The sequence below is a fragment of a genome, unplaced genomic scaffold, assembly GCF_019419815.1.
Source record: "Pyrus x bretschneideri cultivar Hongxiangsu unplaced genomic scaffold, Pyrus_bretschneideri_v1 Contig67, whole genome shotgun sequence".
Classification (NCBI taxonomy): domain Eukaryota; kingdom Viridiplantae; phylum Streptophyta; class Magnoliopsida; order Rosales; family Rosaceae; genus Pyrus; species Pyrus x bretschneideri.
In genome coordinates this window covers 626,947-699,035 of record NW_025999806.1, presented here as the reverse complement: position 1 = coordinate 699,035, position 72,089 = coordinate 626,947, and the positions used below count along the sequence as shown (strand labels likewise).

Below are 72,089 nucleotides of genomic sequence, written 5' to 3'. Positions count from 1 at the left end.
CTGCATTGTCTGCCAGCGAACTCCACTCCCAAACAAGCCCTTGGCCATTCATGCAATAGGGCGATTGACCTGGTAGGACCAATGTCGCCTACCATTAATGGCAAAGGCATAATGATCGTAGCAACCGACTACTTCACAAAATGGGTCGAAGCTGAACCTATGACTACAACCACCTAGACGGACATAGAGCACTTCATATGGAAGAACATCATCTGCTGCTTCGGCATCCCGTCACTGACAATGGTCCGAAGTTCGTGGGCATGGATTTGGCGAAGTTTTTCAAAAAATATGGCATCAAGCCGCACATGTCCATACCCTAGTATCCCAGAGCAACAGGCAAGCCGAGATGTCCAACAAGACCATCCTCGATTGCCTCAAGAGACGAGCAACCGGTGAAACTCCATTCTCCCTAGTGCCAAGTATCAACACTGTACTGCAAAATTTGGAGTAAAATGAGAAGGAGATGGCCACAAACTTCGACTTGGCAAAGGAAGAGCACGAGAAGGTTATCACCCGCATTGCGGTTTCTATCAGCAATAGCTCATCTTCAGCTACAATAGGAGGGTGAAGATCCTGTAATTCCAGCCAGAAGACTTAGTTATCAGAAAAGCTTTCATCATCGCCTGCTGGGAAGGCTCCAAAAAGATGGTTCCCATCTGGGAAGGTTCATACAGAATCATCCAAGTAGACGAAAAGGGCAACTACACCATCACCACTATGCGCGACAAAGAAATCGACAAGCAGTGGAATGCTGACAACCTGAGAAAGTACTACGTGTGACCTCCCACCATTCCTTAGACCCCATTCAAGAACAATAAAGTTCAAAGACTCAAGCAGCTCAACGAATAAAACCTCGCATGCCAAGAACTATCAGTTGTTATACCATTACTGCTTACCAACAAAGTTAATAAATTTCTCTATTTTCAATGAAGATTGAAGGCATTATTCATAAGCATGGGTTAAATGCATAAACAAACTGACCACCCTTGTGACAAGCAGAAGACGCCTCTGCCCTTGCAGACATGGTGTGTGCTCTCTAATTAAGAAAGGGTAAACTAATCCGGAATATCCAAACGGGGATAGGTGGTACGACTCCTCAGTTTTCTTTGAACGTAGCGATTACCTGAGTCGGACGACTCCCAAAATAGGCCAAGATAGTCTTTCTCCTAGAATAGACTTAATCGACTAAAAGATTCAATTCTGCGGGATCCCGGGTCTCTAATCGAAAGAGACACTAAGTGCAAGATTCCTGCCCATGAAAAAGTTCACTTGACTAGATGGTATGTCCTCGACGTGCAAGTCTTCATGAATGTAGCTTGGTTTTAAAGTGTTGCAATACTAGTTAAGCGACCTACAAAATCAAGTTACAACTCGGAATGATATGGCCTCTGATGAGCGATTAAGCTTATACCTTATGCCTAAAACACCTTTGAGAGATAGAGACGTTGCCTGAAGTGGTCACGCGGGTCGTCTACTTCTGTAAGTAAGACACCCGGCCGACGACCCAATAGGTGGTAACCCAAGGCAATCCGTAAGCCAAGACTTACATCTGCTATAACTACGATGACCCATTTCCTTATTTAAAAGCAACATTTCTAACCAACGGTCTACTGGTTTAAGTTTTGCAGAAGCTAAAGCCGAAGTACAACTATAACAGCTAAGCGAATTTCCTCTGCTTTCTATGAGAAACATGTGTCCGGCCACCGGCTTTACAAGTTAAAAACTTCGCAACACGCCCTAGGAGGGCTAAAGCTCGAGAACTCACTAAAGCCAAGGTACAACTATAGTAGCTACGTGGATTTCCTCTGCTTTTTACGAGAAGTAAATGTTCGTCCGAACTCATGAAGCCAATAAAGCCGAGATTCACGATTATAGTACCTACGCAGACTCGCTTGCTTCTTGTGAAAGCAATGAGTTCGGCCGTCGGCTCTATAAGTTAAAAGTCTCACACTTTTTCCTCTTGCAGGTAAAGCTCTAGAAGCCCCAAATCCAAGACTAAAGCCTAAAGTGACAAAGTGGGATCGACTGCTCCATCGAAGTAGCCAACACAACTGCTCGTTCTACAGCAAAGTTTTGCAAGTCACCTCAAAGTCGAAACTAAAATGTAAATGACGACATGGGATCAACTGCTTTGTTGAAGCAGCTCACCTAGCCACCCATTCTACGGTAAAGTTTCGCAAAAGACATGGCGAAATAGAAGGATGAAGCAAAACAAGGAAAGCTATTTATTAAATTTCTAGCAAATTAATAAACCGACTCGAAGGCTAGCAAAGTTCAAATAAAGCAGAACAAAAAGGAAAAGAAGAAAGTTCCTAAGTCTAAACAAAACGACTACTTATTGGCAACCTACGCAACCATTGGTCCCTCGACTGCCACGCTTTCAGCAGCCGCATTGCTCTTAACAACTAAAACTTCCATCAGCTCATCCTCAACAGCCTCTGCCTGGACTGCCTGACCCTCAGCTGTTCCACCAAAGCAGTGTTAAATGAGAAATCAAGCATATCAACTGAGAAAATAAAGAAAGTCTCAAAGTCATTCTCAAAAAACTCATAATCTGACGGCCTACCCTGAAGATGGTCTACATAGCCAAGCTTGTAGAAATTGGCTTGACAAGAAGCAAGCGCCACTTCGTGACCAGCTTTCTCGTTCTTCAGCTACACATTCTCCTCTACAAGCCTAATGTGAGCGCCCTACAGCTTATCAAGTTCCTTTCTCAGGTTTCCGCCTGCAGACAGCGCACCTTGCAGATCCACTTTCTTTGACTCAAGCTTACTAGCAACATCCTTGAGACAAGACACTTCAGCATGCATGAAGACGAGCTTCTCGTCCTTGTTGAAACAAGTAGATCGTAGCTTCGAATTGACACACTCAAGGTCCTTGACCACCGGAGAAACACGATTGTCTTCCTTCTCTGCAGCTTCCAACATCGCTTAAGTCACACTAAGCTTAGTCTTTAAATGCGTGACCTCCTGATGAACGGTCTCCAGCTGCATAGAAGTGGGGTCGGAGATATCAGACCCCTTCAAAACGGCAATTTCAAATTCGAGCTTCTCAGTCTTTTCAACAGCCGAGTGAAGCTGAGCCACCTACACCACTTCGTCCTGTGTAGCACACTGATAGGAGCATATTTATGTGACTTTGTTAGCCTAATTCTTTGCATTTAGTGAGTTAGTTTATATTTATTATAGTTATTTAAGCTATTTTCGTATGTTTGTAGGTTCAATTGGCTAAAGTGGCAAGAAAAGGCAATTTGGAGCATTTTAAAGCAGTTTTGGGCTTGGAATGGATAACATATGCTTGGAGCAAGATGGATGGACGAATTTAAGTTCAAGAAAGGCTAAGAATATGCTAAAGAGATGGAAGAATTAATTCAAGACAAAGAAGATATGGAGCTCAGCAAGAAAGAAGGAATGTTAGCCAAGTTACCTTATTTTGTCCTAACCCTATTCTAATCCTACACCACCCAGGTTCCAGCTGCAAGAAGGGTCCCTAATTATATTAGGACATTTAAATAAATAATTCTAGAATGCCTAATCCCATTTCTAAAGGGAGCCGCACCTATTTCTTCTAGAAAACCTTTTCCCTTGCCATGCAAGGCATTCCCCTTTCCTCTAGGATCTGCCACACCTCTCTTTCCCTTTCCCTCTTAGATTCTGACATTTATTTACCCTTTTTCCTTGAGAATTTGGTGTAAAAATCTGTCTTAAAATTAATTAGGGCTGTGACTCTCTTGCCATATAAATTCAAGCATCTGCCGCATAATGGGAAGATTCCTTACCACAATTCGAACCACTCATCCATCATACACAGAAATCCCTTGTGCCGCAGCCTTACAATAAGAAAGGAGAGGAGACCCTTGGAGCCGTGCCTGCCATTCAAGTTTGGATTGTTGGAACATTCTTCGGTGTATTCTATCTTTTGTTTTCAATGTTTAATTTAAGTTATCTTTGTTTAAGTGCAAACATGAGGAGCTAAACTCGCTTTGGCAAGAGGAGAATTCAAAGCCATGAACATATATGTGATATGAATTGATTTCATCCAATTATTGTTTCATAAATCGTGAATGCAATTTGCTTAACTGCTTGATTGATAACTTATTTTTGTATGTTGATTAAGGATGCATACTTAGTTTGCATGCATGAATTTGATGCTAAAATATAAGGGATTTTCACCTAATCGTTATGAACTTATATTTGCAAGTAGTGGAGATCGCTAGTCACGATCGTGTTAAGTAAATTCATGGCAAGAGTATCATGCTTTTCATAGTTACGAATGTCATGTCAATGCTTATGATTTTCATAGAACTTAATGATCTTTGATATGTATCTCTATCATATTGTTCATATAGGGAACTTGATAAGAAAATTTTGATTGCGTCACTGAGTCCAATTCAATGAAATTAGGGAAATCTGAGAGTTAATTTGTGCAGTTCACAATTAATTTAGGGCATTGTCATTCATGGTTTATTGGAATAATAATTGGAAATCGATTTGTATGCATATGTGTCATGTGTGGAGAAGAACCCTCTAGCTAGCTTATCACCCATCAATTCACCCAAATTCGTGTCAATTTACTTTGTTTTTGTAACTTGTTTGTTTAAGTTTTAATATTTCGTGTTTACTTAGTTAGAACCTGTTTAAATTTGTTTCTGTTAGTGTTTTGAGTCAAAGTTAAGTTAAAATTCATCCAAAGTCATTCTTAGTTTCTGTTTTAAGTCAATTTACTTGTTCTGTGCTGTTTTGAGTCATTATAGTTTGTTTTGAGTCATTAAAGTCTAGTTTTCTGTCTTTGAGTCTAGCTTAGTGTTTTAGATATTAAAATTGAGTCGATTAGCATCCCTTCTAATCCCCAGCCTATAACGATCCCTACTTATTCATACTACAACTACATAAAAAGGGTTTAAGTTTGTGTGTTATTTTATATCACATCACACACTTGACAACATCCTGGTCAACGCGCATTGACTCAACTGCCAGGATCAAAGTCTTAAGCATTATAGCAATCGGGGTTGACCTCCTTGAGTAGGCAGGACGCTTCGCAAAAGAGTCTGAGATGATGAAAACTTCCCAACAATATCAACAAACTTGGCGCATGCATCAATGTCCTCAAGTAGGTCAACCTTTAGCAGCGCACAAACCTCAGGGAATTCTCCAGCCTCAGGCTCAGTGGATCTTCCACAACAGCTCTTGCGAGCAGATTTCCCTTTCCCAGTAGACGAATCAGTCACGGTAGAAGAAGGAACAGGCCCAAGCACTACCTTAACAACAGAATCCACCTTACCACTCTTCATAGAGACGAGCCTCTCAAAAGCCAAACCGCACTTAGCTCCCGACGAGTGCTTTGATACAAACCCGAACACCAGGGAAACCACCGAACCTTTCTGTTGGGTAATCCTCTTGGCAATGGACGTGGCCACCTTCGAAGCAGCAGGTTTCACAGGCTCAAGCTTAGGCTTAACGAACTTTTTCATCCCCTTTGGACAAGTCAAATCGATGATAAGCTTCTCAGCAGTAGACAAGCCCCCGCAAGCAGCAGAGAAGTCCCGCAAGCAGAAGAAGTCCTTAGCTTCTTCTCAGCCGAAGGCTCACAAGCAAGTGAGGAAGATCTCTTATTTCCACCCTCATTGGCAGCAAGCTCTACAGTAGCGATCGGACGAGCAAACACCTCATCCTTTATCCGTTTTATCTCTTCCTTTGGAGGCAGCCCGTCTTTCTCTCGATGAAAATGACTGAGCAACCAGCGTCATTCATGGTACTCAGCAGGAATGCCCAAGGCGATGTGCACCTTCTTCATATATGCCGAAGTTCTTGGAGTTGAGCCAAACTCCGAATCTGCACAAAGTAAGAAAGATGATTAGTAAACTGAAGTCATGGAGCAACTCAACAAAAATTCAAGCAGGCCAAGAATGAAGCAGTTCACTTACCACTAATAAAGACAGTGAGAAAACGCAGCTCAAGAGAGAAGTCAAACTCCTAATCTTCACTTACCTCCAAGGTGTCCTTTCGCCCACTCATGATTACCTTTGCAGGGAGCATTAAGCAACCTATGGTAAGATCTTAGCTGCCCCACGCCTTCCTTGTGCCCAATTTTAAAGAAGTACCATAACTCATGTATGGTTAAGCCAAGATAAAAAAACCTACTCAAGTTGAAGAACCCCACCATTGCACGAATAACATTTGGGGAACACTGAGCAAGTGCACATTTCATGGAGCAGATCACCTCCTAGAAAAGACGCAGCATGGGAAAAGTAAATCCTAACACGAAGTAATACGAATGAAATTTGATAGCCCTCTTCCTGACAATGGCACCCTCGCCACATGGTTCATGGCCGCCATCATCCTTCACCCATTTGACGCGAACCCCTGACAAAATCGCATGTTTGTACGCCTCAAGAAAATCCCGAAACAGCTCGTCGAAATTGATCTTGACATGCGCAGCCTTAAAGTAGCCCACCTTGTGAAAGAACCACCTTGATGGTACAAAGGTGGAGGATACTCATCACTTTTGTGATCAGAGGAAGACATCTCAAAGTCCCTGGAAAAGTACAAAGGAAAATATTTAGAAGGCAGCTCAAAAAAATAAAAATAATAAAAAAAAAAAAACAGGGTCATAAAGCCCAACGCCTGGCCACAAAAGGGCCCATCCTTCACTCTCTCTCTCTCCTATACGCAGCCCGCGTCGCTGAGCCCAACGCAAAAGGAGGCCTATGCCTTCCTCCTTCCCTTCAAAATACTTTCGGATTCGTAGCTCCGTAAAACTTTAGCTATAGCTCCAAATTCGCTTTTGTTTGCGTCTACGCGCCTGTATCGTCGAGGACTTCAGGAATACACTAAAAGAATATTTTTTTCATACATCTCACTATACATTGGTCAACGAAAGTCAATACCCCCACCTCTAAGGGCATTTTCGTAAAATCACGATTTTAAAATTTATAAAAACGTAAAATTAGGGACGGGTGGTCACAAAGGACCTTGATTAAAATTTAAAAAGATATAACGTCTTAATTAATGGAGTAAAAAAAAATAGGGATGGAAACTTAATTTCTCTAAAATAAAATAAAATAATATTGAAGTGTCTTGGCACATCAGAACCCTACGTTCCTTGGCCCATTAGCTAAAGGGATGCCCAACAATGTTTGAGAGGTGGCCACATGTTCAAAAGGTACCTATCGACAGACCTAAACTATTCCACCAAAACAAGGAACATGCTTGAATTAGAACAATTGATCCACTTCATCTTCCATCCTGATTGGGAGTCTGAAGACAACCTTTGGTTTTGGATGTAATTAAACATAACTTTGACAAAATATATAACTGAAACGAACCATAAAAATGGGCCACAAGTCCAAACAATTACAAACTTGAAATTATGTACTTAGTACACCCAACAGTTATTTTATAGGTTCGAACTCGAAGTCAGTCATTCAAATAAGACTCCTCACTTAGGCTTGTTTATTTAACAGAAATAAGAAAATGAAGGAAATAGAGAACTTAGAAATAGAGGAAGTATGGAAACCAAATCAAATCAACTAGTCCCACTAGTTGATACGATTCATCGACTTTAGGTATTTGACTATCGATTTCAAGGGAAAATTTATACTCTTCAGCTTCTTTACATGTAAGTAAACTCAGAGAAAAATTAAGGCATGAAATAATTGTCATACTCAAATTTGAGTAAACACAGAAAAGAAGCACATAAACACATTTTACTTTTTTTTGCCAAATACTATAATGGCAGAGACGACTCTCATCATGTTTGTCACCACGTATATGTTCTCTCCCCATGCAAGAGGAAGTATCCTCCCTCTCTACGCCTCCTTTTCGTGGGTCTAGAGTTGGAGGGAGAGAGACAAAAAAGTGCACATGACGAGACTTAAGAGTCGAGAGAAGGGTACTTGACAGTGCGATGAAGGGAGGGAGGGAGATAGACAAAGGGCCCTTCCCAGTTGAGTTTGTCAACAATGTGATACCACAAAAATTAAAAACGGCAGAAAAACGTGTTTAAACGTATAGTGTAAGACTTTAAATTTCTGAAAACAAAAAAAGAAAAATGAAACCCTGCCATGGATATGGCAAATCCGAATTGGATTGAGAAGAATCACTATGGGTGACCTAGTGATTAGTAACGAATTTTAGGCCCGTATTCCACACGGCACTTTCTGAGTTCAATTCATATCGCTAGTGAATCGCACAATGGTAGCTAGGAAAGGCTGAATGCCTTTGTGAGTTTTTTCAACGGGAAACTGTCGTGGCGAAGTCACCAGCTAATCCTTTTTAAAATAAAAAATAAAAAATTGGATTGAGGAGATATCATCACATACTAAATGGAAAAGCATGGTAGTCAAGATTCTCATGCTTGATTGTGTTGTCTTTTTTTTTTTTTTTTTTTTCTTTTGGCAAACGATTGTGTTGTCTTGTTCTCGTTGTGGCTAATATATCTCTTGTTTCCACACATGTCACATACACATGTATATCATCATCAATCCTCAATAAATGATGTGGGGCTGTTGTGGAGCACTTCCACTCCCAACCACAACACCTCCTTGTCCAATTTCGAACTCATGCATCTCGTAAACTTTGTGCATAAACTTGATATGGGTTTAATTCGTCTTGAATGTGTCTTGCGATCTAGAAATTGTTTTTAACATTTGTAATTGTAAGTGAAAAAATTTATGTTCAAACTTTTGTGTGAGCTTGATTCTAATTTAATATGATTGATTTATTGTGTGACTTAATTCAAATTCTTTCGATAATTATATCACAAAATTTATTCTATTGAAATTTGACATTATAAACTAAACTTGTGGGATTACTGCCACTTACTTTGAGAATCATTTTATATAACAATAAAGCTAAATAGACCACATTCAATCAAATAAATTTATTAATTGATATGACATGTATGTATCACTTACAAAGTTGGTTGGTACACCAATGTGGTTTGAAAATGCGCTAACCTAATATTTTTCTTTATATAATATATATCAACCTTACGAGATTTTAACAGTCAAGCTGATCATACCGCTTTTTGGTTGATTAGAATATCTGCGCACCTAGAAACTCAATTTCTTGTACCCCCTTTTTCATATGCTATTAATGAGCTTGCATCATATTCCTCATTTGGCATTTCTTCAAAGCACAAATTTTGTGTTTTTTTTTTTTAAACAAGCAACATTATCAACTTTAAAGAGAATGAAGTAGATTAAGGGCTGGTTTGGTATTGCTGTGCTTTGAAAAAAAGTTGTTTCTGCTGTGCTGTGAGAATAAGCAGCTGTGAAATAAAGCAGCAGAGTGTTTGTTAACTTTTTGTAAAGTGCTTTGAAAAAAAAAAAAAACAGTATTATAGTGTTTGGTTAATTTTTATGTAAAACATATGTGAAAAAAAGCTGGTTTTTTAAAGCTGGGTTTTGCAGCTTCTTGTTTTTGGCTTTTTTTCACCCAAAACTGTGAAAAAAGCTGAAGCTGAATGTTTACCAACACAAAAACAGCTCCTGGCTTTTTTTTATACCAGCTTTTTTCAGAATCACCTCAGTACCAAACCAGGCCTAAATCTCATAATGAGCTAGTAATAATATGATTCAAATTTTTTGTTGACGAGAATCGAACATAAAATATCTCACTTACAAATAAAAAATAATATTACTAGACCTTAGTAATAAAGAGTATTTAAAGCACAATTTTAGCTCATAAGATTGAAACAATATTCGCCAAAGTTAATCAAATCGGGGTAAATTGAGTTTAGAGTAGTGGGTAGGAGAACTGCAGGTGTAGATCTCACCCGAGTTTAAAAATTGATATTCTAATCCAAGGATAAGAATCTTTTACCCGATTCCCCACAAATATTACCATATAATATCCTAGGCTGATGTATTGTCATGTGCCTGCCACTGGTCCTCCAGCTTTTTATGTTACGAAGAAGAAATTTAATGTTACAAAAGATGACAGAGCAGCAGTCCAATTAGAAAAACAACATCTCTAACTCAAGACTAACCAGATGACTTGTTTTAGTCATCTAGTTTTTAAAGATATTAATATTTTAATAAACAGTACATGGTCATATTTGCTTCCATCTTCAACCGAGGGCCAAAGGATTATAGGACTCGTTTTAGCTCTATCATAAAAAACCGTCTTCAATCGAGGGCCAAATGGTCATAGGGCCAAACATAATTTATTATTTAAAAACTACAACTTAAATTCAAATTCAAATCCAACGGCTAAGTACTGTAAAAAAAACTACAACATAATTTATTATTTAAAAACAACAACTTAAATTAAATTCAAATTTTGTAAAATAGAAGTTATAGGAAAAAATATATATAAGAAATTTTGTAAAATAGAAGTTAGAGGAAGTTATAGAAAAAAAAATAGAAGTTATAGGAAAAAAATTGTGTAAAAAATAAAATAAAATGTCAGCTAGCTATTGCATTTGAATTTGGCCTAGAATTTCTGGCCTAGCCCAAGGCTGGCTAGCTGGATTGGGTCAGTCCTCTGCCCCTTTGGCCCTTTCAGATTCTGTGGGGCCCACAAGCCCTCTGGTCTAGCCCTCGGTTGAAGATGGTTTTTAGGCTATTTTCAGCCCTCTGGACCCATCGGTTAGAGATTACCTAAATCTCATCTCCTACATTTTTTTTCATAAGAAAAAGAGATTTTTTTTTAAGTGGGATTATCTATCAATTCTCTATCAAATTACAGTTTAATGTTAATCTTAATGTCAAGATTTTAAAATGTTGTATCAAAATATAAGGTGATAAAAAGTCTTTAAGTGGGATTATCTATCGATTCTCTGTCAAATTACAATTTAATGTTAATCTTAATGTCAAGATTTTAAAATATTGTGTCAAAATATAAGGTGATAAAAAGTCCATAAAAAATCTCATTTTTAAAAAAATTCCATAACATTTCTCTTTTTGTATACTTGTAGCTTTTTTTTCTAACATGATCATCCTCGTATTATTAAAGATTGCCCGTATAGGATAAACAACTTCTACATAGTAATCTTATACTTTTATTTCTCAGGTATAAAAAGGTATGAGGCACTTAATGTATTTATTTATTTATATTTCTTGATTTTTAAGTTAAAAACATGAATGACAGTCACATTTTTTTTTTTAAATTATCGTTTAAACAAAACAATGAGACTATTACCTTATTTCTTACAAATTCATTCCTCCTAAATAAACATACACTAAAAATAAGTATTAATAAAGTCACAAATTTAGGGAAAATAAGTATTTTATGAATTAGGGAAAATAAGTATTATTAAAATCACAAATTTATATATTATTAATCCTTCTGGCATTCTAATAAACTTTTCCAAGGAAAACACAAAAAAATAGATATATAGATATATGTTTTTTTCAACATATAAAATAATAAAGATTGAACTGTTATCTTAAATCATGAGATCTCATTTCATGGTTAGGATTGTTTTGGCTCTAAATTCAATGAAAATGAAAATGTGGATTTCAACTTGTATATTTTGTCCAAGTAAAGATCAAAGATGGAAAAATCATGAAGAAATTCTATCCCTCTTAAGCCGCACAAACATAATAGGATTGAGAGAGACGTGTTTTCTTCATAAATACTTCATTTTTTACTTTCGCTTGGACGAAATATGTATGTTAACATCCATATTTCTATCAACATTCATTGAATTTAGTGAATTAATTGTGCAAGTCAAGTTAATTTGGATATCAAACGAGCCCTAAAAATGCAAAGTATGATTGGGCTATATCAATGGTTAAAAAATAAATAAATAAATAAAAAAGCATCATCAAAACCTATATATTTGACTCAAACATATGCATGTAGCTGCACTGATATTAAACTATCGCTTAATATGCTTTGCCTATTTACATAACGAACATAGTATATAGTGTATGGTAATATATTTTGGTTGGAGACAGTGTCTGGCATGTCAGCCAACCGGAATCATACAATTTAAAACTTCCACATGAAATAACAAAAGAAAAGAATTATAGATTTTATAGGATACAAAAGAAAAACAGGATATTAATCGATGGCTATAATTCTTAATAGAAGAGGATGAGTTTAGTCTCATAATATACTAGCAATAATGTGGTTCAAACTCGCATTTGGTAAAAATCGAATATAAAACATCTAACTTATAAATGAAGAGGAATATCACTAGACTATAATACTAAGTGACAGGTAAAAATTTGTTATTTGTTATAATCTAGTTAAATTTTATGTAGGAATAATGTTTCTTTATCATATAATTTAGAATTAAGAACAAAATGCACTTCGTACGAGGTTTGGGATCACTTTTAAAGATGGAGGCCTGAACAGCCTAAAATAATACTTTGAACCGTTAAATTTCTGACAGGAAAGTGATGCCAATACCTCACCTCATAGGCGTATTTTATAATTAGCTCCTTAATTTATTGCATATCTTATGAAATGAGTTTTCATGTTAATAATTCCAGCATAAACTCTAGACATCTTCTGTTTGTGTGCAATAATATAACCAAAGTCATACGACAGGCTATAGCTATGTTTATCATTCACATACACTCATACATATTTTTATTTTATTAACACAAGACGTTACTGTGACATTGTATTTGTGTCATATAAGTCTCATTCATGATCGCTAGGACAGCCAACCTAGCTAATATAAAAAAGAAACAGAAAAAAAAAAAAAAAAAGGTTGAAGAAGCTTTTGTGCCTTCAATCTCACTACAAGTGTTTTGAACCTCTCAAAGAAAAAAAAAATATTACTGTTTTTAAGCATCCACTTTCCTTGAGTGGGGTGTGGAATTTTTGGGCTCAACAAAGCACATGGCTTGATATATATGGAGAGTAGGTACTAGGCGGCTTGGTTATTTGCGGTAAACAATCCGACCAGTGGATAGTGGGGAAAGATATAATGATTTTGCTTTTGAAATTGCTCTGAAAGAGTAATGTTATGTAGATCAAATTAGGCTTTATTTAAGAGGGAGGGAAACAAAAAGAATCCAAATTTGGGCCCAAAACATCTTCAAGGAATGTACTTTGGGTGGCAAAAAAAAAAAAATTGTTATAAGCACTCCAAAAATATCATTTGGCACTCCAAACTTTCTATAATTAGAAAGAAAAATACACTTGTGAGGGAGTGTATAATGAGATTTTTGGAGTACTAATAATAGTTCCCAAAAAAAAAAAGGGATTTTGTGTTTGGGTTGGAAATTTGGGTTTGCTACAACCACCTCCCTCGTTCGCGCCTTGGATGAATAAAGGAAGCAAGTGGGACGAAGGCCCCAGCTTGTTGTAGCTGCACATGAGAGCACTTCCACCGTGTGCTCCAGCCCGAGGGATAGGTGCAGGAACAGGACCAAAGAGCCCGAGTGATGAAGCCCAGTGTGGGCTTCAAGCGCACGTGGGCGCGAGTCATCCGATAGAATATCAGGCCTGGGGCCCGCAACGCACTCGAAAATGTTAATATTGGTGAGGCCACGTGGCTTCTCCACGTCCGTTGGATATCAATGGCTACAATTTATGGACCGTTGGATTTCCAACGGTAAAAAATATATATAAAAAAAAAAACCTTATTTAATATCAGTTGTTGGATCTGAGATCAACGGTCCACGTTATTCACCTTTATAAATAAATAAAAAATTTAAATCAGAAATCTTACCGTTGTGCCATGTGGCACAATCTAGAGTGTTGGAATTCAAATTTTTTTAAATCCAATGGTAGAGATTAATTAGGTGAATAAAAAATTAAAAAATGTAAAAAATTAAAAAAAATCCGAAAAAAAAAAATTTGAAAAAAAAAATGATTTTACTTTTCTATAAATACATTCTCATTATCTTTTACCTTATACCACAATTTCATATTTTCTCAACTACTTTCAACCACATTCCTATATTTCTCTCAAAGTTTCAATCCAATTTTTTTCCAACAAAATGACTACTGATTTGTTTGTATTATTTATTTGTTAGCTACTTTGATTATAATTATTTTTTTGTATTATTTATTTGTTAGCTACTTTGATTATAATTATTTGTTTATATTATTTATTTGTTACATACTTTCATTATAATTATTTATTCTCCCGCATTGTGTAGGAATTTCAAGCACAAGCTTGGTATAATGCCAAAACCAAAAGCAAAAACAAATCATTCAACCGGTGGGAATGTTGGAATATTGTCAAAGATTGTCCTAAATTCAGAGTTGTGCATGTAGGTCCAAAAGTTTTCATGAACAGCACCTCTCTACACTCTACACCAGATCATGCCTCGCATGTTCATGAAATGATGCAGAAGAAGTGCCTGAAACGCCCCCCTTGAACAAGCATCGGGGTCGACCCGTTATCCAATTAGGCCTCAAAGTAAGAAGGCTTCAAAGAGAAAAAGGGAGTGCTTCCAAGAATGATTATGCAAAGTATATGGAAGAACTTGCTCACCAAGGTGAATTGACGACTTTGGCGTGGGAAATGGCGAAATTTGAGGCTGATAAGGCTAGAGAGGAGGCCAAAGCTGTAGCTGTTAAGAGAGCATTTTAAGCTAATGAGAGAGAAAGAGAGCTACTTAGGCAAAAAAGGGAACAGGTTAGAGAAGAAAGAATGGCTCAACGAGATCATGACATTATGAACACGCCTTTAGGAGGGAAGTCTTCAAATTCTAAATATTTTTGGAAGTCAGAGAAAGCAGACGTGGTGCAAAGGAGGCGTGCAAGAGAAGCGAGAGCAAGAGGAGATGGTCCTAGCACGACAAGAGAAGTTCATCCTAGCACCACAAATTGGTTAAGTGATGATGAATAGAGTACTTTTTGTAATCGGAGCTCATAATTTTCCAATCACTTTGGGTTGTAATTTATTATTTATTGAATAGAGTACTTTATGTTGTTTCCAATTTATTAAATTTAGTACTTTATTTAAAGTGAGAGTAAATTTATTTAATTTGGTAATTTATTTATACTAAGAGAATCTTTATTCAAATGACATAAGCACACCAAATAAAATTACATAAACATACCAAATAATAAAAAAAAAACTCACTAAATAAACTAAAAAAAACACAGCAAATAAAATTACATAAACATACCAAATAATAAAAAACTCACTAAATGAACTAAAAAAAAACACACCAAATAAAATTAAATAAACACACCAAATAAAAACAAACACACTAAATGAACTTAAGTATCTTGAGCTTGTTTCAATTCCCACTGGTGCTCTATCAAGTCAATTTGCCAGACATTGTGCATATATGGCCTTTGAAGTGCAGTATATTGTTGAATGAGCCTTTCATTGTAACGCCCATCCCTTTCTAACGGCTCGTGTTGCACGAGTTCTTCGGTGGCATCATGAGCACAATATATTTATGTTCTGGAATTGTTCATCGTGTAGGGCTCATATTCATCAACGGCATCATAATCGTACTCATCTTCCATAATCATGTTGTGAAGAATGATGCACATCATCATAATGGACTGAAGCGACTCTACATCAAACATTCTGGCAGCATCCCTGACAATCGCCCATCGAGCTTGGAGGATACCAAAACAACGTTCCACATCCTTCATGCACCCCTCTTGACAGCTTGCAAAGTGTTTTTCCTTTGCACTTCACGGATGTGGAACTGTTTTGACAAACGATGCCACCTTGGGTAGATGCCATCTGCTAGGTAGTATGGCCCGTCATACTTATATCCGTTGACGCAGTACGTGACTTTTGGTGCCTTTCCTTGCAGGACATCGTTGAACACTGGGGATTGGGCAAGAACATTGAGGTCATTTTGAGCTCCTGGAACCCCAAAAATTCGTGCCAAATCCATGTATCAAAAGATGCCACCGCCTCCAAAATGATACTTTTTGCTCCTTTTCTATCCCCATAAGAGCCTTTTCATGCACTTGGACAGTTTTTCCAGGTCCAATGCATATGGTCGATGCTTCCAATCATCCTAGGAAGACCTCGCATCTTGCCCTTCTTCAGAAGCCTTTGCAAGTTCATGTCAGTAGGTCTCCAGAGGTACTTTGTGGTGTAGATAGATTCGATTGCTCCACAAAACCTCATCAAGGACTCAAGAATAGTTGATTTCCCCATCCTTGCTATCTCATCCACTTGGTCTGCAGATGCTCCATATGCAAGCATTCGCAAGGTAGCAGTAACTTTTTGCTTAGGAATGAGACCCATAGCACCAAAAGCATCATTCTTTTACACAAAGTAAGAATCATGATTTTGTTGAACAAATGTCGTTCCATTTCTAAAGCAACATCTAAATTACGTATCAGGGAATGCACTATTATGGACAAAATAATTGTCCAAGAGTTCCATACCTCGTCGTTGTCTATTTCTATCAAGGTTTCTGAAACGACTAGGCCTACAAATCTAACCCACACCTTGGATGACTCGACGGGAATTTGAGGCTCTGCCCATTTTTGCTTCATCATCTCTCCTTCTACGCTCTTCATCCTCTTTCCTCTCATTTTGGACCAACTGGAAATTGAACATTCCTTTTGATTGGTTAAACGATTATTCCTCTTGCTGATCGATTTCCCACATCATCCTTGAAGAAAAAGACATTGTAAGAAGGAAGCATAAACTATGAATAATGATACAAATTTTGATTTTGGTGAAGAAGGAAGTAGAAACTATGAATAATGAGAGAGATCTTCAGAAAATTGGTGTGAGATTTCTGAGGATGGATGGTGGATTATATGGAGGATTTAGAAAGGATTAGGTTGTAGATAATGTCATATGGCATGCTGCCATTCGTTAAAAATCTGATCGAAATCTATCCCCAAATATTATAAACAGATTGTAACATGTGGCGCAATGTGATTGGTTAAAAATCTTATCGAAAATCTATTCTCAACAATTCTGAAGAGGTAACGACACGTGGCAGGACGACATTGGATAAAAATCTTATCGAAATCCATCACCAATAATTGTCTTTTCAAATAATGACACATGGCGCAACGAGAACAATTAAAAATCTTATCCGAAATTATAAATTAAATTATTTTGTATTATTTTATAAATAAAAAAATACAAATATTTTATTGCCTATTGCTAGGGCTATTTAGTGTAGGTAGGGGTGGTTCGGTATGGGATCCCATACCGAAACCATTGTCCCGATTCCCAAACCGAAATTTTTGGGAATCCCAAATTCAATCCCAATCCCAAACCAAATTTTCGGGAATCCCAATTTTCGGGAATCCCGAAATAATTTCGGGATTTCGGGACAAATCGGGAATCCCGAAATGCTTTTGGGCTTTTGGACTAAAATTTGACATATTATGTTTTTGGGCTAAAATTTGACATATTATAAAGTAATAAATAAAGTAACAATGTTAGCGTAATTCATGTAGAACCATGAAAGAAAACGAATATAAGGCATGAATTAGAAAAACCATAGATTCATGAAACAACTCATTAAAATTGAAATGATGGATCACATAGCAGTAACAGCACCATCTCCACGAGAAGGGAATAGGAAATTAGAAATTAGAAATTAGAAACCAATACTTTGATTTGGTTAGTTCAGAAAACACAGAAGGAAAAAGGGTTTCTGTACAAGTTAAAAGGTATATGCTTTTAGGTCATAAAAGTCCCATGTCTCCACCTCCACACAGAAGGAAATAATTCTCTAATAATAAAAAAAATATATATATATATATATTTAATATTTATTTCAATTCGGTATGGGAATACCGAAAAAATGAAGATGCAATACCGAATCCCATACCGAAAATTTCGGTTTGGTTCGGGATAACATACCAAAAATTTCGGGAATTTTGGTTTGGGATTTTTTTGGTTTGGGATCGGGATTTTTTCGGTTTGGTTTGGGATTTTTGGGATTTTTTTCCAGCCCTAAGTGTAGGGGTGGAGATGCAAAAGGCAATTACTGTTCTTTAAGGGCAATTACTGTTCACTGGGTGGATTAAATAGTGAATAGCCTGGGGCTGCCTTTCCCACGGTGGAGCTGCTCTGAAGACCAGATTAAGGTAGTCCTCGCGAGTTAGATGCAGCAGCATGGAGAGATTGCGCACAACAAGCAGTTTTTCTACGGTTGGGATTTAGTGGCTGGCTCCTGGGTTATGATCCTATGTAGGGCTAAGATTTTTAGCCATATACCAGTCAGCTCATATTTGTACAGTAGTATTTCAGCATATTTTCAAATTCGGTTGGCATGGAGCCGAACTGATCCATTAATGGTATGGTTTTGGATTGGATTTTGTTATACCAGCGGTATACCATATCATACCATACTGACCGATATATATTTGAAATATTTTTAAAACGATTTTAGGTATTGTTTTGTATGCAAAAGTCAAATAATAGTCTTAAGCCTTTACGGTTTAGAAAATTAAAACCTCCACGACCTCCCGTACCACAACGTCGTTCTCAACTTTCCTCTTCTCATTAACGAACCAACAGCCACCGCGCCGATGGCCTGCTCTCCCATAATAGATTGCAAAAATGATTTGATTTCCATTCTTGCTGACATTGTTGTTGCCTCATGAAGTAATCATTTGATTTCCATTCTATATTTTCAAGTTAGTTTAGTTGTTTTTGTTGTCTTATGAATGGTGCTTACAAGGTTCGAATTATTGTAGTTTAATTAGTGTTATTAAATTATAATAATTTGTGAATATATGATATTAGTTGCTGCTTGCCTTATGAAATTATGACATTCTATGCATGCTTACAAAGTTTGTGAACTATTATATAATTCACATTACATTAGTTGCTTCTTGCTCATTGTGCCATTTACCAATCGGACTAGCCAAAGGTTTTAGGTAAACCAATTTTTGGCAACCCATTGGTTGGCGGTAGATGATTTTCAGTAATTGTGTATGTATGGTTGGCTGGTGGCACAATGCATTGGAGATTATGTTAGTTAGTAAGTAACTTATCTTTTACTAGCAAGTCCTATCGAAAGGGAGTAAAAAATCATTCTAAGACCATCTCCAACTCATAGGATAAAAGCTTAAAATATAAGCTTCTTTTTTTTTTTTTTTAATTAACTATATTATCTACACTAAGGGGAAGGGGTATGCTAAATCTCACAATGGGCTAGCAATAATGTGGTTCTAATTCGTTTTTGGTAAGAATCGAACATAAGATGTAACATCCCATATCGCCTATGGGAGTGGATCATGTAAGCCTTATATGTATATTCTCATCTCTACCTAGCACGAGGCCTTTTGATGTGGTAAAAACTAACATACAAATTAAACCCTCTTTTAGATAATTGTAGTATGCGTAAGTAGATATCGTTCTAGGCCGAAGATTAGGAGGGATGCTAATCTACACAAACTTGACTCCAAAACTAAAAACTAGACTCAAATACACAAGACTAAGCTAGACTGACTCAAATAACACAAAACAAGCACTAGGGAGTGTTTTGGACGAAAATTGAAGTAAATTGACACGAAATACTAAAAGGGGGTTTGGTTGGACGAATTTTAAACTAAAACTAAGTAGGCATAGAAACAAAGTAAGGGTGGTACTAAATTGGGGTGAATGAAGGGGGTGAAAGGCTAGCTAGAAGGTCATTCTCCACACATGACATATATGCAACACAAATCGATTTCTAGTTATTAGTCCTATAAACCATGAATGATAATGCCCCTAGTTAACCGTGAACTACACAAATTAACCATCAGATTTTCCTAAATTCATTGAATTGGACTTAGCGATGCAATCAAATTATTCTTATCAAGTTCCTTATATGAACTACATGATAGAGATACATATCAATGATCATTAATTTCTATGAAAATCTAAGCATTGACAAGGCATTCACAACTATTAAAAGCATGATACTCCTACCAGAAATTTACTTAACACAATCATGACTAGTGATTTCCACTACTTATAAATATAAGTTCATAACTATTAGGTGAAATTCCCTTATATTTTAGCTTCAAATTCATGCATGCAAACTAAGTATGCCTCCTTAATCAACATACAAGAATAAGTTATCAATCAAATAGATAAGTAAATTGCATTCACGATTTATGAAACAATAACTGGATGTAATCAATTCATATCACACATATGTTCATGGCTTTGAATTCACCTCTAGCTAAAACGAAATTAGTTCCACATGTCTATCATAGCTGAAAACCAAATTAAAACAAACATTGAACTAAAAACTAAAGACATAATACACCTAGAAACGCTCCAGCAATCCAAAGGCCTTAGATGGCAGGCACAGCTCCAAGCTCTCATTCCTTGCAAGCTGGGGCACTATGTGTTTATTCTCTATATTTTTCTCTCTAAAACTCGTTCTCTGAAAATCCCCCTCCAAAGTTGCGACACAATGATTTATATATATGCAGACTCACGACACCAATCCTTGGAGGACAAGGATAGGGCACAGCACAATTCTAGGAGAAAAGGAATTAAATTGTTTGCATGATTTCAGGACTTCTAGTATCAGATATGCATTGTTAAAACATGATAAGGACTCCTTTTGCAGCTGGAAATAATGTGAGATAATGTTGGATAAATTGGGATAATGTTTGGATAAGATGAGATAAGATAGGATTAGATAAGGTTAGTTTGGATAAGATTGGATAAGGTTCCTTCTTTTCAGCTGATTCCTTGTCTTCCAAGCTTCCAAATTTGATTCTCCAAATTGTAGGACATATTTAGCACATGTAAAACTCCAAAAATGTCCATCCATTATGCTCCACACGCATTCTAACCAATCTAAGCCCAAAACTGCTCCAAAATGCTCCATTTAGCCCTTTATTGTCATTTTCACCAGTTGGACCTACAATAATACGAAAATACACTAAATCACTATAATAAATAGAAACTAACTCACTAAATGCAAAGAAACAAGCTAACAAAGTGGCATAAATATGCTCCTATCACCTTTTCGGAGCTCACTGGCTTTGGGTTCCGTAAGAACTCCGAAGTTAAGCGAATTTGAGCAAGAGCAATCCCAAGATGGGTGACCCACTGGGAAGTTCTCATGTGAGTTTCTAGAAACAAAACTGTGAGGGTGTGGTCGGGGCCCAAAGTGGACAATATCGTGCTACGATGGAGTCAAGTTCGGGATGTGGTGGGGGCCCGGGCCAGGATGTGACAATTTGGTATCAAAGCCAATCTGTGACAACCCGTTCCAAATTTTACGCTTTTATTTTATTTTAAAAGCGTGAATTTATGAAATTGCCCTAGAGGCAAGGACTTTGACTTCCGTCGACCATCGACTTGAGAGATGTGAGACTTATTCTTTTAGCATATCCTCGTAGTACTCGTTGGTACGAACGTATAGGCGAAAGCCGTTGCGAGTCCGGATTATAACGGTATAGTTACAGACGTTCGAAATTGGTTATTCAAGGTTTAGCGTTAATTAAATTAAATCCCCAATCAGAAATTGGTTATTCAAGGTGAAGCCCAATCAGAAATGGAGGAAAGAAAGAAAAGAAAAAAAAAAAAAAAAAGAAAGAAGAAGAGATTGGGCGAGTTGCCCAATCGGGAAAGAGGGGAGAAGAGAGATGAGGACACTAACCAACCAGAGGAGAGAACAGGAGGGAAAGGAGGGAGAAAGAGAAGGAGGGGAAGTCGGGTTCCTTGACCCGCAACCCGTTTTCAACCCGGTCGGCAACACCTCCATTTTCGACGATTTTCACCCATTTTTCCGACGAATTGCTTTCATAAACCTCTTGAGAACTCTTCCATAACCTTCCCTCTATCCATTCCATCTCAAATTTGGAGAGATTTGGCCTTGAAAATAGAGAAATTCGCAAGAAGGGGAGCGGCGGTTTTGGCTTCAAATCACCCAATCCCGAAGCAATTTCTTTCAATTTCTACCACCCATAGCATCCTCTTGAGGCCTAGAACAAAGCCCAAGCAATGGTTGGGACGACGGAGTTGTTTTGGAGTCGGATTGAACACACCCACAACCTAGGGTTCCGCACGGTTTTGGTGAAATTGAGGTACTTCCAAGCCAATTTGGCCTTGGCCACAGGTATAAAGTTTACTATACTCACTGAGATCTTTATTTCTGTAAATTTTGGTAATTTTTGGAAATAGTTGGATTTTTCGGAGAGTCGGGGCGGCCGACCGCCACCCGCGGCGACGTGTCCGGCAGCGCGTGGCCAGTGAGCCGCCAATGCTATTTTTAGGCTACGTCGAATGTTTTGAATTCACTTTTGTCATTTGAATAACGTAGGTTGATCGTTGGAACCTAAATTCGTTACAATACGTTACTTGATAAAAATGTGAATCGATGATCCGACCGTTGGATCGTCACCAAAATTGGATACATTATAATACGTAATATTTAAAGATCATAGGAATTTATGGATCGGGAATTCGACTTACAGATCTTCCTGAATTGGATTTGTAAGTTAGTAAAATAAATGTTCACGGCCACTTGTTTTAGGCAATTGGCGGAGATCTGACCGTTGGATCGTAATGAAATTTTAATATGTTATTCTAGAAACATATTGTGGATCGTTGGGAGTTGCGGATTGGAAATCTGATATGCGGATCTTCCGGGTCAAGTTATACAGGGTTGTAAACCCTACCGTCGATCAAAGATCGACGGTTGACTTGTGGTCAATGGGTATCAAACTATTTTAGAATGTTGTTAAGGTTGTGTTTTATGCGAATCACGTATTCTACAGATAAGAGTTCTGAGATGTGATTTGATAATTGGCCACAGGGACCGATCATTCAGGACGCCTCGATGCGTGCGTTAGAGAAGCATAGCGTGGACTCCAGGTGAGTGCATCTTTTCCTTTTTATCGTACATATTATTAAGAGTTCTATCAACACTTTTAAATTGATTAGGTATATTACTTTCATATGTAATTATTGTGAATGCTTGAAGTACTATATGAACTACGAATGGCTTGATCCCTGTTTAGGGTACGTAGGCAGTCTAACGAGACGTTAGATGCAGCCATAAATTATTTGCGACAAAAGCCTTGCTTGGGAAATTGAGTAATGTGAAGGAAATTGGTAAAGGCAAGTTTTAGTTTTGTGAATTAGTTAGTTAAATTAGTGTTAATTGGGTTGTCATGGATAATTATCCCTAAAAATAAGTAGTCGGGAGTAGGGCATTATTGATTGTACACTTCACACCGTAGTGTTTATAATTGATAATGCTACGACATGGTTGAGTATTAGATTGCATCATGGTATATCCATATGTATATTACTTGCATATAAATATTGGGAATGCTTTCAAGTGCAAAGGTGAACGCAGGACACCCAGGTAAGTTCAGGTGAGTTTATGGTATTAGTTGAATCAATTGCGTTATAGCATGACTACAGTTATGAGTTAGGTAACTTCGATACTGTCGTACTGGTTGCCATGAGTTGCACATGTTATATTGAGATGCATTGAGAGCTTATAAACCTGCACCCTGGTGTTAGTGCTCCCGCCCGTGGCCAGGGCACAGTCCTTCACGTGATGTTCTCCTCCCGCACCTTACGCTCACCTTGGATCCAAGGTAAGGTGCACAGTTCTGTCGTACAGACCACTTTAGGTGGTTCCAACTCGTAGGTGACCCGTGATTATTCGCACAGTCTTCACGTGATCGTAGCACTTGAGCGTATTTATTTACACCCAGTCCTGTCGTACAGACCACCTTAGGTGGTTCCGACTCGTGTGCAAGTATACTTATTGAGCTATTGGTTAACCATGATTGATGAGATATGGATAAGTCGTACAGGTCACTATAGGTGACTCCGACTTATATGCTAGCCATGATTGATTGATGAGATATGGATAAGTCGTACAGGTCACTATAGGTGACTCCGACTTGTATGCTAGCCATGATTGATGAGATATGGATAAGACTTATATGCTAGCCATGATTGATGAGATATGGATAAGTCGTACAGGTCACTATAGGTGACTCCGACTTATATGCTAGCCATGATTGATGAGATATGGATAAGTTGTACATGTCATTTTAGATGACTCTGACTGATATATCACTTTGTATTGATTTAGTTCATTTGGCCTACTTATTAATGTATGGTGGAGTTGATGGCAAACCGTGGTTTTGGTCATTTCTGAGTATGGTTTGGATATATGTATATATGTTGTACTGTCTTATGGAAAATGATACGGGTTTTACATGTAGGGGCATTACTTTTAGAAAGGTAATAACTTTGGGAAGCTTGGTTTTATTGCTTACTCACACCTTCTGTTTGGTGCCCTCCAGGTTTTAGCTGCTGAGTTTGTATCGACAAGAATCTGTGGCGAATCTTAGTATTGATGGATATTTTTGAGGGTATGATTCTTACCCACACTACTGTACCTTACTTATGCTCTGACATCGCGTGTGAAATGGGTTCGCTCCCACTCGTAGCGCACTCTAGTATTAATAATTTTTAAGTTCAAATTTGTTCACTTTTTATACACCATCACATTTTATGGCTTCGTCACCTTCCAGGTGTCGGCCAGCACAGCTCGATTCAGGGTTCAAGTGGACTTTCTGGGTCGGAGTGTGTCACAATCCCTGGTCGGAAGTGTGCCAACGAGGACGTCGGACCCCTAAGGGGGGTGGATTGTAACATCCCACACCGTCCAGGGGAGTGGATCCTGTAAACTATATATGTATATTCCCATCTCTACCTAGCATGAGGTTTTTTGGGAGCTCACTATCTTCGGGTTCTGTAGGAACTCCGAAGTTAAACGAGTTTGTGCGAGAGCAATCCCAGGATGGGTGACCCATTGGGAAGTTCTCGTGTGAGTTCCCAGAAACAAAACTGTGAAGGCATGATTGAGGCCTAAAGTGGACAATATCGTGCTATGGTGGAGTCGAGTCCGGGATGTGGTGGGGGCCGGGGCTGGGATGTGACATAAGACCTCTCACTTACAATATAATCTTTAAACCCCCCTCCCACCCCCAAAAATTAAGTTTGGCTTAAATAATGTTGAACTCACCAAACTGTCATATTTCAAACATTTTTTTTGTTTTTTTTATTTATAATCCAACGATTGTGATCAAATAAAATCAAATCTAACTGTAAATAAAATATTTGACAGCCCAAAATTAAATCTAACGTCTAAAATAATTTTAAAAATTAATTAATATTAAATTTCACTTAAAACTTTATAAATACCTATGTATTTGTATGCTTTTTAATTACTTATTGGAATTTAAATATTTTTAGATTAAAATGTTCATAAAAATAATTAGGATAATCTACATAAATTATATTTTCAAAAAAAATTACCCAAAAAAAAAAATTAGGCTAAAATCATTATTTAATAATTTTGGGCTAAAATTTTAAGCCATAACCATTGGAGGAGAAAAACAGTTTCTGGGTTATGGCGTAAAATTTTTTGGCTTAAATTTTGAAGTTTTATTCCCAAGGGTTGGAGATGGTCTAACCTTGTTAACAAAATTAAAGAATAATAACCAAAATAAAAGTTATGGACAATATAGTAAAGAAAATTTGAATTATCTTGGAGCAGTGGTGAGCCATAAATTCATGTCAGGAGGGCCTTTAAGCTAATGAAAGAAATTAGGGAAAAAAAAACATTAATATCATGGAAAATCAAACAAGAGTGATGGAGTTTTAAAGTTTGTATGAAAAAAAATATTATTGAGAGAAGTCATAGTAAATAGAACCTGTGTTGATATCTTATGTCACATCCCGGCCTGAGGAGAACCACTTCCCAGGCCCGCTCCACCACCATAGCACGATATTGTCCGTTTTGAACCCAAACCACGCCCTCACGGTTTTGTTTTTGAGAACTCACACAAGAACTTCCCGATAGGTCACCCATCCTGGGAGTGCTCTCGCGCGCTACTCGCGTAACTTCGGAGTTCCCATGGAACCCGATGCCAGTGAGCTCTCAAAAGGCCTCGTGCTAGGTAGGGATGAGAATAAACATATAAGGATCACTCTCCTAGACGATGTGGGATGTCACATCTTACGCAACATTGATAATAACATTATAACTAGCTCAATAATAACATTATAACAAGAGTGATGGAGTTTTAAAGTTTGTATGAAAAAAAATATTATTGAGAGAAGTCATAATAAATAGAACTTGTGTTGATATCTTACGCAACATTGATAATAACATTATAACTAGCTCAAACTATTATTAAGAGATTTTTTTCGAATGTTTATACCTTGTTTTATATGAACTAACAAAAAAAAAAAAAAAAAAGGGAATTGGTTTAAAAGAAATCAGAACGTTGGCAGAAGGGTAGTTGTATATGGTTTTTAGGTAAGGGTTTAAAAAACCAAAAAGTTGTTTTTTGTCAGCAGTTGTCAACCCCAAAACTTGATGATACCTCCAAAATCTGATCTACCAATACACCACATACTCATTATTTCAAAAATCAGTAGACAATAAACATAAGTTTAAATTTCAGGATGGACTCTGGACTACCTAGTCTCCATGTGACTCCACCACTGTATTGGAGTATTCATAATAAATTTAATTTACATTTGAAATATTCCGAAAGATGCTATGATATCGCTGCAATGTAGCCTACGACGATAAAACCCTAACATAAGTTTGCATCAAGTGAATACGAAATTAAGAGTTGAGAGAAGTATTATAGGGCGAATGAGTTTGATTAAGTTATGAGATCACTTAGCTGTATGTAACTAAAAAAGAGGTTTTTAGGGTCATAGGAAGAAAGCCAACGTCTCAACGAGTTCGTGGCAAATTACGAAAGATAAATTCAAAGTAGAATAAATAAAATTGTCTTTTGGAACAATTTTTAACAACTTTAAAATTATAAATGAGGTTTAAGGGATCTAGGGACGATGCTAACATCATAACGAGTTTGTAGCAACTTCTAAAATGTTTTTCTGGCATATAGTGTATTTATTATGAATATTCTAAGGTAAAAGGAAATGACATGATCCCCCATAAATGGTTCAAAAGGTCGTGCGACTTGACACATGTGTCATCAACAAAATATTTAAGAAGTTGCTACGAACTTGTTGCGACATTGGCGTCCCTTACATCCTTAAAACTTCAGTTTTGAATTTTAAAGATGTTAAAAATCGTTCCTAAAAACGATTTTAATTGATTATAATTTGAATCTATATCAGAATTCATAATAAATTCATTTTACTTCCCAAAATTACTTCGAAAGTTGCCCTGAGCTCGTTGTGATATTGGCGTCGTCTATGTCTCCATAACTTCATTTCTAGTTTGGAAAAAGAAAAAAATTAGTCTTATAAACTTGAATTTAGTTACATACGACTAAGTGGTTTCGTAACTTTACTAAATTCGCGCTTACTCCTTAACATTTCTCTCGTCTCTTGAGTTCAAATTCACTTCATTACAACTTAGCTAAGGATTTTATTTCACAAGGAACATCGCAATGAGTTCGTAGCATATTTCAATATATTATTCCGACGTAAAATGAAACTTTTATGAATATTTCAAGATAAGTTCAAATTAAATCATGATTAGAGGACGTCTTTTAACAATTTGGAAAATCAAAGGTGAGATATAGGGATGTAGGGATGAGTACAACGTCTCAACAAGTGCGTTGCATTTTACAAAATATTTTTCCAACGTGTAATAAATTTTTTATTAATATTCTCAATTTAAGTCATAAGAAAAATAGTAAAAAAATTAAAAGAAATAACACGTGGCAACACGTGAGTAGCCCTGAGTTTATCCCGCCCCTATTTTTCTTATTCACGTGCTGCCGTGTGTCATTCTTTTTAGGTTTTTTTGAAGAAAACTTGAATCAAAAGTTTTCGGTACTGTTTATTTTAACACCAAATTACAGTTTTACACTAAAAAGTCAATCCTGGTACTTTTCATTAGTTTTTTTATTTTTTTTATTTTTTATAACTATTTTTCTTCTGATTTAATTTAAGAATATTACTAAAAAAATTCATTATACTTCAAAAAAAATGCTACGCACTAGTTGAACATTGTCTTCGTCTGAACATCCCTAAAACCTAACTTTTGATTTTAAAAAGGGGTGTGCTATCCACACACCCTCTTTTACTTCTCACGCACCATTTGTTAATTTCTGTCTGTTGATCTTCTTTAATTCATTCGATTCGACGGCCGAAAATTAGAATATGTGTGAGAAGTAAAAAAGGGTGTGTGGATATCACACTCCTTTAAAAATTGTTAAAAAAAAGTTCTCTCAACATAAATTTTAATTAAAATTACCTTTAAAAATTCATAAAAAATCAATTTACTTCAAAAAAATATTATCAATGATGCTACAAACAAGTCGGGATATTGGCATTGTCCATACAACTTTAAAGGACAAGGATTGTCTGCCCTCCCACTTCCAGTGCCCTCCCGTGCTCTCCTATTTTGTGTGGTCACAGTTAATTCACGTCAACATTTTATATTATTTTTTTTTATAGAGATAATAAGACAAAAATGAATAGTAATATAAAATGTTAACGTGACTTAACCGTGACCATACAAACAGGAGGGCACGGGAGGGCAAACAATCCTTGTCCAACTTTAAAACCTCATTTTCATTTAAGAAAAAAAAAAAAACACACTAGTTGTCGGAACTTGAATTACTTGATGTAAAAACTTATCTTAGGACATTATTTGCATAGGAAACGTCGCAACGAATTCGTAGCACCTTTCAAAATATTTTTTTGACTTCAAATTAATTTTTTGTGAATTTTTAAAGATAAATTTAAATCATGTTTCACATGTTTATTAATGGTTCAACTCTTCTCTGGGCACTCACAATTAGTTTATACCTAGACTTTTAGATTAGATTTTAATTTACTCACAATTTTTCCATATCACTTACTGTTTATAGGCTTATAGCTTAATCACCTCCAAGTATCGGCCAACACGCCATAAACTTGAGCAACTTCTACTCACAAGAATATATGATTCTAGACTACTCCACAGAACGAATAGGAAAAGGGATTCTGGACCACTTAACGTAATCCAATAATGATAGGCTTCTAGACCACTCAACGAAACCTAATAGGGAAAGGGATTCCGGATCACTCAATGGAATCCATTCCTAGAATGCATATAGTCATCCAGTGTGAATTAACCAAGCAGAACTATAGGCAACCGTCCTATAGCGTGGTCCCCCAATGTGAATTTGCAAGGTAGGACCACCTATGGATTATAATGTAACCAATTAGGCAATGACCCCCTGATGTGGATTAACCAGACAGAGTTACCCCTAGTATGCGTATGGTCCTCTAACGCGGATTATCTACGCATGAGTATAGGCAAGCATCTAGCAGTGTGGTCCCTCAATGCGGTTTAACCAGGCGGGACTACCCATCAAAGTAATGTAATCAAGTAGACTGTAACCCCTTAATGTGGATTAACTAGGCAGAGTCACCCTTAGAGTGCGTATGGTCCCCCAATGCGGATTAACTAGGTAAGACCATAAGCAAACCTCCAATAGTGAGGTTCTCCAATCGAATTAACTAGGCGAAACCGCCTATGGAGATGATGTACAAGGTAAGCAGTGACCTTAATGCAAATTAATCATGCGAAATCACTCATAAAATGTGTATGGTTTTCTAATGTGGATTAACAAGGCGAGACCATTCATGTACCACATTGCTTATGGTGTACTCACACCATCACACATCATAGCTCATACATCAATTCAACATGAATTAAAATGTAATTACACACATTATCGATTCCACATGATCAACAAATATCTAATCACACAGATGTATAAGTTATGCGCAGTAATTCTAATATGTTCCCTGACTTATCACTTCATACTTGTAGGCTCATAACTGTCCATTATCATTGATGTTATCTAGAATCGAGTGATCACGGGCCGTGAATCATCCAAAAACTGACGGCCTGAACAAACGGGACAAATTTTGATTGGTTCATGTTCAAAACCAAGAGATGGGTTGAATGGGAGCAGTGGCCGAAGTCAGCATCGCCTGAACTCGATGGAAACAATGTTAAAGTTTTTGCAGGGAGCCAGGTCAAATTGCCACACTATTTGGGCCGCCGGGTTGACCTGCAAGTTTAGTTTTCCACAAATGGGAAGGTTCCTCCCAGTTTATTGGCATTCCTTAAATAGAAAGTCTAAATGACCAAAATGTCTCTGCCAATGCCTGTTAATTTCTTCTTCATTATAGCTCCTATTCGTGAAGTTTTGACCTACGTGTTCATAAGATCAAACTCTGAAAAAAAAAAAAAAAATTAAAAAACTAAGAGTGACCTCAAGAGGTTTACGAATTTTCAATGACTAATTAAGGAAAATCAACTTTGTAACTAAGTAACTAAAACACTAAAATTGCCTAAAATAAAATAAGTTTGTGTAAATACAAAATACATAAAATCAAGCAGTGAAATTCGGAAATGAGATTTCACACTTGCCAAACGAGTGCTAAGTTTTACAAGATAAAGTGAGATTGTCTTTTGAGACTTAGACAACATCATCGAAAATAAACCTCTTTTTATTTTTATTTTTTTTATTTACCAAGAACTAAAACCAGATAATGAAAAAGAAAGCAAAAAAAGTAGAGGAGAGTCAAATCTCCTCCATCATATGCCCTTTTCCTCCACTTTAATCATTAACCATGATTTTCTGCATATTCAGGCAACAAAAAAAGGAAAATTAAATAAAAATGAATAATCTATTATTTTCTGGCTTATGGAGTAAGTACACTTGTAGATACATACACCACAACTATCGCAACCCTCCACATGTAATTCCACTCGAATCCATAGCCTTATTAGTGAGAGCAACTCCACTCCAAAACACTCTAGCCCACTCTGGAAATTGGGCATAAGGTGAATCCAATAGAGAAGTCAGGTAATAATTTACTGGCTCAATGCCTGGGCATGTCACGCAAGGCTAATTTTATCATTACGTTAGCCATAATTTAAATTATTGAAATATCATAAAAATTATTAAAAAGTATAAAAAATTAAATAAAAATATAAAGAATTATAATTTCTTTTCAATAAATACTTAATCATGTTTTTCCACTTTACATTACATTTTAATATTTTCATCTAATCTGTTATTATTACCAGAAATTAAAAATAAAATTATCTTTTATTATTTTATAAAATAAAAAAATACTAATATTTTAATACAAAATTGGCTATTCAGTTTAGAATGCAGTTCATTTAAAGAGATTGAGTTATCTATTGCCATTCTCGTAATTTCATCCAAAAAGCAAGGGCAATGTCAATGATGACGTAATCACGACAGCAACCGGCACTACTTTATTTGTTCAACCCAATAAAAATTACATACTCAAACTGTCACGACAAAACCAAGAAAAAAAAAAAAAAACCTTAAAAGAAAACGAAAAATACGAAAGGCCGTGACGGAGCTACCGTGACAGGGCTGTGACTGACAGCCAAGCTCCTCTGCCTCTGTATTGTGGCGCACTTTTAGCGCACTCCGACACAACTACGCAGAGAATTTCGCAGCAACAAGAAGAGCAGTGAAGCAGCAGCTGAAGCACTGAACACGACAGACCTCACCTCCCCACACCAAACGACACCGTATTCGAACTCATCGTTCTCTCGCATTCTCTTCGTCTCCTCTCTTTCTTTGCAACTCTTCAAATTTCACCATTTTTCAGCAGCTCACAGAAACTGACGTGATAGCAACAATGGAGGCTTTCTACAGGCTCGAAGCTTGTGGAATAGTGTAGCTTTTTACTCCCTTTCGGAAGGCCTTCAGCTTCCTCCCCTTTCTGTCTCTTCACTCTATCTGTTATAGATGGCTGGCCGGAGATTGAGACTCAATGCATGGAACTTGGATCCAGAGAGGAAGAGGACCGGCGGACTGAGGACGATGCAGGCGGGGAGAGGATCATGCCGTGGAAGTTAGGCGCCGCCGGGAAATGCACACTCTTCGGGACTGATTTATTTGTCATTTGAATCGGCTGTCAATTTGTCTACTCTGTTCTGTTCGATTAGTGCTTTGAATATTCTGAATTTTTGGAGCCACGGAGAGGCGGTAGCCATGGGGTTTTTGCTTAAGGAAGTGCTCAAGAGGCTGTGCGGCGCCAATCAGTGGGCTTACGCTGTCTTCTGGAAGATCGGCTGCCAGAACCCTAAGTAAGTTTCCCAATAAACTGGAGCAAACGCACAGAATGCTGGTAATTTTTGGTTTTCCAATTACTCAGTTCTTTAATTTTTTGAAAAATATGGTCAGTCGTCTGTTTGGTTGCTGAGAAAGTGGAGGAATAGTGTGACTAGTTAGTTTTAGGTTTTGGGGAGATTTGAGATTTTATTGTTACTGTTTTGTTTCCTGCATTTTCTGAGTAGCCAAACAGAGTGGATCTGGTATCAGGATTGGATTATATTGTCCGTTTCCGTTTGGTTTGAATGAGTAGGGTTTGGGAGGACATAATATATAATCTAAGATACGATGGAGATGTAACAGTGTAATGTGTCTATTGTGTTTAGATTCGCGTGATCTGAGCTAAAGTCTTTATTTCTGTTTTTGGAAGTTTATGTTTTGGTTTGTTCTGTTTTGTCTTTGAGAATCTAATGAGTGAAAAAGTGAGTTGCATTTAGCTTGCCAAACCTGCCCTTTAGTGGACGCATTTAGTCCTCGTTTGTTTATACTCCGATACAAGTGATAGTCTGCTTTAAATTAATCTAAACTACCGGGAAGAGGATTCGAACTTGGGTGCGGAGGGTTAAATCTGCTGATGAGTTGCTCTAAGAAAGTGCACTTGATATTAGATATGTTTTGAAACTTAGATACATTATTACAGACGTTAAAACTACTCCCAGGTACCAACTGAATTGAATTTTGTTTTTTATCTCTTAAATCTTTTATGCGATCATGTGTCATGTCATCTTTAGATGCTTTGATGTCTGCTCTCTTGGGAATTATATGTTTCTAATGAACTTGGTGGCAGACTATTAATTTGGGAAGAATGTCATTACGAATCATCACTATCTTCTCTACCTAAACGCAATGCTGGAACTGAAAGAGCTGAATTACCATTTGGAGAGTGGGAGGGATGCTGGGTTTCTTCTAAAGTGTGCTCCTCTTCTAGTGGGATTCAACAAGAGGAAAGAGTGTCCTCACTTATTAACACAATGATGATGGATAAACCGTGTAACATAGTGGGTGAAGGGTATGACTTTTCTGTTCCCTGTGCTTGTTGCTTTTCTTGTTAGCTGTAAACAACCATTTGAAAAACTGTTCTTTTGGTTATTTCAGGATGGTTGGACGAGCTGCATTTACGGGGAATCATCAATGGATTTTATCAGGCAATTACAGAAAGGATGCCCATCCACCAGAGGTATATATTGGTATTTCTAATTACCTCATTTTTATATGAAATTATTTTTTCTTTTTGCGGATGGAAGTATAATAAATTTCAACCACACATGAACGTACATGCCCCTTCTTAGACTGGATACCCCAATCAGGATGTGACATGGCTGCTCGACCACTTCTCACATTTCTCATTTATGGGATCTCATATATCACACACACATGTATATATACTATGAATATAAGTATATAAAATATATATATATATATATATTTTATCTACCATATGAAATCACATTTCTGTGTGTATTTTCATTTTAAATATACTGTCATGAAAATCCATGGTTACCAATTACCATCGAATCAAAATCCAATGTTTAATGAAAAATTTGATCTTTTTTAGAAAGAAAAGTAATTTCTCTGAATCTTTAAAGTTTCACAGGGGTAGATTTCGCAGTGAGTGGAATATGCGTTCTTGTATATCAGTATTTCTACTTGTCCCCATTAGTGCCGTTTTTGCTTGAAAAGTTTAATGAAATTTTTTGGGAAAAGGTCAGGACCCAGGTAGTAAGCACGCGTATCTACTTGCTCAAGATCTGTTCTTCAGTGCGTCTATCTTAGCTAAACATGTATATGTTGGCTATTCTCTTTTTGACAGAGTACAATAACAACAACCAAGCCTTATCCCACTGAGTGGGGTTGGTTGCATAAATCCTGGAATGCCATTGCGCTTGGTTTTGTGTCAAGTCTTCCGTTAGCTCGAAGTTCTCCATATCTATTCTTGTAGTCTATTTCAAAGTCTTTGTAGCTCTTCCTCTACCCTTTTGCATTGACCAAAGCATCTGTAGGTTTTCAATTCTCGTGTCCAAACCATCTTAAACGATTTTCTCTCATCTCACCTTCAATTGCGACCACTCCTACTTGACCTCGAAAATCCTCGTTCTTAATCCTATCATTTCTTGTGTGCTCACACCTCCAACGAAGCATTTTCATTTCGTTACTCATTTTTTGCATGGTTGCCTTCTGACCGCCCAACATTCGGTGCCATAAAGGATCACTGGCCTTATTGCCATCCCATAAAATTTTCCTTTGAGCTTTAGTGGCATACGACTGGTTGCACAACACACATGATGCGCTCTTCCACTTCTTCGTTCCAACTTGGATTCTATGGTTGAGGTCTCCATCTAATTCCCCATTATTTTGCAAGATATATCCAAGATAACGAAAATGTTCACGCTTTGGTACTTCCTGATCCCCGATTCTCACCCCTATCTCATTTGGGACCCCATTCCCACTGAACTTGCACTGCATATACTCTATCTTTGACCTACTTAGGCGAAAACCTTTAGCTTCCAACACATCCTGCCAAAGGTTAAGCTTCACATTTTCTCCCTCTTGTGTTTCATCTATCAGCATTATAACATCTGCACAAAGCATACATCAAGTGATACCATCTTGAATATGTCTTGTTAACTCGTCCATTATTAATGGATAAAGGTAAGGACTAAAGACTTGAAGTTGAGCTTTAGTGTAACCCTGTGGCTATTAGAAAGCTTTCAGTTTGTGCTTCATGAGTTATTACAATAGTCCTTGCTCCATCACACATATCCCTTATTGTTTGGATATATGCTACTCGTATTCCTTTCTTCACTAGTATTCTCAAAAGAATTTCTCAGGGGACTGGTGTTTGAAAAAACTCGCCTCAGGGCGCACCTAGGCAGCCTTGGAGGATGGGCGGCTGGGTTTTCACCTTTATTTTGTGGGGGTGGGTGTAGGGTGGCGTTGGGGTGCGCCCAGGCGTTCAACCTGGGCCTTTTTTTCCTTCTAAATCCATGTATGTTTCTAAAATGCAGGAGACTTGTAGTTTTAACGAAGAAGAAATAGAAAGTTTCTCTCTCCAATCCTACGTGACTGAAGTCTAACTCTAACTGTTTTCTATTTTTTTAATTTTTTTTACATTGTTGCCCATTCAGATTCCGCCACCGAGCATTTTAATTAGCAAAGTTTTATTTCTCTTCCAATTCCTCATAACTACTCCAGTCAACCTTTATTTTCCTTTAAATTCTGTATAATAATGGCTCCACTAAGCCTTTATATCCTTTTAAAGTCCCTATGATTGCTCCACCTAGTCTTTATTTCATTTTAAATTCCCTATAATTGCGCCACTCAACCTTTATTTCCTTTTGAATTTCCCTATAATTGTGACATTCAACCTTAATTTTCCTTGAAATTCCCTATAATTGTGGTCACTCACCCTGGTTTCTCTTGAAGTTCTCTATAATTGCTTACAATAAAATAAATAATTATAACATTTTAAGACTTTTTGACATAGTTTCTAAGTACAACTAGACTTAGTAATGAAGAAGATGATATTATCTTTGATTTAGTTATAATTATATTTAGTGTTATATTTTATAAATATAATTATATATATAATATATATTAAAATTTTACATACCATGAAACTTTGCCTCACGCCTAGGCGGGGCTATCTATGAGACGCCTCGCCTACGCCTTATACATTGCTTGGGACCTTATCATATGATTTTCCAAATCAGTAAAAACTTCGCCTGTGTAAGTTTATCTTACATTGCCGGTCCCAAGCCCGGATAAAGGAGGAGGGGGAGGGCGTCAAGTAGTCAACAACCGGCACTCCTATCTTACGTCGAATCCTTGGGATGCAATCATACCAACTCACATGCATCGGATCCCATCTGAACTCCGAAGTTAAGTGTGTTTTGGGCGAGAGTAGTACTAGGATGGGTGACCTCCTGGGAAGTCCTCGTGTTGCATCCCCCACAACCGACCCCACATAGTGGGAAAAGGCTTAGAAGAAGAAGAAGAAGAAGGAGGTAAAAACCATGTGCAAATCCTTTTTTCGTATCTCTCTGTCGTTCCATCGATCTTCGTAAGAGATAGATTGCTTCTATTGTCGAGTGCCCTGGCATAAACCCAAATTGATTCTCTAAGACTTGTGTCTCTTGCCTTAATCTATGCTCAATTACCCTCGCCCAGAGCTTCATTGTATGGCTCATTAGCTTAAAACCCTTATGGTTCATGTAATTTTGTATGCCGCCCATATTCTTGTAAATAGGCACCAAAGTGCTTTCTCTCCACTCAATGGGCTTCTTTTTCATTTTCAATATCTCATTGAAAAGGTTTGTGAGCCATGCTATGTGGTTCTAACTTGCTATATCTGTCTTTCCCAAAACCTTCCACACTTCAATCGGTGTATTGTTGGGACCCAAACCCACTGCTTTTCTGTACTTCATCTTTTTCAAGGCTACAACCACTTCGTCTTTCCTGATTCGGCAGTACAAGGAGTAATTTCTACACTCTTTTGTGTTACTCAACTCACCCAAAGAAGTACTCATGTTGTGTCCCTCATTGAAGAGATTAAGAAAATAAGCTCTCCATCTGTCTTTAACTGCGTTCTCCATAGCTAGAACATTTCATTCTCATTGTTGATACTCCTTACTTGGTTCAAGTCTCTTGTCTTCATTTCTCTTGCTCTAGCCAGTTTATAGATATCCAACTCTCCTTATTCTGTATCTAATTGGTTATAAATGTCGTCAAAAGCCACTAGCTTCGCTTCTCTCATGGCGTTCTTTGCTTCCTTCTTCACTATCTTATACCTTTTACAATTTTCATTGGTTCTATCCTTGTATAAGGCTTTACAACATTCCTTCTTAGCCTTAAACTTTTCTTGTACCTCCTTCCACCATCAAGATTCCTTTTGATGTGGAGGAAAACTGTAGAGAGAGTAGCTGTTGATTATACTTGGATGAGTGAAACTAAAGTTTAATGGAAGATAAATGATGTATAGCTATCTATCTAGTTTTCATAAATTTGTCAGAGGCATTTTTGCGCATGACAATTTTGAATTTACATAAGCATTGTTTCATCAAAGGATAAAACTTGTATTCAAGTTTTGGGGTTTGGCATTTGTACTGATATGACTTAATTGTGACTGCTTCAGGTCCTCAATGAGATGCACCACCAATTTTCTTCTGGCATGCAGGTATGCTAGTTCCTGAATAACAGCTGTTTTGCATATTCTATATTTTTCTGTTTCATGACATTACTTGTATTTTTATTTGGTCTGCAGACCGTTGCAGTTATTCCTGTTCTTCCTCACGGTGTTGTTCAACTTGGTTCTTCCACAGCTGTAAGTCCTTGGTTCTATGGCGCCATCAAATTATTCACTAAATATTTGATTCCAGTAGTTTGCATCATATTCACCTGTGCCTGCCGCTAAAATTTTCTTTTCTCAATAAATGACCAAGTTTGTCCAACCATGAGGCAAATTTTGGGTTGGCCATTCTGTTAAATTTTCCACATGGGCACTCAGATTTCGGCGATATATTAACACAAGAAAGCTGCATTTAGTAATATTTGCAAGGCAAGACGATGAAATCTGGATTTTATACTAACCTGTTGAGAAGTGGGTATTTTGTATGGCAGGAAAGCTTGTCATGGGCTTCAGGCCAAATAAATTAATTTATTGACTGGCTGCCATTTTACATGAATGGCTGTTGGTTACACCTTTGTTCTGTTACGAGCAAAAATTGTTCTGATATTAACAAGCCCTACATGTTTATTTATTTTATTTTTACCCCCCTATGAATGACTATTACCACCTATGTTTTCATAAAGTTTGACCATTCTAATAAGGGTTTTTATCGCAAGTAGTCCCTGAAATTGACCTATACCATCAAGATGGTCCATGAAAATGAAAATCTAGTATGAGTGTTGGAAATCAATATGGTCCTTCCGTTAGAATTTCATCAAAATTTCTGTTAGTATGCTAATTTGGCATCCCACAAATATTGCCACATGGATAAATTATTAAAAACTTTATAAAAATTTAATTTAAAATCATTTAAAACTAAGTTCAAAATGATTAAATAAAAAATTAAAACAATTAAAGCTGCTACTTTCACGATGAGGAAGACTCAATTCGTGCAAGGAGAGAGAGAGAGCCAGGGGGAGGCTAGGGGCAGAGGAGTTCGTATGCAATGACCTAGCCGAGGACGTCATCCAAACTTGTCTAAAAAATTCTTCGTTCCTAGGTTGTCTCGTTGTCTCAAAATTGGGATCGGGGGTTGCGATGGGGGACTGGTGGTTGTTGGCTTGGTGTCGGTTGGAGGTTGGGATGAAGGGAAGCGGGTTGAGGTGGGTTGGTGTGGTAACGGTGGGGAGGGAAGGGGTCGACGATTCGACGGTGAGGGGGAAGGATTGACAACATCGATGTCAGGGGTGGGGTGAGGGTGGGGAAGATGGTCGCTTGGGGTGGGAGAGATGGCAAGAGAATTGGCAGATGGTGAGGATTGAGAATTAAAGCTGCACCTAATTGTTTAATTTAATTAGTTGAGGATTAAAGATGCATCTAATTTTTTTTGTTGAATAGCTTTTAATTTTTTAATTTAATCATTTTGAATTTAGTTATAGTGATTTGAAATTAATTTTTATGAAGTTTTTAATAATTTATCCATGTGGCAATATTTAATAGAATTGTGGGGTCCACATATGTGCCAAATCAGCATGCTAACAAAAATTTTGACGGAATTCTAACGAGAGGACCACATTGATTTGCAACAGCATTTTCAAGGACTACATTGACTGATTTTCATTTTCAGGGACCATCTTGATGGTTTGCGTCAATTTCGGGGACTACTTGTGAATTGTGATAAAAACCCTTCTAATAATGCAAGCGGTTGATTAAGCCAAATCAATGTTTGATTTGTGTCTGTTGTCAGTTCCTTCCAACCTGATTAATGTATCCATTCTGATTCAGATGATGGAGGATACAGGCTTCATCAATGATGTGAAGAGTTTAGTCCTGCAACTAGGACGTGTTCCTGGTGCTCTTTTAGCAGAAAACTGTGTGACCAAAGATTTGGTTGAGAAATCTGGGTTACCCTATACTTCTGGAACAGTGGCATCCATGCATCCAGCAGGTAATTTAAAGGTAACAGGATCCTACACGGATGACTGATAACTACACCCATCAAAGTCACTTTACTCGGGCCTCAGGCCTTTCTGGCCAACTATCTCACTCTCTTCTTAAGGATATTCAGAATAATTCTCAAACCACTTCTTCAGCATTTCAAACCCCAAATCTCACCCAAAGTCTGCCCAAAATTCATGATGATCCTCAACAACCAACAGTTTCTCCATCGATGAAGCCAAACTTTTCTTTGGGTGGCCAACTAAAGGATAGAGTTCGGGGAACTGAAGTGATTACCTCGAATTCTGATGCATGGTCGAACCAGCCGACTCCCTCTTACAATTCAGGGGTGGGACTCAAATACCCGTCTTTAGGTCAATCAAGTTCAGATCAGAACAGCCTAAAGTTTATAGAACATATGATCTTGTCTGCTGGTAGCATTAGGCATCATCTTGATAAGAACTTTAGCGCATCAAATGGTATCATGCCTCAATTGGGAACAAGTGGAAGTTTAATCCTTGATCAGAGCAAAGGTTTGACAACAACCGCATTGCTTGGAGGAAGTCAAGTGCATGGTGGATCGAGTAGTTATTCAAGGCCAATTTCTGTTCCTTGCTCTTTTTCAGACCCCCACAGGGTAGCTGACATCAACCTCTCTGGTGGATGTCTGTCTGGTGTTAAATTTCAAAAGGCTGATGCATTCCAAACGGAAGGAGTTTCTTCATCCAGTGTTGCAGGTCAATCATCTGCTAATAACATGCCTTCCAAAGGCTCTGATCACAGACAGTTTTCTGCCGATGTGAAGCTTACCCAGAGTGAATTGGCCCTACAAAGGATAGATGATGAATTGTTTCAAGCACTGAACATTCCATTGGCAGATTCAGATGAACATATCCCCTTGAATGCACACATCCCTGGTATTGTTCCAGGATCTGCAAATGCTACAAATGATGCATATACTCAGGTTTCATCAGGGGATGATTTGTTTGATGTTTTGGGTATGGATTTTAAAAACAAGCTGTTTAATGGCAATTGGAATAATTTGCTTGCTGATGAGACACATTCAGACGCAAGAAACCTAGGCAAGAATACTTCAACATTTACAAATGTGCAGGAGTTGGCTTCAGATTATTATCCAGCAGGTCAAGAAACATCAAATGGTTGCATTTTCTCTGGGGCAGGCACTGAACATCTTTTAGATGCTGTGGTCTCTCGGGCTCAGTCTGCTGTCAAGCAGAACTCTGATGATAATGTGTCTTGGAGAACATCATTGACAAAAATCAGTAGCTCTTCCGTCCCTAATAGTTCTCCCCCGTATGGACGAATTATTATGTCTAATGATGTACATGGGGAGAAACTTGGCCTTCCTAAATCTCTTGTAAAGGAAGGGACGGAAGAAACTAGTTCCCTTCAGTCTGGGTGTAGAAAAGAGGATGCGGGAAACTGTTCACTGACCAACTCTATATATGGATCTCAAATTAGTTCTTGGGTTAAACAGGGTAATAGTGCAAATCATGAGAGCAGTGTTTCAACAGCATATTCTAAGAAGCCTGATATAATAGGAAAATCAAATCGCAAAAGGCTTAAACCTGGAGAGAACCCTAGACCAAGGCCAAAAGATCGTCAGATGATCCAAGATCGTGTGAAGGAGTTGCGTGATATTGTGCCAAATGGGGCAAAAGTAATACCTTGCTTCCTATTCCTTGTTTTTAAATTTTCAATATTCAGATAGTGATGCCATTATTTTGATAACTTTATATGGTTTTACAGTGTAGCATAGATGCACTGCTTGAACGCACCATCAAGCATATGCTGTTCTTGCAAGGTGTCACAAAGCATGCCGACAAGCTAAAACAAACAGGAGAGTCGAAGGTACAATCACTGTCTACTTTTCCCCTTGTTTCCTTTAAAAAGGAATCTGCTTTCATTGTTGAGAGAAATCCAGAGTTAGGGGAGTTGGATTCAGAATATGAGATATTTAAAGACAAGGATATAACAAATACGGGATCCTTTTGAGATGATGTATACCCTTTACTGCCTATGCAGATTATCGGCAAAAAAGATGGACTGGTTCTAAAAGACAACTTTGATGGAGGGGCGACATGGGCTTTTGAGGTTGGGACACAATCAATGGTTTGCCCTATCATCGTTGAGGATCTCAATCCACCCCATCAGATGCTTGTGGAGGTTAGTGACTGGCATTTTATGAAATATCTGAAATTGGAGCTTTGGCTATCAGTGAAGTACATGGAAAAATATGTTTTCTTTCCATTTTATTCTCTCTTTTTTTCAGATGCTCTGTGAAGAACAGGGTTTCTTTTTAGAAATAGCTGATTTAATCAGAGGTATGGGTTTGACCATCCTGAAGGGGGTGATGGAAGCTCGGAATGATAAGATATGGGCGTGCTTTGCAGTAGAGGTAATATTGAAAACAAGAGCCTTTTTTATTTATGATCATCTACAACCATGAAGTCCTTAATTCCCATTCAATCTACAAACCCTATGCACCTTTTTAAACCATTCACCCCATTGTCACAAAATTTCCTATTGATCATACGGGATCCTAATATATGAAATCTAAAGGGATTTCTTAACATCAGCTTCACTTTACACTGAATACTTTCAAATATAAAACTAGAAGTCCAGGACATAATAGACTGTTGGTTCCTTTGCTCCTTCATATGACCGAGATCTTGGATCAAATTCATGATTCATGTCATTTTCTGTAGTCTTGAATTCATTTAATTTAGGTTAAAACTGAATGTTAAATTACTCTGGGTATATCATAGATGTAGCAAAAAGATGCATTGCAAATTAAGTGTCCCCGTCGTCTGGTTTTCTCATAGGAGAGACGATGCTTGTTATATAGCCTGTAAGGCATTCCAGTCATGATATTACTACCAATGTTTTCTTTGATTTTGTGGTACCAACTAGCAACTTCTGAATCTTGTTGCCAATATTTTGCTTGTTCAGAAGGCGCATCCAGTATTACCTTCTCTATGTTGGTCATTTACGTCCAAAGTGTTATATGCAGGCCAATAGGGACGTAACGAGGATGGAAATATTTATGTCACTCGTTCAGCTTTTGGAGCAAACTGTAAAAGGCACCGCGTCATCGGCCAATGCCATGATGAACAATGTGATGGTCCACCACTCAATACCTGCAACTGGTAGGCCTAGTAATTTGCAGTGAGCCGCTAGATATACAGTTTCCGTGTTCATAGGCGCAGTAGATTGTGATGAACCACAGTTGCTATAGCTTGTTGGTCTGGACATGTTCAGAGTGAGCCAAGATTTCGCTTGCCATGACGAACATACATTCTTGACTAGCATCTCTGGTAGCTCTCACCTGGGCCCAGTTTATGTTTCAGAAAGCACGATCCTGGCCGTCCTCACTTTAGCGGGGTGAGATTTGTTAAACTAGTCAGAAACTGCTTTGTAATAGCGTGTTTTCTTTGACGTAGCTAAAAATCTGAATGTTCAACTATATGCCCTACTGAAACATTTCAGCCATGGACACTGGTGGTGTGTGTAGAGGCTACCGATTGGGTATAACTTATGGGATATAGATTTTTCCAAATGTATAGAGGTTGGTAGGGGTGGGGATACTGTAGGGTTTCCGACCTGTTAGTTAAACGAAGACCACCGTTTGATTTCCCGGAGTTTTCAAGGTTTATAGATAACTTACTGTTTGATGTCTAAGAATGTGGTTATTGAATGTTTTTTCATCTGGTCTCGTATTTTGGTTTTCGCTTAATTGAACAGCATGACATTATTTTTGTGTACACAAGTTGTATTGGGTGAGGGAAATTATAGAGAATAACATTAAACTTTAGAGTGACACTAGAAAATTTGCCTGCGCTTTGCTATGGGTTTTAAAACCATTATCCACAACAGACATGATAAATTTCCGTTGAAAGTAACTAAAAAAACGGTGTAGTACCTAAGAACCAATGAAGTGAAACTTTGCTTGCGATGTATGGATCTGCATATTGTAAGAACATGTACAATCAAAAGGGCGGATTTCAAAGACAACGAATAAGATCATTGTCTCATTAATTACCTAACTCAAAAGGTTACATTCATCAGTATGTTGATTCTCTTTGCAGTGATCACCATGGAAAAGAGGATTTTTTTTTGTTTTCAAATGAAGACCACGTCCAACTTTTTACCCAAACGAAATAATATACCAAAAATGAAGTAAAAATGATAGCATGTGTAAAAGAGAGAACATTGAAATAGGGGTGTGCTATCCACACGCCCTGTTTTACTTCTCACACACCCTTGATAATTTATGTCCGTTGATTATCTTTAATTCATCCGATCCGACGGTGGGATGTGTGGATATCATACCCCTTGAAATAAAAGCATACGAATGAAGCCATATAGACTTGTTTGAAACTAAAGATATATACAACTCAAAATAAAACCTCATTAAGCACGAGAACACATAGTTCTAAATTCTTATTTGGATCGTTCCTTCTCGATACAAACAATCTAAAAGCTTTATCTTGTTCCTGACCAGTCAAGTAAAAAAAAATCCACACGGAATGAAAAGAAAAGAAACAATAACTGATAAAACAATCATGGTGAAAAAGAGCAAAGCAATTGCATTACTGTAAATCAAATCTACTACAAACAAAATCCAATCATATATCAAATTGAAAGAGATCAAAACCTTACCTCTCCATGCACGCTTACATGCGTGTGAGAGGTTTTTTTTTTTTTAATCCCTGGCGCTACCCATTTCTAAAGATGATGAATGCATACATTGAAGTGTATACATTTCATACAAACTACACGTAGACATTATTCACTTTTACTTTGCAGATCAGTCACATACCAAGATATCAATTTGTGTTAAATTAGATTAGTACGTCTGGTTTCAATCTAATTAAACTATGTCAATCATATCGCAGGCAGTAGGCATGGATGCAACACAATTGTGTTTCCATGATATTTTACACATAGTACTGTAGCCTATATCCAATTTCCTTAAGAAAAATCCAGTAGTTAAGTATTGATACGTAACTGAAATAACTCAAACTACAGGATCACAATGATTGTTTCCACATAAAATAAATTCAATTGTTAGAAGGTCTTACAATTAGACAAAAGAAAAACAAAATGACAGACCACCACCCTCCAATGCCGACACAAAACATATACAGACAGTACATGATGAACATGAAAATGAAGCTGAAATGAAAGAAAAGTAGAGCCTAAGCTGAAATGGATTCAAGGGAAGATTTTTGCACCAGAAGAACAACATCGTTACCATTCAAATACAAACATATAAGACAAACATTTGTTTTAACTCTTCTTCAAGCCTTGAAATAAATTAAGCAAGCAAACCATTTGCATGGCTAAGAACTCCCACTCTCAAGCCTTTGCTACTACAAAAGAACCGTATATTTCTTCCTAGATGATCAATTGAAACGCTCCAGAGATCAATTAATTCAAATCATAATTAAATTCTAATAGTGGTTTTAAAGAGTATAGGCGTGTTATATATATATATATATATATATAGATGAAAAAACAGATTCAACCTATCATATGTACGGGATGCCAACTTGTTTAGTCATAGATTCAGAACAACAGATAGAAAAAATATTCATAGATCAGATACCTAAATGGTGTTCACGATAATATGTCAAATTTTGCCTTTTTCTGGATAACTCTTTTGCATGTATTGGAATGCAAACTTCACCTAAATAAGGAAAAAAAAAAAAAAAAAAAGAAAAAAAAGGGTGAAGGTTAGAGGTTATAACAGTCATGACATAGTATGCCACTACAGCTGATAAACAAAAAAAAAAAAAATCATTGCCCAATACAGGCGAGGACTGGTAGCGACCATCAGAAAAGCTCTAGTTAAAAGCAATCTATTCCCCAATATGCACCAAAATACAGTTACAATATCCCAGACAATCAGACATATAGGATCTGCTTACAGTGAACTTCGACAAGCTTATTTTGTAGGTGTCCACCAATTCCGTCATTAAATCAACCAAATGAGAGAATATAGGAACTAACATTGGGTGTCAAGAATTTGTACCCGTATTGCGCTGATTCATAACGATGAACTGGAACCGCGGTTGAGAATTCCTTAACGATACAACAGTAATAAGATTAGGTATGTTAAGCAAGCTTGAGAGGTAAGTAAGAGAACAACAATGTCGCACTGGAGGAATCTGAAACAATAACGTATAACCATTCAAGGTGACACATAAAAGCTTAACTTCGTGGATGAAAAAAGTTCAAATGGTGGTTTGATTATGGAATACTGAGAGTGTTGCTTAACTATAGCTGCAGTTGAAGAATGCCAAGTAAAATTGCATACGACAGAGACTAAAACATGAGCCGGCCCACGTTCTCACCCGGACGTTAAGAATTCTCTGTCCAAACAGAGAAACAATCAAAACATACTGATGTGCCAACAAAATGCTACATTAGTAAGAATACTCCACTTAAGACAAAATTTAGAGCTGTAATTGGCATTTAGAAAACTAATTAGTAATATTGTTATTCAAAAACTGAGTCGTATACTATTGAAACTAAGTCGTATACTATTGAAACCAATTATTTCCTTACTACAACCAACACTTCCAATATCAAAAGAGAAAGAAATCACAGTACACAGCGAATTAGCAGAAAAGTGCCACATTACATACCATCATATGACAGTAACTAACTCCTGATATCAACTGCTGGAAGAAAAACTTTGCCTGATGCAAAACAACAATTAAATAAAAAAAGTATGTAAGTTTTAGTTATATTATGACTGTTTATGTAAAAATGCTTCAGACCTAACTTTCCCTATCTCAAACTAAACAAAAATCGAGATGAATTCCATTTCAAGGGACATTCGGAGATCCCATATTTCAGACTTTACACTAAAAACATTTTCGATAAAATTTTCTCTGCCTTTGAAACTACTTTACCTCATCCTCACTAAATCTACCAGCACTGAATATTCTCTCGAAGAGTTCTGCCCCCAGTTACTCCATCACAATGGCTAGATGAGTTAGTGTCAGCAGGACCTGCAAGAAAGAGACCCGCACTACTCTCAAGTCTTAAACACAAACCTCTTTATCCATTATCACAAATGTTCCCGGTGATAGGGAATGTTTGCAACCCAATCTCCTCCCAAACTAGCTCCAGCCCATGTGGGCAATTGGGCTAAGGGGAGCCTATGGGGGAGGGCAAACGGGAGTCCAAGGCCCGAGTGCTTGAGGGAAAGTGATGCAAGGTTGACATCAGCCACGTTATAAAATTTTTTGCATCAGGTGTGTGGGCGCGTCTCGGGCAGATTTTCAGACAATGGGGCCCACGTGTTAGCCCCACTTAGTCACTTTGAATCTGGACCGTTTGATTTCCAGATCAACGGTCCAGTTTTTTTGGTTTTAAATTTTTTAGAAAAAAGAAAAAAATCATTCTAGACTGTTGGATTTCAAATTTTTTGTAATCCAACCGTCCATATTAATTAAGTTATTATTTTTTTTAAAACTAATTAAAAATTCGAATAAATTAAAAAAAAATTATAATTTTTTTATTTTTATTTTTTTTATAAATACCTTACCATTTTGTAAGATCTCACATCACCCAGGGGAGTGATCCTTATATGTATATTCCCATCTCTACCTAACACGAGGCCTTTTGGGAGCTCACTGGCTTCGGGTTCCGTAGGAACTCCGAAGTTAAGCGAGAAGGGAGCTAGAGCAATCCCATGATGGGTGACCCACTGAGAAGTTGCTCGTGAGTTCCAAAAACAAAACCGTGAGGGAATGGTAAGCCCAAAGCGGACAATATCATGCTACGGTGGTGGAGTTGGGCCCGGGAAGTGGTTCCGCCCGGGCGGGGATGTGACAATTTGGTATCAGAGCCTAACCCTGGCCGTGGTGTGCTGACGAGGACGTCGAACCCCTAAGGGGGGTGGATTGTAAGATCCCACATCACCCAGGGGAGTGATCCTTATATGTATATTCCCATCTCTACCTAACACGAGGCCTTTTGGGAGCTCACTGGCTTCGGGTTCTGTAGGAACTCCGAAGTTAAGCGAGAAGGGGGCTAGAGCAATCCCATGATGGGTGACCCACTGGGAAGTTGTTCGTGAGTTCCCAAAAACAAAACCGTGAGGGAATGGTAAGTCCAAAGCGGACAATATCGTGCTACGGTGGTGGAGTTGGGCCTGGGAAGTGGTTCCGCCCAGGCCGGGATGTGACAATTTTCTCCCACATTACACCACATTTCAATATTTTCAGTGATTCTAAAAAGGTAATGACATGTGGTGTGATGAAATTGGATAAAAATCTTATTGAAATCTATCACCAAAAATTGTACTTTTCGGATAATGACACGTGGCATAATAAGATCGGTTAAAAATCCTACCCAAAATTACAAATAAAATTATTTTTTATTATTTTATAAAATAAAAAATACTAATATTTTATTGCTTAGTACCATGGCTATTCAATTTAAAGGTGGAGATGCAAAAGACAATTACTATTTATTAAAAACAGTTACTATTTAGTGAAGGGGATTCAATTGCCAATTGCCATGGAGGACCTTCCTACATTGGAAGTGCTCTTAGAGCAAGTTTAGCAGGGCCTTTAGCCCGATGGACCGTGGATAGAACAGGACCAAATTGCTGGGGCAAGCAAGTTTAGCAGGGCCTTTAGCCCGACACGAATTGTTGGCCCGAGAGCCTAAGGTGGAGATGATGCAACACTGACGTCAGGGCGACGTCAGCCACATTTATGTTTTTATTTTTGCGTTAGGCGAGTGCACTTCAAGTGCGCGTGGGGATGTGTCTTCGACATGTTTTCAGACGTGGGGCATGCGGCGCAGATTCTGAAAGTTTACCGTTGGCTGGGACACGTGGCACCTTCATGTTCGTTGGATTTCAACGGTTACTTTTTGTGGACCGTTGGATTTCCAACGGTTAAAAAAAAAAAATTCAAACTTTCTTTAATTTCAACCGTTGGATTTGAGATCAACGGTCCACGTTATTCACTTTTATAAATTAAAAAAGAAGAAGAAAAAACAGTAAAAAAATATGAAATTTTACCATTGTGCCATGTGGCACAATCTGGAGGGTTGGATTTCAAATTTTTTTTAATCCAACAGCAGAAATTAATTATGTGAATAAAAAATTAATAAAAAAATCCGAATATTTTTATAAAAATTAAAAAAAATGATTTTACTTTTCTATAAATACCTTCTCATTATCTTCTACCTTACACCACAATTTCATATTTTCTCAATTCTTTCAACCATATTCCAATCTTTCTCTCAAAGTTTCAATCCAATTGGTTTCCAACAAAATGACTAATGATGCAGGTACGAATTGGACGCTTATTGAAGATGTTACGTTGTGTTCTACCTGGGTTGAAGTTACTCGTGATCCGATTACGGGTAATGAGATGCAGTTGCGAGAAATGTGGAGTCTTATTCATACCAATTATCTTGAGAAAATTGATGGGAAAAGAACCAAAGAATTGATGTCCAGTCGTTGGGAGAATACTCAGCCAATCGTTTAGTATGTGGAAAGACGCCTTGGCACAAGCTCGTAGTAATCTTCGAAGTGGGGAAAATTTAGCGGATCAGGTAACAATATATTATTTATTTCTTTGTACTATACCCAAATTTACATTAGCTACTTTGATTATAATTATTTCTTCTCCCTCATTGTGTAGACACTTCAAGCACAAGCTTGGTATAATGCCAAAACCAAAAACAAAAATAAATTATTCAACCGGTGGGAATGTTGGAATATTGTCAAAGATTGTCCTAAATTTAGAGTTGTGACTGTCGGTCTAGAAGTTGTCATGAACAACACTCCTCTACACTCTATGGCCGATCATGCCTCGCATATTCATGAAGATGACACAGAAGAAGTGCCAGAAGCGCTCCCTGAACAAGCGTCGGGGTCGACCCGTTATCCAATTAGGCCTCAAGGTAAGAAGGCTTCAAAGAGAAAAAGGAATGCTTCCAAGAATGATTATGCAAAATATATTGAAGAACTTGCTCGCCAAGGTGAATTGACTTTTGTGCGGGAAATGGCTAAATTTGAGGTTGATAAGGCTAGAGAGAAGGCAAAAGCTGCAGCTATTGAGAGATTATTTCAAGCTAATGAGAAAGAAAGAGAACTACTTAGGCAAGAAAGGGAAGAGATTAAAGAAGAAAGAAGGGTTCAACAAGATCGTGACATTATGAAGGAGCCTTTAGAGGGGAAGTCACCGAATTCTAAATATTTTTGGAATTCAGAGAAAGCGGATGTGGTGTGAAGGAGGCGTGCAAGGGAAGCGAAAGCAAGATGAGATGGTCCTAGCACCACAAGAGGAGATGATCCTAGCACCACAAATTGGTTAGGTGATGATTTTCCATTCACGAGGGACTAGGGAATTTGTTTTTAATCGGAGCCCATAATTATCCAATCACTTTAGGTTGTAATTTCTTATTTATTGAATAGAGTACTTTATGTTGTTTCCAATTTATTGAATTTGGTAATTTATTCAATAAATTTGGTAAATTACGTGTCTGGTTCATATTCATCAATGGCATCATAATCGTACTCATCTTCCACAATCATGTTGTGAAGAATGATGCACGTCATCATGATGGATCGAAGCAACTCTAAATCAAACATTCTGGCAGCATCCCTGACAATCACCCAACGAGCTTGGGGGATACCAAAACAACGCTGCACATCTTTCCTACACCTATCTTAACAGCTTGCAAAGTGTTTTTCCTTTGTACTTCACAGACGTGGCACTGTTTTAACAAACGATGACCACCTTGGGTAAATGCCATCTGCTAGGTAGTCTGGCCCGTGGTACTTATGTTCGTTGACTCAGTACGTGACTCTTGGTGTTTTTCCTTGTAGGACATCGTTGAACACTAGGGATTGGGCAAAGACATTGAGGTCATTTTAAGCCCCCGGAACAACGAAAAAAGTGTGCCAAATCCATGTATCAAACTGATGCCACCGCCTCCAAAATGATACTTTTTGCTTTTCTATCCCCATAAGCTCCTTGCCATGCACTTAGACAGTTTTTCCAAGTTCAGTGCATACAGTCAATGCTTCCAATCATCCCAAGAAAACCTTGCATCTCGGCTTTCTTCAGAAGCCTTTGCAAGTCTATCTTAGTAGGTTTCCGAAGGTACTCTGCAGTGTAGAGAGATTCGATTGAATGGTTGATTTCCCCATCCTCGCTATCTTATCCACTTGCTCTGTAGATGCTCCATATGCAAGCATCCGCAAGGTAGCAATAATTTTTTGCTCAAGAAGTAGACCCATAACACCAAAAAAATCCTTCTTTTGCACAAAGTAAGAATCATGGTTGCAAACAGCAATCATGATTTTGTTGAACAAATGTTGTTTCATTCTAGAACGACGTCTAAAGTACGTATCAGGAATGCACTGTTACGGACAAAATAATCGTCCAAGAGATCCGTACCTCGTCGTTGCCTGCTTCTATCAAGGTTTGCTGAACGGCTGAGCCTGTATATCTGAGCCACAGCTTGGATGACTTGATGAGAATGTGAGGCTCTTTGGCTTCTTGCTTTGTCATCTCTCCTTCTATGCTCTTCATCCTCTTCATCTTCCATCTCATTTTGGGCCACCTGGAGATTGAACATTTCTTCCCCTTGCTTAAAAAATTCTTTCTCTTGCTCCTCGATTACCCACAACATCCTTGAAGAAGAAGACATTGTAAGAAGGAAGCAAAAACTATGAATAATGATAGAGATTTTGATTTTGGTGAAGAAGGAAGCAAAAACTATGAATAATGATAGAGATTTTGATTATGGTGTGTGATTTCTGGTTCTGGATGGTGGGTTATATGGAGGAAAAATAAAGGATTAGGTTGTAGATAATGCCACGTGGCATGTCGTCCTTTGTTAAAAATCTGATCAAAATCTATCCTCAAAGATTGTTTTCAGATTGTGACACATGACGCGACGTGATTGGTAAAAATCTTATCAAAAATCTATCCTTAACGATTCTGAAAAGGTAACGACACGTGATTACAAATAAAATTACTTTGTATTATTTTATAAAATAAAAAATACTAATATTTTATTACCTATTGCCATGGCTATTCAGTGTAGGGGTGGAGATGCAAAAGGCAGTTATTGTTCATTGGAGGCTATTCAATAGTGACTTGCCCTTGGGGGCCTTTGTAATGCTGGAGTTGCTCTTACTCCCTCACTCTTTCTCTATGTACCCATTCCCTTCAACCCCACCCCCCATACTTTTCCCCATCTCTCTCTTTGCAACCAACGTCAGCGGACAAAACCCACCCCTTTTCTAGCTCCTGCCCTTCCCATCAACCTTCTGTTCACCCCCAACCTTTCCCATCAACCCTCTGTCCACCCCAACCTTTCCCATCAACCCTCTTGCCTCTTATTGTGCAAACCCTAAACTCAATGTCACCCTCTGCCTCTCTGCACGATCTCCTTGACGAGATCGAAAACAACCTAACGGGTTGGGCCTTTGCTAACTAAAAATTTAAGCCTAGGGAACACATAATGGACGGCCCAAAACAACCCAACCCCAATTTCAGCCGCAATTTAATGGCTTCTTGTGATGGTGCCTCCTGGTAAATTTTATGCCCACAAGAGCAACATAAGTTGGTACAAATGAACCCCACCAACAATATAATTCACTGTAACTTCTCTAACTAACTATCATTGTGATAAAAATCCCCGCCTAGGCGCTTGACGGTTGGCCACTACCTTGGTTAATCTCTAGGTGTTGAAAATTAACGAAGGGCGCCTAGACTTACTTAGGCGCCCGCCTAATCCACCCAGACCTGCCTAAGTCACGGCTCACTTGGACAGAAAATAGATAACTTTTATTTTGCATGTTATTTTTTTAATAAATTGTACGAGTTTGTTTTTTTTATTTTTTTTTAATAGCAATTGTAAAAGACTTATTGAATACTTATGAACACACATTACATGTTTGTTTCCCATGTTTTCAATATATTTCAATACTTTATAATATATATATATATATCTCATTTTATTTTACAGTTTATGATGAAATTATATATATTTTTAAGTATAAGTAGACACTTATTATACAATATATAATAGATTTATTTAAATCCGCCTAGTCTGCTTAGGTCCCTGCCTAGCCACCTAGACTCCGCATAGGCGCTAGAGTCCGCATAGGTGCTAGACTCCAGTCCGCCACCCGACTATTGTCTAGCATCTTTCAGAACCTTGCTAACTATACAAACACTTCACAAGTTAAGTTGGACAAGAAAAACCTCAATATTCAATAGTATTTAGATAGCTAGCATCCATTTGACATTTTTCAGCTCGTAAAGTTTCTTATAAATATATTGTTTCATTTTTTCCTTTAGCAATATAGATATGATTACAAGAAAATAATGTGACCTCGCTAAACCTTTTTAGGTAAAACCTAAAGACCTCTTTTCGTATTTAGGACTGGATTGGAATAGATAACTTTCAAAATTCAACGTATATTAAAGGTAGAAGAGGATGATATTAAACACAAAGAAACTATCATGTCTGGGATGGGACAAATGCAAAAATATTCCTAGCTTATTGTCTAAAATTCGTCACTTTTCGGGACTTATTTTTAGTCACAAAAAATAGTACTCTTATCACATTTATCATACTACATTTGTATCACCTTTCTAACAGAAATGAGATCCACAAACTGAATTCAAATGACAGATAACAAAGAATAATGATAACCTCAATATGAATTTACTAACTCATTGAGTAGACAGATGCTTGCGGATGGCAATGTCCTTGAAACAGATTTTTACCTCTACTCAGTGCTTGTAGTTCGTTAGGTGTCCTCTTCACCAGGATTCAATTATCTAAATCAAAATCCCAACACTGGTACTTTGATTTTTGGCGAAAATCAATGTGGTTCTTAATAGGAAGACAAGTATGGAAGTCTGGGGCTGATGATTATTTTTCTATCATGCGATGGTGTGTTTATAGAAAACACGTTGAACCTAATGCCAACAGGTGTGAGCAGTTACAAATCGTTTCTCATCAGACTTATCCTTTTGGAAAGGATATGAATGAATTAAACCAAGTTTTAAGTGTACGAGAAACCTTTACTTCATCAACGTGGGATATATAAAATAAGTAAGAATTTCTACTTTAACATTCCAACAATACCCCACATTTGAGTTGAAATTTCATTCAAACACTAATAACACCCCACATTTGAATGCAAATCTAAATGCAAATGTAATGCAAGGCTGTTTTTCTTACTAAAGAAAGAATAGATATAGTACGCATCGAGAGAAGTGTCTTTTGGACTTTAACTTACTCTAGTGATAACATATCAAGTTTACTTGGTGACACAATGGATATGGAAGATCTTGAACTATTCAGCGCAGAAGTAAAGCAAGACATATGTCTCACACGTATTATATCTGCCACACGTCAATTCATACGTTTGTGTTCATTTTGATCCTGAACATATCCCAATTTTCATAGGAGCTTTAGAGAATTTAGCCATCTCAATTCTCATAAATGTGACCCCATTTACTCCTACATAGGTGACATTAATTAAGAATGGTTTGCCACATTCCTCTTGATAGTAAGATATTAACGTCACTAAATGTTTTAAAACATAACCTCTAACATCAACATACTACACACATCTTCGTGATAGGAATGGGTATGGTGTGTCTTCAGTTATTGGATCAAACCCAACTTGTTTGCCTATTGAACTTAGACCATGAGATCTCCAATCAACTAAGTTAGGTTTCCACCCGATTCGATTCATTGAATTGGCTTAAGACCCATTTCCCTCAATGTAACTAATATTTGCTCTTTTGGTAGGCCTTTCGTCAAAGGATCAACTATATTTTCCTTTAACTTTACATAATCAATGGATATAATTCTATTAGAGAGCAACTTCTTAAGAGTATTATGCCTACGCCTGATAGGTCTAGACTTTCCATTGTATACATGACTTTTGGCTCTTGCTTCCGCTGCCATGCTGTCACAATGTATATAGATTGCGGAAACAGACTTAAGCCACATCGGAATATCCTCTAGGAAGTTTTTAAGCCATTCAGCTTCTTCAATAGCTAACTCCAAAGCAATAAATTCCAACTCCATGGTAGACCGTGCTATACACGATTATTTAGAGGATTTCCATGATATTGCTACACCCCCCTGAGGTAAATACATATCCACTAGTAGATTTAGTTTCTGAAATATCAGAAATCCAATTGGAATCACTAAATCCTTCGATCACAAGTGGATGTTTAGTTTATTGCAATCTATAGTCAATTGTGTATTTCAAATATCTTAATACTCGCACTAATGCATTCCAACGCGCTTAACCAGGATTGCTTGTGTATCTACTTAGCCTATTTACTGAGTAAGCAATATCAGGCCTAGTAGAATTCATCAAATACATTAAGCTTCCAATTATTTAGGAACATTGCAGTTGAGATATGGCTTCACCATCATTCTTTTTTAATTTGCAACTGGCTTCTAAAGGAGTGAGAGCAGGTTTAGTGTCAAAATGACCAAACCTCCTTAATATCTTTTCAACATAATTGGACTGAGTTAAAATATAGCCTTTACTATTTCTCTTTAATTGAATTCCAAGAATGACATCGGAAAGACCTAAGTCTTTCGTATCAAAACTTGAATGTGACATTTTCTTTGTTTTGTTTATGACATATTTATTACTGCCCATTATCAGTATATCATCAACATACAAACATACAATAACACAAGAGTTATCATTACTTTTAATGTGTACACATTTATCGCATTCGTTAATTTTGAACCCCTATGTTAACATATTATGATCAAACTTTTCATGCCATTGTTTAGGTACTTGTTTGAGTCCATATAATGACATAACCAGTATACACACCTTATTTTCTTGTCCCTTAACCACAAAACCTTTAGGTTGCTCCATATATATTTCTTCATCTAATTCTCCATTTAAAATGCGGTTTTCACATCCATTTAGTGAATTTCTAAATTCTAAATAGCTGGAACAACAATTAACGTCCTAATAGATAATAGACATAATCCTCAAAACTGGAGAATATGTGTTGAAATAATCCAACCCTTTTTTTTGGTGATAACCTTTGGCAACTAATCGTGCCTTGTATTTATCTATTATTCCATCCGCCTTAAGCTTCTTTTTTGAATATCCATTTATGGCCAATTGGTTTACTACCAGGTGGTAGATCAACCAATTCCTATGTATTATTTTGCATAATGGATTCCATTTCGCTTTTGATTGCTTCCCTCCAAAGAGGAGCCTTAGTAGAAGCCATAGCTTCTCTATAAGTTTGTGGATCTTTTTCAGACAAATATGCAATGAAATCTGGTCCCCAATTTTTAGAAATTTTATTTCTTTGTCCTCTCATGATCTTGGATCCCTGAAGAAGAGGTTTCACCATGATTTTGATCATGCATTCTCTTATTTGTTGAACTAGACTCCTTTGCCTTTTCTTTTTCTTTACAAGGAAAAATATCCTCAAAGAATTATGCATTTGTTGATTGTAATATCGTATTAACATGTATGTCCGGGATTGCAAGCTTTACTACAAGAAATTTGTAGGCTGTACTATTATTTGCATATTCTATGAATGCACAATAGATATTTTAGGTCCAAGCTTTGTTCTTTTTGGCAACGGTACTTGGACTTTCGCTAGGCAACCCCACTCTTTGAGGGTTTTGTGTGTAGACATATGTCATTTGCATTCTTCATAAGGTGACTTGTTGGTCTTCTTATGAGGAATTTTATTTAATATGATGTTTGCAGTAAGTAATGCTTCACCCCACAAATTGTGTGGAAGTTCGGAGCTATTTAACATGGAATTAATCATGTCTTTGAATGTTCTATTTTTTCTTCCAGCTACACCATTTTGTTGTGGTGTATATGGATCTGTTGTCTGATATATAATTTCATGTTGTGCACAAAAATCTAAGAAGGTTAAAGACTTATACTCCCCTCCTTTATGGGATCTAAGTGCTTTGATTTTTCTTTCAAGTTGATTCTCGACTTCTGCTTTATGTCTTAAACATATCCAACGCTTCATCTTTGCTATGAATCAAATAAACATAACAATACTTACTAAAATCGTCTATGAATATAATAATTCTTTCCTCCACGAGTTGGAGTCGTTTTAAAGTCACAAAGATCACTATGAATTAGACCAAGCAATTCATTTGATCTTCCCAAAATTGACTTAAAAGTTTGCCTAGCAACTTTGGATTCCATACATGTTTCACAGTTATGATTAAAATTGATTTCAAATTTGGGTACTAATTCTAAGTTAACCATTCTATACATAGAACGAAAATTCACATGTTATAGTCTAGCATGCTAAATATTAGAGGACTTAACAATATGAGTAGAAGCCTTATTTATATTATTAATAACATCAACAACCAATACATTGAGTTTCACAAGGCCATCGGCTAAGTAGCCATTCCAACAAACATCCCTCCCTTAGTTAGGACAAATTTGTTGGATTCAAATACAAGCTTGAATCATTTAGCAATCAAAATAGGGCTAGAAACCAGGTTTCTTCTTATTTTAGGAACATGCAGCATGTCAAGCAAAGTTAGGCTTTTTCCAGAAGTGAGTTTGAGTACAACTTTGCCTCTGCCTTCAATTGCAAATGTTGTAGCATTTCCCATATATAATTTCTCTCTAGCAGCAACAGCACGATACTCCATGAACATTTTTTTGTCAGCACATATATGGCAAGTGGCACCCGTATCAATCATCCAGTCGCTAATATTTAAAACTATATTATTTTCGGATTCCAGGACAACAAATTCACCTTCTTTCGTAGTCATATTTGCATGGTTATTGTTGTTGTTATTGTTGTTTCCATTAGCATGAATTCCATCATTTTGATGGCAATATTCATGTGCTTTATGGCCCACTTTGACATCAAATCTTCATCAGACTGCGAAGCATCTTCCTTGACAACATATGCCAAGTTCATTGTTGTGAGATAGAAAAGCATCTTTTGATGCCATCTCTTAAAGTCAACTCCTTTAAATTTCTCTGGCTTCTCCAAGTGAGGATTTTTGGAGCCATTGACAGCATTCGCAGACACATTTTGTTGATCCATTAAGATCTATTTCAAGATTGCTACAAATAAATAAAATAGATTGTATTCTTCAAATATATTATATGAAATTAATCATATAAAATCACAATATAAACTAATATATATAAAAGATGTAAAGCACATCAAGTGTGTGTGCGTGTGTGCGTGTGTGTGTGTGTGTGTATAAAAGATGTAAAGCAAATCAAGTGTGCGTGCGTGCATGTGTGTGTGTGTGTGTATGTAATTCTAGAAATGGGACCGCGGCGATCCCATTTAGTGTGTGTGTATGTAATTCTAGAAATGGGACCGCGGCGATCCACGACACTAAATGTGATCCTAGGGGGAACAGCACCGCCACCACAAGGTTCCACCATGGGAACCACCGCAGGTGGCCACCCGTGGCGAGGTTTATGGCACCACTACCACGGCTTGAGCCTTGCCATCCATTCCATGTCATTTCAAGCCCAACACAAGCCCAACGTGTTGCCAAGCCGAGCCCTAGCCTCGCATCCACGTGTGCTACACACCGAGCAGCCCACTCCCGTGGCCCAACCTAATCTTGCCGAGCAACCTGCTCTCATGGCCCAACCTGCTCCCACTGAGCAGCCTGTTCTCATGGCCCAGCCTGCTTCCGTGGCCCAACCTGCTCCAGTGGGCCAGCATACTCTCATGGCCCAGTCTGCTCCTGTGGCCTTCCAAGTAGCCCAAATCGGTCCAAGACCAGTTTAACCATCCCAGCTCCAAATTTCTGGACTGATGATCAAACCAGGAGCATTTTCACCATATTTTTTTGCGGATTTGACATTTCCCAACTTAAATCTCATGCCCAGAGTCTACCACACTTCCATTGCTCAAGGAGAAACATTCTTTCCAAGCTCTTCCAATCCAAATGGCGAACAACACTTGTCTCGACAAGTCATAGTGTTGACGAGCGCCCTAGCATAGCAGACGACCTTGGTGAACCAACTCTTGCAGCACACCAAGATGCAATGTGTTCCAAACGAGGTGTTCCAAAGAAGGACAAGGGCAAATGAACAACCTCTCCAGCAGTGTCCCGACAAGTAGCTACTCGATCAGCCACGAACCGAGCGTTTGGGCAGAGTACACTCCCGATTGAGCCTCCAAGATAGCGTATACTCCCGTTTTAGCGCGTGGAGGAGCGGGCACTCTCGACTAAGCCCACGGATGAGCATACACTCACGATTAAGGCCACACTCCAATAATCAACATGGGCAGCCTTCCAAGCGAAGTGTTCATTCGCGGCTAAGCCCGCAAGAAGCATCATCCGCATCACATCGGAGTAGGTAGCACGACGGACGGAGAGAAGCAGTCACTTAATTCGGCTCATGTTCAACTGGCAGCCTGCGAAGAACTCGCTCGCCTGCTAGGAACGCACCACATGCACCGTATCCGCGGCATAGATGAGCTAAACACATGGAAGAACAGCCTAGAACAGCAAGTCACGATTGGGGGCAGTGAGAGCTCTGCTACCCCAACAAAGGAAAACTCAGGAAGAAGTAGAGAGACTCTTGACCAAGCGATTGTCTGATTTCCAACGCAACAAGGTCACCGACAAGGCACTACGGCGAAACATGACCAACATAAGCAGGTCACCCTTCACTGACGAGATCGAGCAAACAGAGCCTCCATGCGAGTTCAGCATGCCACATTTCACATCTTTCAAAGAGGATGAAGACCCGAAGAGACACTTAAAGCACTATCAAAGCGCAATGATCCTATATTGAAACAACGATGATCTCATGTGCAAGATATTCGCCACCACTCAACAAGGCAAGGCGCAAGATTGGTTTTACACCCTGCCGCCACAATCTATCTGAAGTTTTGACAAACTTTCTTTGGTTTTTACCAAAGAATATTCATCCTATCGCTCGATCAAAAAAAAGTCCGACCATTTGTTCAACGTCAAGAAGAACCCAAAAGAGTCGTTTTGTGACTATATGAAGAGGTTCAGAGCAGAGAAAGCAAGGATAATCGGATGCAATGACTCGATAACTAGAGCAACATTCCAAAAAGGACTTCCAGTAGACCACCCACTATTTAGAAAATTGATCATGAAAGAAGATTTAATTCTAGCATACTCTTTCATTCTGGCAGAGAAGCATGCACTTTAGGACGAGGCATGCCAATGCACATTCAAGGACTTGAAGAAGTACCCGACATCACCTCCCTACTATCCAAACCGAAGCAGATGAGGACTGATTCACATGTTTGACGGTATATGAAGCAACAATAAGCTCTACCATCATACGAGAAGAGCTGGGGGCTCGACTACCTGTATTCCACAGTTCAAAAGCTCTCATCGATGCTATCAGAAATTCAAAAGCTAACTTTGGTGATAGTTGTTGCAACCCGAAAACTTAAGTTTTACCTTCAAACACACACAGTCATCCTTATGACGCATTATTCCGCTCAATCCAAACGCGCGATGATAAAGGCGTAGACCATGGTAGATGCAAAGTTTTTTGACGAACGCAACAATTCAGTTCAAAAGACACGCCAAGGGCAAACGAACACTAGAAGGACACACTCGGAAGCAAGTTTTGTCCTCGTTGCCCCAAAAGATTCTACGTAAGAGCAACATGTACCGGCAGTTGAGCACTACCTCCTGCTACGCGTCACATGGCCCTAGCCGACCCTTACTCCATAATTTAGCTCTAGAATGGTCCAATATCGATAGTTGAGCATTTCCTGCTATGTGTAACATGGCCCCAGCTCCACGACTCCCTACTATGCACCAAGATGCTAAGAAGTTAGTACAAAAGTGCGACCGCTGCCAACGCTACAAGCCGATACAAGCACTGCCTGCCAGTGAGTTACACCCGCATACGAGTCCTTGGCCATTCATGTAGTGGGCAATCGACCTGGTAGGACTTATGCCACCTACTACTGGGGGCAGAGGCATGATGATCGTGGCAACTGACTACTTCACCAAATGGGTAGAAGCAGAGCCCAAGACGACCACGACTCAAACGGACATAGAGCACTTTATATGGAGGAACATCATTTGCCGATTTGGCATCCCACAATCCATCATCACTAATAACGGCCCACAATTCGTGGGCAAAGGTATAGCGAAGTTCTTCCAAAAGTATGGCATCAAGCAGCACGTGTCCACGCCGAGATATCCTCAAGGCAATAGGCGGGTTGAGGCATTCAACAAGATGATCCTCGACTGCCTCAAGAAATCCCTCACCAACAAGAAGGGAAAATGGCTAGACGAACTCCCCGGATGTCTATGGGCATATCGCACACCAAAAGATGAGCAACCGGTGAGACTCCTTTCTCTTTGGCATTTGGCTCAGAAGCAATCATTCATCCTAATGTCATCAAGTCAAGTATCACTGCTCTACTACCAAGCATTGAGCTGAATTGTAAGGAGATGGCCATAAGTTATCTGGTAAAGGAGAAGCACGATCATACCATCACCCGCATCGCAGCATACCAGCAACAGCTCATTTCCAACTACAACAAAAGGCCAAGATTCGGCAGTTCCAGCTCGAAGATCTAGTCCTAAGAAAAGCCTTCATTATTGCCTATAGAGAAGGCTCCAAAAAGATGGATCCCATCTAGGAAGGTCCATACAAGATTAACAGAGTAGGCGGCAAAAGTAATTACACCCTCGCCACCATGAAACGACAAAAACATCGAAAAGTAGTGGAGCACATACAATTTGAGGAAGTACCATGTGTGACCTCCCACTACATCAAAGCCCTGAAAACTCAAGCAGCACGATGGGGACCACCTCACAAGCTGAGGATTATCCAGTTGTTATGCAGTTCCTACCTTATAACTAAGTTCTCGTTTGCTTCACTCGTTTTTTAATGAGGAATTCAGAAGTAATCATAACTTGGCTCAACTGCATACTTACATAACTGGTCACTCCTACACTTAAAAAAAAGACCGCGCCCTTCTTAGGGAATCATTGCAGGAATTGCGCCCCTCGAGGGACAAAGTATGCTTTCTAGTGCGAGAGGGTAAACCAATTCCCCGACACCCACATGGGTCAACTCTTCAAGACGAGAGGATAAACTCTACACTCCGAATATCCAGACGTGGATGAGCCTGGCTGCCTTAGTATAACTAGATGCATGATGGCTTGCGCTGGGATTCCTAGAAGTAGCCACAATGGTCTTTTTCAAGGCTTAGCTAACTGAAGGATTTTGGGTCTCTTGGCTTAATCCGTAGGGAACCAGGCCCTAGAGACGGAGAAGGCACATTACGCAATACATCCAATAGACGGCTGCACTGAAACCCTAAAGCTGCTACCGAGTGCACTAAGGTAGCCTATAGTTTCCAAAAGATTGCTTACGGCTTACCCTTCGAGCAGTAAAGTCATGCTAAACTTATACAACCGCACATTCTTGTGAAAGGTTAAACAAGCTAGAATGTATATACAAAGCTTTATCCACTGCCGGTATGCTACGTAGTCGATAAGCTTCACCTCTGCCAAGTGCAAAACAACTTACACCAAGTCCTAAAGTGTTGTAATACTTGCTACGCAACCTACGGAATTGGAGAAAGCCAAGGTTAACAACTAGTGGTTACGCAGATTTGTCTGCTTCTGTAAGTAAGGCATCTGGCTGCTAACCCTATGGCTAACAACTTTGCAAAGTTCTATACCAACACCTACGGTTGCATAGACTACGCGGGCCTATCTGCTTATAGAAAAGTACCACGCCTGCCACTGGTCTATAAAGTCTAAAGGTTAGGGCATGAACAAAAGAAGCGAAGATGAAGAAAGCGAAGGAAGGATGTTTATAAATAACTTGAAAAGGCCAAAGGAGTTCAAGAAAACAAGAGCTACAAGGAAAAACAAAGAAAATCCTAAAGGCTACCTAGAAGACTACACTTCAGCAACTTGGACATCCCACAACTACCGATCATCACATATTCAGCAGCAGCGACGCTCTTAGCAGCGGCATCATCCAGCGCTTCACCCCTAACTGCCCTAGCCTGGGCACCAACTTCTTCAACTACTTCACCAATAGAAGCCTCAAAAGTAAAAGCAAGCAAGTCTTCCGGAGAAATAGAGAATGTCTCGAAACCTCGAGCCCATCATTCTCACATTTCAGCTGCTCATTCTCTTTGAGCAGACCAACACGAACACGCTGCAGCTCATCCATTTCTTTCTTCAAACTTCTGTTGATCTTCAGTACACCTTGAAGTTCCAACACTTGGGGTTCAAGCCTATTGATTATAAGCAGCAATTAACTCTTCATCCTTTGTATAAGCAGCGAAATGAGAAACTGCAAACTCAAGATCTTGAATCTGAGGTATGTAACATCCAATCTCTTTCTCTACACTTTCATACTTAACTTGGATCGCGTCAAGCCTGGTCTTCAAGTCAATGATCTCTTAGCGAACTGGTCTCAAGCTGCAGAGAAGTGAGGGCAAAAATATTAGACCCATTCAAAGCAACGAGCTCAAAGTCCAACCTCTTGATCTCCTCGATCGAGGAATAAGCTTCAGCTACCATAGTCTTCACCACCTCCTTGGCAGCCTTGCTATATATGCATCATAACAAGCAGAGCAGTCATTCTATATTGGGTCATATGCTTCACAAAGGAACTTGGGCAAACAAACATTTCTAATGCCATCAACAAACTTGGCACAAATGTCCATGTCCTTTAAGCAAATCTGGTTTCAAAAGCACACAGATCTCAGCAGCCTCCCTTGAAGCAGGCTTAGTGAATTTCTCACAGCTGCCCACGCGATCAGTCTTTTCCTTCCCAGTAGGCAAATTAGTTTCAGCAGCAGAGGAAATGGGCCTTAGCTGCCACTTTAGCAGCAGAGTCCACCTGATCGCTCTTTATAATAGCAAGGCCTTTCCAAATGAGAACCGGACTTAGCTCCCAACGGATGTTTTGGCGCAGACTTCGGCACTGGGGGCATGACAAAACCTCTACACTGAGCAATACTATCAACAATCGAATTACCCATTCTCGACATAGCAGGTGCCACAGGCTCAGATCTAGCAGCCTTATTTTTCTTCCTATTGGAAGAAGTCATGTCAATCACAGGCCTCACGACAGTAGGTGGACCCTCACGAGCAGCGGAAGAAGTCTTTAATTTTTTCTTAACCAGCATCTCTTGAGTAGACGGGGAAGATCTCTTCTTTCCACCTTCATTCACAATAGGCTCCACGATAGCGATCAGACGAGCCAAAGTATCCGCCTTGATCCTCTTTACCTTCTCTTGAGAGAGCAACCCACATTTCTCCCGTCGAAGAGAACTAAGCAGCCAACGCTATTCACGGTACTCAGTAGGGGAACTCAACCCCTACTAGCTTTTTCCTTATTTCTTTTTTCTCAAACCAGCAGGCAGGAGGCCTGTTTGCCCAACATTTTAGCAGCCCATGAGGCCTTCGAACTCCTCATCACTCTCAATCGCTGGCCTGGCCTGTGTCAGGTCCAAGAGCCCAAAGGACATGAGTCATACGATTATCCTAGCACTGCGCCCCAGCACCATAATCCGTGACCCTAGCCGCACAAGCTGCCCTTGGCTCTAGCCAAGCCAAGTAGCCTAAAGCAGTGGTCCCTGCCATAACACCTCCTTGGCCCATGCCGAGCTAACTTCTAGCCTCTGCCAGCCGACATGCCGCACCACCTCGACGGCTGCCCCACAACAGCACTATCCAAGAAGAAGACAAGAAAAATTAAAATTTTCTTACATTGGTGCGGCATAGAGAAGACGAAGAAAGCAACAAAAAATGGTCCTTTGCACGGGCAAGATGTAGAAGATTGTTAGATGAGGGGGAACAAATATCCTCTAAGCTCTCTTTCTCTTGTAGGGTTGAATAAATTGCTCTTCAAAGTTGATTTAATAACCCACTTAAGGTGGACTTAAATAGGTTTTGAGAGATTTATTTCCTTTTCCTAGAAGGATCTAATTTCCTATTAAAGAGGGAATCTACATCAAAATAGGAAGTAGTCTTAAGCAAGAAGATCTCTACACATGATGCCCTTTCCTGCGAGCAGCCCAATAGGTGTAGGGGCATTTGTGGAGCCAAAAATAATCACAAGGCGACACGTGGATTTTTGGATAAAAGAGGACAAAAATACCCTTGAGGCATATTAGGATTCCTACGCGCGAGCAGGGGGAAATTATCCCTCAACCAAGTCAAAAATGTCCAAAAAAAGGTAATAATTCAAAATTCATCTCATCAAATCCCTTTTACAAGGTAATTCCCAAAACCTATTTCATTCCATATACTTTTACCTCTTTTTCCTCTTTTAGCTAATCAATTAAGCTTTCATTCCATAACCTCCCAAAAAACATTCCTTTTAATTAGCCAATTAATATATTTATTCCTAATCAATATATTAATTGCTAATTAAATCACCAAATAACACCCAAAAACACATAAAGGGCCGGCTACTCTTTCTCCAAAGAGGACTGGCCATGCCCTATAAATATGACCCACATTTCTTTAAAAACCTAGGTCTTCACTCTTACTAAAATTCTCTAAAATTCTCAAACACTTTCCCTCTAAATTCTAACTTTGGCATCGGAGGTTCTTCGGCCAAAGCCCCCTCCCCCCCCCCCCCAACCCAATTCATCGTGGGTGCGTGAGGCTCTTGGCCTTGACCAAAGGTGTTAATTGTTTTGTAGGTGCAATTTTGCCCAAGATCAAGGAGGAAGAAATTTGCATCCACAAATTGCACTATACCAAGCTCTTGGATCTTGTTTCAAACCATAGAGTGCCTTCATGAGTTTGTAGACCTTGTTTTCAGAACCTTCAATTTCAAAACCTTGTGGATGGTCCATGTACACTTCCTCTTCTAGAACACCATTTAGAAAAGCTGATTTTACATCCAACTAATACAATTTTAAGCCCTTTTTGTGCAGCCAATGCAATTAGTGGCCTTATGGTATCTAACCTTGCCACAATTGCAAGTGTTTCATTGAAGTCAATTTTAGGCTTTTGTGAGTAGCCTTTGGTCGGCAATCTTTATTTGCTCTTCTTCACAGACCCATCCAAATTCATCTTGATCTTATAGACCCATTTTAAGCCAATTACCAATTTGTCACTTGGTCCGTCAACCAATTCCCATGTTTCATTCTTTTCTATCATTGAAATCTCATACTTCATAGCTTTTTACCATGATATGTCTTTCTCTGCTTCCTCAAAATTCTTTGGTTCAAGCACATAGTAATTAGAAGTAGCAAAGATTTCATTAAGATTCTAGTCTTATTGGTTTTAAACTTGGAGTTGAGCTTTGTGGTTCTTCAATCTAAGGACTTGATCTTGTAGATTGAGAAGTTTGATGTGGTGTACTAATTCTCACATCTTCATGAACTTCTTGTTCCTTTCTTGTCAGCTTCTAGTTCACTGAGTTTAACTTACAGAGGAATTTTAGCTTGTTCTTTTGCATTAGTCTCCTAATTCCACAATGCCTCTTCATTAAAGATCACATCTGTGGAAAGATTGATCTTTTTTGTTTTCGGGTTGAATAATCTATAACATTTCTCATTGATTTCATACCCCACAAATATGCATGTATTGGTGGATTCCTACAACTTGTGTCTCAACTATCATGGCACATGAGCGTAACACACTGAGGCAAAGACTCTCAGGCCCTTTTTTTTACTGGCTTTCTAACATTGTACGCTACAAAAGAAGTCAGTTTGTCTAAAAGCTTTAGTGGGACATCTATTCAGGAAATAAATTACAATGTTAACAACTTCTACCCAAAATAAATAAGGCATTTTCCTGTCATGTAACATGAACTTAGCCATTTTTAACTAGTCTTGTGCAGTGCCCTTTTTTTTTTCTTTTTTTTTTTTTGGTGAATATGCAACTGTAAATTGTTTTTCTAAGCCCAAATTTTCACAAAATGCATTGAATTTTATTGAAGTATATTTACCTTCTCTGTCACTTTTTATCTTCTTAACTTGATGCTCACTTTGCAGCTGCCATTGGTTTGACGTTCTTGAAAATATTGAATACTTTTTACTTAAATCTCCTGAAATATACTCACTACATCTTGGAGTAGTGAATAAATGTCGGGTAGTATTTGTTCTCACTGAAGGTAGCAATTTGCATAGGACCACCCACATAAGTGCGAATCAATTCTAGTGGTTTTGAAGCGCTCCATGAGTTTCCTGCTTCAAATACATCTCTGTGATGTTTTTCAAATGCACACTCTTCAAAAACTTCATTGCAACCCTCTATTTGAGGAACACCTTGGACCATTCCAAACTTCTGTAGACTTTTTAAACTCTGCGTATTTAAATGACTAAAACATTTGTGCCCTAATTTGATAAACTCTACAACATTACCCTTCATTGCCATCTCATTAAAGTACTCCAGGAATAGTGGAAAACTTATGTTTTCCATCTCAACTTTTGTGACTAATTTTGACAGTGATTATCATCAAATATCTCAAGCATGTAATCACCTAGCAGAAAGTATCCATACTCCAGCATTTGACCAACATTGAGTAAATTCTCATATAATCTTGACACTAGTATTACCTCTCTTATATATCTCCTTCCTTTTTTCGTTTCAATAATAAGAGTACCTTTGCCAACTGCTTTCACAAGATTCTCAGTGCCCATTTTCATTTACCTGTGTAAGTAGTGTCAATGTTAGTAAGGTGTGACTCATGAGTTGTCATATGGTTACTACAACCACTGCCAATGTGCCAAACTTCTTTGTCATTCACAATAGTATTATTAAATGCGCAGAACACATTTAATGCCTCTTCCACTTGATTTGCACAATTCACTTGTTAAGTGACCTTTGAACAACAATCCTTTGACGGATGACCAGACTTAAAACATTTGTGACACTTTGCTTTTCTTTAAACCAACATTCTCCAACATGTAGCTTACCACAAATCATCTAGAGTGTTTTTATATTTCCATTTCCACTATTGTTTCCACTGTTGGCTTTCACACTTAAATTTCCATTTCCTTCCTATTTCTTGTAGTTTCCTTTCCACCCTTTCTTCTATTTGTAGTAGTTTGACTGACTACTAGACGGAAAATTGAGTGACTCAAATGCTCTCTATGGCTACATCAGCATGTCTCTCTAGTCTTATGCATGTACATTTTCAAAATCACGTCTAAGAGATTGAAGTTTTACTTTTCTTACGTTTTTATCACCTCTATATTCTTGTTGCAAAATAAAGCTTGTAACTTTTACAACATTTAAATCACAGATTATGAAATCACAAAACCCAAAAGGATTCACCAAACACTAGACTTAGGCTCCGATACCACTTGAAGGAAAAATTTGTCCACTTAAAAAATTTGAGCAACACATGCATAAAATTAACAATTAAAGATGGTATAAACTCAAAACAATTACAAATCCTATAAAATTCAAGGCCTAGTGTTGGTGAACCAAGACTCTTTACAAATTAAAGCGAAGAGAGATTTGAGCTTTCGTACCCTTGAAGCTCATCCTTGTTTACACAAAGGTTATCACCCAAGTGGAGAGGGCCTTTAAATTCATTCCATACTCCATGGATGCTTCCTTGTGTTTTGGATTTTCTCCTTGAAACTTTTCCTTTGCTTCTTCTTTGCTCCTTGAGTTTGATGAAAAAGTATCTCCAAAAGCCACCAAAGTAGGAGGCCTCTAAGTTCCGACACCAAGGAAGGATTGAAGAAGAAGATGAATGCTATAGGAGGAGGAAGATGCTAGTACCCTCCTCCTACACAGCTAGCCTCCAAGAGAGAAAGAGAAAGTTTGTTTCCTCTCATCTTTCCTTAAAAAAACCCCAATGAAGTTTTGGGCAATAATGCCCCTTATAAAGTCTCTTACTTTAAGTGACTTAAATGAAACAAAGCCTTTCCCTCTTATATGGCCGGCCTTGGGTTTTTATTTGGCCATTTAGGCCCTATGTAATTTAAATTGCCATACAACTTAAGTTAATGGGCTTTACTATTCAAAATCCATTCAACTTTAAGGCCCAAGATAATATAAAAATATTCAAAGGTTTCGTAGCAAAAGAGAGATAAAAGAACTTATTGATCTTATAGATAGTAAGTCTAAGTAAGTAGAACTTAAATCATTAGATATAGTTGAGCAATTAAAATTAGAATTTCAAAAAAAATCCAATTAGTGCAAAAAAAATTGAGTGAAGAAGTAGATGAGTTACATAATAAAATAGATAGATTATTAGTTTAATGACCGATTCTAGAACTATTAGAAAATATATTCAAGCTTTGAATGAAATTAGTAAGTTAGATAAAGAACCAGTTGTCTTAACATACTTCTCATCACAAGTACCTAGTTGTAATATCCCCATAGACAAAATAATTTGATTATCCAATTAGTTTTAAATTTAGCTGAGAAATTAGATCAAGTTGAAGAACAAATAGTAGAAATATATTAATCAAGTTTTACATAACACATCTTCATCACTTCCACCATCTTTGTTACAAAAATTAGAAAATTTAACTTTAAGTACAAATAACCATATTAGAAGACCTAAGCCTTTTGATAATAGAAAATGAAACTCTTTAGAGAAAAAAAGGAAAATAAATAGTTAGAGCCAAAAATATTTATTCTAATGAAGAAGAAGCACATAGTTTATTAGAAGAAGATTTGAAGGAACCCAAAAAAATAAAAATAATTTGGATAATTTAGATTTATTTGAAAATAGAAGTAGAATTGTAAGTAGCATTAGTCAACATGAAGTTAGTTGTATTGATAAAGAAGCTGCACTTAATTTACTCAGTAAAAAAACAGTTATTTGTTTGAGAAAATTACATTTTAGTCAAATTCATATAGGTACAATTTTCAATTAGAATTGCAGGATTAATTAGAGCACAAGAAAGCACAAAAGATTTAGTGTACGTATATGATGATAGATGGGATAATCACCAACATGCATCAATAACAAAAGCTGAAGTATACTTAAGTTCAAACTTAGCAGTTATAGGTTGCATCCAAAATTATGTAATGACAATTAATGAATTTAGTAAATATGTCAAAGTAAGCATAAGAACAAAAAATTATAATATGAAATGAGAATATAAAAATTTATGTATTAACTGCTTGAATCAACAATAACTAGAACTGGGAAAGGATAAATCTAAGAAGATTTAATCGAACCTGACAAATGGAATAAACTACTAGAACTTTGTCTGTCAAAGGAAAAAAGAAAGAATCATACCTTAGTTTAGGATCTCCCTACTCGTTGTAGGAGTAGCTACTGCTTTCCTTCCAATCGGTTCTAAGAGCAAAGGAAACGAGAAGGGTGAACTTGTGCATAGTTAAAGTGTCTAATAAATATAATCATAAGTTTAATTTAGAATTTTAAAATTTAGTTCAAACATTTGGTAGTCAGCAAGTAAATAAGATAGAAGCAAAACCCGTAGATAATAGTTTTCTTAGAAGGAACTCAATATACATTATCTAATTTATAAGTTGCAAAAAATAGACAGCTAGATAGTGTACAAATATATGAAACTATTCCATGAGAAGCAATAATTAGATTTAGTAACTATAAGCAATTGAAAATTTTAAAAGATGATGGAGTGAAAATGAAAGTATTCGTACGACTTTTGATAATTTAGATGTTAGTTAATTTAGTTGAACAAAATTTTGATTACGTTGTAGATAAGTTCATAGAAAATATTGATAATTTAAATGAAGAATAATATTTAGAAAATATCAGACATATGATTTAGGACTACATGGAATCTCAGATGATGAAATGAAAAAAATTAATTTTAAAAATATGAGTAGAACATATTTTACGAGCAAAAGAGTATAATAATTTATTAAAAGTAAAAATTGAATGTAATCTAGCATAAGAAAGTAGTACATCAGGAGTAGAAAATAATTTAGGATACACAACCAAAACAAATCAACAATTTTTAAGACAAACAAATGAGCAAATAATGAACAAGGAGGAGAAAATTACATGGATGAGAAAATGATGAGACCACCTAGAAGAAATAGGATCTCATATTTAAGAGGTATAGAACAAATTAATATAGCAGATAATATATTAAAGTTAGATAATGTAGATCCACAAGATTGGGAGAAACAATTGATAGATGGGAAAAAGGTTGTGTTCATTCATGACACACCTTAATCCCAATAACACAAGTTACGAGATCGTGATGTACTGGCCGACACTAACTTAACTATATGACCCTATCTGGATATGACGTCACAAGCCAATTCAATAATGAAGCCATAGTAAGATAATTATGATGTGTAAGAATTTGAACCAAAGATGTTCATTAAATAATAAATTCCAAAGATGCTACATAAGTACTTATCATCCTCCCCACTTAGGGACACAAATTATCTCAGGTTTAACCCCGTTATTAATCACATCACATCATAACAGCTAGAAGTTTCACATAACAATAAATACAACAAGGTGCAGTGTTATGCATAATCAAAAGTGCAATCATGCAAATATTATTACAACTACAATAAAACTGCAGTAAATGAGCCATCACCCAAAGTCTAGAAGATGAAAGCCTCACTGCCAAGCTCACTCGTCCCTACTGGTGTTCTTCTTAATCTCATTATGTCCTGAAGGGGTCGATAAAACAAAACGTGAGTGGACCAGTTTTAGCACAGTTATAAATTCATCGTTAACTATAATAACCCGGTTTTAAAAACATATATAGCAAAAAACTATATAATATAGTACTATCATAATAGTTAATCTCATTCATCAACATCAACAAAAAACCATCAAGTTCAAGTTCAGAAATCATACCTTCCATCAATCAAACATGCTACCATCCATTAACATAAATATAGCAAGCAGGAAATATACTTGCATCAACTAGTTAATCACAATACCGGTAATACTCATCAACCCTAGCATCCACTAGGACAAATATAACTTGCAAACAAATCTACGATCGAAGATAGCTATACAACTAATCATATGATGACCATGTGGTTAAAATAGATCACGAAATATCTAAAGATATTATTAATATCATCGCGAGTCTTATCCGAGACTAACACAACAATATGCATCCACATATTAAGCATTAAAGCATATATTGTTGACCCTAAAAATTACAAAGCCTACGTGGCGCGCAGGCCGAGTAACTAATAAGCTAACTACGTCCTTCAGTTGAATGCGAGGTGTGCCAACTTATCGGCCGAGCTCGCCCGAGGAGTAAAATTTGTTGATGTTGCGCTGAGCGCATTGCTGACTTCTTTATCTGGCGATTGTGGTCGAGGAAGGAACAAATCTCGACCTTTGGATTCTCGAGCCTAAAGACAAGCTTGCTAGTTCTACGAAGTTCACAAATCGTTGGCGCCGGATTCGGTCACAGTGATTATATTTGTGAGAGTATAAGCACGTCAAATCGACACCAGACTGTACGGACATAAATATTCAAAGGTGATGTATGTCTTGATGGTGAAACGGCCTTCAGAATGCCAAAGTCTGAAACTCACTTGTGAGTATCCAATCATAAAATCACTCGGCGTTCAATGCGTCGAATATCATAACTCGTAACACCTTACTTCGCCGAGAAGGCTGATAAAATGACCTCTGCCAATAAGGATTCGGAAACCCTTCTCAACCGAGACTTGGATAGGTAACCAGTCAGCCTCGACGCAGTGCTATTTATCCAAACTAAAGATGTTCGCCGGTTGCCTTCATAGTGCTATTTATCCAAACTGAAGATGTGTTGGCGGAAAAAAGAAAGTAAAAAATCTCAAGATGTTTGAGAGGTTTTGCGCAGGGCAGTTGTATATTGAATTGGAGGTCCCTGAATTGCACCCTCCTTTCTCTATTTATAGTAGCAAATCCTCCTTAAGATCGAGTCAAAATCGTATCTGGATTGGGACTTCTTGTTATGTTCCAACTCTACTTCGACCAATCCTACTCCTATTAGGACTTTGAACTCACCCTTTTTTTA

The 72,089-nt window shown here is 37.8% G+C and overlaps 1 protein-coding gene, 1 long non-coding RNA gene and 1 other non-coding gene across 3 annotated transcripts; 2 read left to right on the top strand and 1 right to left on the bottom strand.

Moving 5' to 3' along the window:
- The first annotated feature begins 31,291 nt into the window (after positions 1-31,291).
- Positions 31,292-42,833, top strand: LOC103962842 (transcription factor LHW-like). The gene is given in 11 exon segments (XM_009375615.3): positions 31,292-31,975; positions 32,788-33,009; positions 33,096-33,177; positions 37,132-37,173; positions 37,261-37,320; positions 38,950-39,135; positions 39,137-40,783; positions 40,873-40,974; positions 41,149-41,289; positions 41,396-41,521; positions 42,137-42,833. Coding segments are annotated over 11 exon segments (2,862 nt in total). The 5' UTR covers positions 31,292-31,880; the 3' UTR covers positions 42,296-42,833.
- On the top strand, positions 35,829-35,948 carry LOC125472218. Its single transcript, XR_007254154.1, has one exon. It is a non-coding gene; the product is annotated as a 5S ribosomal RNA (ribosomal RNA).
- Positions 42,834-43,465: 632 nt separating the features above from the next.
- LOC103962844 lies at positions 43,466-46,213 on the bottom strand. Its single transcript, XR_007254151.1, has 3 exons — positions 46,047-46,213; positions 45,777-45,830; positions 43,466-45,498 (listed from the first exon to the last, which is right to left on the bottom strand). It is a non-coding gene; the product is annotated as an uncharacterized LOC103962844 (long non-coding RNA).
- Between the last annotated feature and the right edge of the window lie 25,876 nt (positions 46,214-72,089).